The sequence below is a fragment of the Manis pentadactyla genome, chromosome X (assembly GCF_030020395.1).
Source record: "Manis pentadactyla isolate mManPen7 chromosome X, mManPen7.hap1, whole genome shotgun sequence".
In the NCBI taxonomy this organism is placed as follows: Eukaryota; Metazoa; Chordata; class Mammalia; order Pholidota; family Manidae; genus Manis; species Manis pentadactyla.
The window spans coordinates 53,831,058-53,903,146 of record NC_080038.1 but is presented as its reverse complement, the minus strand read 5'-3'; the positions used below and the strand labels follow the sequence as shown (position 1 = coordinate 53,903,146).

The following is a 72,089-nucleotide window of genomic DNA, read 5'->3' as shown; positions in this document are numbered from 1 at the left end:
TGGAAAAATTTAAGGAGAACGGGTATTATGTCTTCTCTGTATGTCTGATAAATTTCCGAGGTAAATCAGTCTGGCCCGGGGGATTTGTTCTTGGGTAGTTTTTTTATTACCGCTTCAATTTCTTTGCTTTTCATTGGTTTGTTTAGATTTTCTGTTTCTTCCTTGGTCAGTCTTGGAAGGTTGTATTTTTCTAGGAAGTTGTCCATTTCTTCTAGGTTTTCCAGCTTGTTAGCATATAGGTTTTCATAGTAGTCTTTGATAATTCTTTGTATTTCTGTGGAGTGTGTCGTGATTTTTCCATTCTAATTTCTGATTCTGTTGATGTCTGTTGATTATCTTTTTCTCTTAATAAGTTTGGCTAGAGGCTTATCAATTTTGTTTATTTTCTCAAAGAACCAGCTCTTGGTTTCTTTGATTTTTTTTCTATTGTTTTATTCTTCCCAATTTTGTTTATTTCTTCTCTGACCTTTTTTTTTAAATTGAAGTAGTTGACACACAGTATTACATTACATTAGTTTCAGATGTAAAACACAGTGATTCAACATTAATATACATGATAATTCTAGGTAAAAGCTATCACCATACCAAGTTGTTAAAATATTTTGGCTATATTCCTTATGCTATACATTACATCCCGGTTATTTACTTACTTTACAATTGGAAGAGTGTACTTTTTTTTGTGTGTGAAGGCATCTCTCGTATTTATTGATCAAATGGTTGTTAACAACAATAAAATTCTGTATAGGGGAGTCAATGCTCAATGCACAATCATTAATCCACCCCAAGCCTAATTTTCATCAGTCTCCAATCTTCTGAGGCATAACAAACAAGTTCTTACATGGAGAACAAATTCTTACATAGTGAATAAGTTCTTACATGGTGAACAGTACAAGGGCAGCCATCACAGAAACCTTCGGTTTTGCTCATGCATTATGAACTATAAACAGTCAGTTCAAATATGAATACTCATTTGATTTTTATACTTGATTTATATGTGGATAACACATTTCTCTCTTTATTATTATTATTTTTAATAAAATGCTGAAGTGGTAGGTAGATACAAGATAAAGGTAGAAAACATAGTTTAATGTTGTAAGAGAGCAAATGTAGATGATCAGGTGTGTGCCTGTATACTATGTGTTAATCCAATCTAGACAAGGGCAATAAAACATCCACGTATGCAGAAGATTTCTCTCAGAACAGGGGGGGTGAGGTTCTAAGCGTCACCTCTGTTGATCCCCAATTTCTCACCTGATGACGCCCCTGCGACTGTGCCTGTCTTAGGTTGTTCCTCCCTTGAGGAATCTTACCCGTCTCTGGCTAACCAGTCATCTTCCGGGGCCACACAGGGAAATGAAAAGTTGGTAAGTGAGAGAGAAGCCTTATTGTTTGAAATGGTTAGCTTTTTATTTCTTTGCATATTTATGCCCTGTAGCTTCTATGCCCAGCATTTGTCTTGAGGTACCTTTACCACTTGGAAGAATTATGATACTCGGTAAATTTGATATGAGGCACGAATTCTATTTAAGGGTTGTAATTAGGAAGGAAGAAGAAAAGCTATAGAAGTAGCAGGCGGAAGAAAACATGGGAAGATTGATTATTTCTTTGATATATCTTCTTGTAGAGTAACTTCAGCACGTATAGGTTTTAAGCTACTACTTAAATTGCGCACACACATTAACATAATAGGAGTATAGTTACATAACCAAAGCATACCTGTAATTACCAGCCATCTCCAGTGAAACCAAGAAAACCAGTTAGGCACCTTAGGCATTTGTGAAAACTTATCTATGATATGGTTGATATTGTCCAACTGAACTTGAACAGTCTGAGAGAAATCAGACAAATTAAAACAACCCATTCCTGGGGAATGTTCACATCCCTTATGTTCTTTTAACAGTAAAGAGTCTGTAGTTGTAAGATTTTGGAGCGCTACAATTTGCACTTCTCCTAATTCTCGATTGAGTTCCAACAGTATAGATCCAGTCAAATTTGTTGTTTTACTGTATGCACAGGCCAGCTTAGATATCTCCTTCTTCATTCCCATGGCAAGTCCAGGAACCGGTGGAATGAGTGCATCTACAGCTGTAGCATTGCGTGGGTCTTTGTTGGGGTTTATTGATGATCATCTTCTGGCATGAGTCTTCCAGAGAGTGCTGATGTTGGAAGTTCTTTTTCATATCGTATCTTAGTTCATTTTCAGGGTAGCCCAATTAGGCTTTGATCCTCTGTATAAACACAAACAGACCCTTTTCGTACACTTTCATATGCCCTTTATACTCTTGCGTAGAACTCATTGGAGGTTACCACACAGGAACTGCCCTATTTTTTTTTTTTTGGTATCACTAATCTACACTTACATGACAAATATTATGTTTACTAGGCTCTCCCCTATACCAGGTTCCCCCCATAAACCCCTTTACAGTCACTGTCCATCAGCATAGCAAAATGTTGTAGAATCACTACTTGCCTTCTCTGTGTTGTACAGCCCTCCCATTTCTCCTACCCCCCTATGCATGCTAATCTTAATACCCCCCTACTTCTCTCCCCCCTTATCCCTCCCTACCCACCCATCCTCCCCAGTCCCTTTCCCTTTGGTACCTGTTAGTTCATTCTTGAGTTCTGTGATTCTGCTGCTGTTTTGTTCCTTCAGTTTTTCCTTTGTTCTTATATTCCACAGATAAGTGAAATCATTTGGTATTTCTCTTTCTCTGATTGGCTTGTTTCACTGAGCATAATACCCTTCAGCTCCATCCATGTTGCTGCAAATGGTTGGAATTGCCCTTTTCTTATGGCTGAGTAGTATTCCATTGTGTATATGTACCACATCTTCTTTATCCATTCATCTATCGATGGACATTTAGGTTGCTTCCAATTCTTGGCTATTGTAAATAGTGCTGCGATAAACATAGGGGTGCACTGATCTTTCTCATACTTGATTGCTGCATTCTTAGGGTAAATTCCAAGGAGTGCAATTCCTGGGTCAAATGGTAGGTCTGTTTTGAGCATTTTGATGTACCTCCATACTGCTTTCTACAATGGTTGAACTAACTTACATTCCCACCAGCAGTGTAGGAGGGTTCCCCTTTCTCCACAGCCTCGCCAACATTTGTTGTTGTTTTTCTTTTGGATGGCAGCCATCCTTACTGGTGTGAGGTGATACCTCATTGTACTTTTAATTTGCGTTTCTCTGATAATTAGCGATGTGGAGCATCTTTTCGTGTGTCTGTTGGCCATCTGTATTTCTCTTTTGGAGAACTGTCTGTTCAGTTCCTCTGCCCATTTTTTAATTGATTTATTTGTTTTTTGTTTGTTGAGGCGTGTGAGCTCTTTATATATTCTGGACGTCAAGCCCTTATCGGATGTGTCATTTTCAAATATATTCTCCCATACTGTAGGATTCCTTTTTGTTCTATTGATGGTGTCTTTTGCTGTACAGAAGATTTTCAGCTTAATATAGTCCCACTTATTCATTTTTGCTGTTGTTTTCCTTGCCCGGGGAGATATGTTCAAGAAGAGGTCACTCATGTTTATGTCTAAGAGGTTTTTGCCTGTTTTCTTCCAAGAGTTTAATGGTTTCATGACTTACATTCAGGTCTTTGATCCCTTTTGAGTTTACTTTTGTATATGGGGTTAGACAATGGTCCAGTTTCATTCTCCTACTTGTAGCTGTCCAGTTTTGCCAGCATAATCTGTTGAAGAGACTACCATTTCGCCATTGTATGTCCATGGCTCCTTTATCAAATATTAATTGACCATATATGTCTGGGTTTATGTCTGGATTCTCTAGTCTGTTCCATTGGTCTGTGGCTCTGCTCTTGTGCCAGTACCAAATTGTCTTGATTATTATGGCTTTATAGTAGAGCTTGAAGTTGGGGAGTGAGATCCCCCCTACTTTATTCTTCTTTCTCAGGATTGCTTTGGCTATTCGGGGTCTTTGGTGTTTCCATATGAATTTTTGAATTATTTGTTACAGTTCATGGAAGAACTTTGCTGGTAGTTTCATAGGGATTGCATCAAATCTGTATATTGCTTTGAGCAGGATGGCCATTTTGACGATATTAATTCTTCCTAGCCACGAACATGAGATGAGTTTCCATCTCTTAGTGTCCCCTTTAATTTCTCTTAAGAGTGACTTGTAGTTTACAGAGTATAAGTCTTTCACTTCCTTGGTTAGGTTTATTCCTAGGTATTTTATTTTTTTTGATGCAGTTGTGAATGGAGTTGTTTTCCTGATTTCTCTTTCTGTTGGTTCATTGTTAGTTTATAGGAAAGCCACAGATTTCTGTGTGTTGATTTTGATTCCTGCAACTTTGCTGTATTCTGATATCATTTCTAGTAGTTTTGGGGTGGAGTCTTTAGGGTTTTTTATGTACAGTATCATGTCATCTGCAAATTGTGATAGTTTAACTTCGTCTTTACCAGTCTGGAATCCTTGAATTTCTTTGTTTTGTCTTATTGCCGTGGCTAGGACCTCCAGTACCATGTTAAATAACAGTGGAGACAGTGGGCATCCCTGTCTAGTTCCAGATCTCAGAGGAAATGCTTTCAGCTTCTCGCTGTTCAATATAATGCTGGCTGTGGGTTTATCATAGATGGCCTTTATTATGTTGAGGTACTTGCCCTCAATTCCCATTTTGCTGAGAGTTTTTATCATGAACGGATGTTGAATTTTGTCAAATGTTTTTTAAGCATCTATGGAGATCATCATGTGGTTTTTGTCTTTCTTTTTTTTGTTGATGTGGTGGATGATGTTGATGGACTTTCGAATGTTGTACCATCCTTGCATCCCTGGGATGAATCCCACTTGGTCATGGTGTATGATCCTTTTGATGTATTTTTGAATTCAGTTTGCTAATATTTTGTTGAGTGTTTTTGCATCTACATTCATCAGGGATATTGGTCTGTAGTTTTCTTTTTTGGTGGGGTCTTTGCCTGGTTTTGGTATTAGGGTGATGTTAGCTTCATAGAATGAGTTTGGGAGTATCCCCTCCTCCTCTACTTTTTGGAAAACTCTAAGGAGAATGGGTATTATGTCTTCGCTGTATGTCTGATAAAATTCCGAGGTAAATCCATCTTGCCCGGGGGTTTTGTTCTTTGGTAGTTTTTTGTTTACTTCTTCAATATTTTTGCTGGTAATTGGTCTGTTTAGATTATCTGTTTCTTTCTGGGTCAGTCATGGAAGGTTGTATTTTTCTAGGAAGTTGTCCATTTCTCCTAGGTTTCCCAGCTTGTTAGCATATAGGTTTTCATAGTATTCTCTAATAATTCTTTGTTTTTCTGTGGGTTCCGTCGTGATTTTTCCTTTCTCATTTCTGATACTGTTGATTTGTGTTGACTCTCTTTTCTTCTTAATAAGTCTGGCTAGAGGCTTATCTATTTTGTTTATTTTCTCAAAGAAGCAGCTGTTGTTTTCATTGATTTTTGCTATTGTTTTATTCTTCTCAATTTTATTTATTTCTTCTCTGATATTTATTATGTCCCTCCTTCTGCTGACCTTAGGCCTCATTTGTTCTTCTTTTTCCAATTTCAATAATTGTGACACTAGACCATTCATTTGGGATTGTTCTTCCTTTTTTAAATATGCTTGGATTGCTATATACTTTCCTCTTTAGACTGCTTTTGCTGCGTCCCACAGAAGTTGGGGCTTAGTGTTGTTGTTGTCATTTGTTTCCATGTATTGCTGGATCTCCATTTTGATTTGGTCGTTGATCCATTGATTATTTAGGAGCATGTTGTTTAGTCTCCATGTGTTTGTGAGCCTCTTTGCTTTCTTTGTACAGTGTATTTCTAGTTTTATGCCTTTATGGTCTGAAAAGTTGGTTGGTAGGATTTCAGTCTTTTGGAATTTTCTGAGGCTCTTTTTGTGGCTTAGTATGTGGTCTATTTTGGAGAATGTTCCATGTGCACTTGAGAAGAATGTATATCCTGTTGGTTTTGGATGTAGAGTTCTATAGATGTCTAATAGGTCCATCTGCTCTACTGTGTTGTTCAGTGCTTCCATGTCCTTACTTATTTTTTGCCCAGTGGATCTATCCTTTGCATTGAGTGGTGTGTTGTAGTCTCCTAGAATGAATGCATTGCAGTCTATTTCCCCATTTAATTCTGTTAGTACTTGTTTCACAAAGCTGGTGCTCCTGTGTTGGGTGCATATATATTTAGAATGGTTATATACTCTTGTTGGAATGAGTCCTTTATCATTATGTAGTGTCCTTCTTTATCTTTTGTTACTTTCTTTGTTTTGAAGTCTATTTTGTCTGATATTAGTAATGCAACCCCTGCTTTCTTCTCGCTGTTGTTTGCTTGAAATATGTTTTTCCATCCCTTGACTTTTAGTCTGTACATATCTTTCGGTTTGAGGTGAGTTTCTTGTATGCAGCATATAGATGGGTCTTGCTTTTTTATCCATTCAGTGACTCTATGTCTTTTGATTGGTGCATTCAGCCCATTAACATTTTGGGTGACTATTGAAAGATATGTACTTATTGCCATTGCAGGCTTTAAATTCATGGTTACCAAAGGTTCAAGGTTAGCCTCTTTAGTATCTTACTGTCTACCTTAGCTCGCTTATTGAGCTGTTATATACACTGTCTGGAGATTCTTTTCTTCTCTCCCTTCTTATTCCTCTTCCTCAATTCTTCATATGTTGGGTGTTTTGTGCTGTGCTCTTTCTAGGAGTGCTCCCATCTAGAGCAGTCCCTGTAAGATGTTCTGTAGAGGTGGTTTGTGGGAAGCAAATTCCCTCAGCTTTTGTTTGTCTGGGAATTGTTTAATCCCACCATTGTATTTGAATGATAGTCATGCTGGATACAGTATCCTTGGTTCAAGGCCCTTCTGTTTCATTGTATTAAATATATCATGCCATTCTCTTCTGGCCTGTAGGGTTTCTGTCGAGAAGTCTGATGGTAGCCTGATGGGTTTTCCTTTATAGGTGACCTTTTTCTCTCTAGCTGCCTTTAAAACTCTTTCTTTGTCCTTGATCTTTCCCATTTTAATTATTATGTGTCTTGGTGTTGTCCTCCTTGGATCCTTTCTGTTGGGGGTTCTGTGTATTTCTGTGGTCTTTTCGATTATTTCCTCCCCCAGTTTCGGGAAGTTTTCAGCAATTATTTCTTCTAAGATACCTTCCATCTATTTTCCTCTCTCTTCTTCTTCTGGAACCCCTATAATATGGATATTGTTCCTTTTGGATTGGTCACACAGTTCTCTTAACATTGTTTCATTCCTGGAGATCCTTTTTCTCTCTCTATGTCAGCTTCAATGCCTTTCTGTTCTCTGGTTTCAATTCCATCCATGGCCTCTTGCATCGTATCCATTCTGCTTATAAACCCTTCCAGAGTTTTTTTCATTTCTGCAATCTCCTTTTTGGCATCTGTGATCTCCCTCCGGACTTCATCCCATTTCTCTTGCGTATTTCTTTGCATCTCTGTCAGCATGTTTATGATTCTTATTTTGAATTCTTTTTCAGGAAGACTGGTTAGGTCTGTCTCCTTCTCTGGTGTTGTCTCTGTGATCTTTGTCTGCCTGAAGCTTTGCCTTTTCATGGTGATAGTAATAGTTTGCAGAGCTGGGACGAGTGACGGCTGGAAGAACGTCCCTTCTTGTTGGTTTGTGGCCCTCCTCTCCTGGGAGAACAGCGACCTCTAGTGGCTTGTGCTGCGCAGCTGTGCCCAGATAGGGCTTCTGCTTCCTGCCCGGCTGCTATGGAGTTTATCTCCGTTGTTGCTGTGGGCGTGGCCTGGTTCGGGCCTCTGCTCCAAAGTGGTGGAGTGGCATTGGAGGGGGAGCGGCCTGGAGGTTATTTATCTCCATAAGAGGCCTCCCTGCTCCCTGCAGCCCAGGGGTTAGGGTGCCCAGAGATCCCCGAATTCCCTACCTCTGGATTAAGTGTCCCGTCCTGCCCTTTTAAGACTTCCAAAAAGCACCCGCCAAAACAAAACCATGACCCCCCCAAAAAAAAAAATTTAAATTAAAAAAAAAAATTTTTTGTAATTTAAAAAAAAAAAAAAGGAGGCCGCTCGTTTTTCTTTATTCTCCGGCGCCAGCATCAGGCATCTGCTCACCGGTCTTGCTGCCCTGTTTCCCTAGTATTGGGGTCCCTATCCCTTTAAGACTTCCAAAAAGCGATCGCCAAAACATAACAGCAAAAAAAAAAAAAAAAAAAAAATTGGTGTCTCGCTTTTCTTATGTCTTCCGGCGCCAGGCCACCGGTGCCCGCTCACTGTTATTGCTGCCTGTTTTCCTAGTATCCAGTGCCCTGAACTCTGGCCTGGATGGCTGGGGCTGGGTATTCGGCAGTCCTGTGCTCCATCTCCCTCCCGCTCTGCCTATTCTCCCGCCACATGTTGGGGGGATGGGCACTCGGCTCCCACCAGGCCGGGGCTTGTATCTTACCCCCTTCGCGAGGCGCTGGGTTCTCTCAGGTGCGGATGTGGTCTGGATATTGTCCTGTGTCCTCTGGTCTTTATTCTAGGAAGGGTTGTCTTTGTTATATTTTCATAGATATATGTGGTTTTGGGAGGAGATTTCCGCTGCTCTACTCACGCCGCCATCTTCCACCCCCTTCCTCTTCTCTGATCTTTATTATGTCCCTCCTTCTGCTGACTTTAGGCCTCATTTGTTCTTCATTTTCCAGTTTTGATAATTGTGATGTTTGACTATTCATTTGGGATTGTTCTTCCTTCTTTAAGTGTGCCTGGATCGCTACATACTTTCCTCTTAAGACTGCTTTCACTGCGTCCCACAGAAGTTGGGGCTTTGTGTTGTTGTTGTCATTTGTTTCCATATATTCCTTAATCTCTATTTTAATTTGTTCATTAATCCATTGATTATTTAGGAGTATGTTGTTAAGCCTCCATGTGTTTGTGAGCCTTTCTGTTTTCTTTGTAGAATTTATCTCTAGTTTTTAATCTTTGTGGTCTGAAAAGTTGGTTGGTAGAATTTCAATCTTTTGGAATTTACTGAGGCTCTTTTTGTGAGCTAGTATGTGGTCTATTCTGGAGAATATTCCATGTGCACTTGAGAAGAATGTATATCCTGTTGTTATTGGATGTAGAGTTCTGTAGATGTCTATTAGGTCCATCTGTTCTAGTGTATTGTTTAGTGCCTCCTTGTCCTTACTTATTTTCTGTCCAGTGGATCTATCCTTTGGGATGAGTGGCATGTTGAAGTCTCCTAAAATGAATGCATTGCATTCTATTTCCCCCTTTAGTTCTGTTTGTATTTGTTTCACATATGCTGGTGCTCCTGTGTTGGGTGCATATATATTTAGAATGGTTATATACTCTTGTTGGACTGAGCCCTTCATCATTATGTAATATCCTTCTTTATCTCTTGTTACTTTCTTTTTTTTGAAGTCTATTTTGTCTGATACTAGTACTGTAACCCCTGCTTTCTTCTCTCTGTTGTTTGCCTGAATATGTTTTTCCATCCCTTGACTTTTAGTCTGTACATGTCTTTGGGTTTGAGGTGAGTTCCTTGTAAGCAGCATATAGATGGGTCTTGCGTTTTTATCCATTCGATTACTCTCTGTCTTTTGAGTGGTGCATTCAGTCCATTTACATTTAGGGTGACTATTGAAAGATATGTACTTATTGCCATTGCAGGCTTTAAATTCGTGGTTACCAATGGTTCAAGGTTAGCTTCTTTAGTATCTTTCTGCCTAACTTAGCTCGCTTATTGAGCTGTTATATACACTGTCTGGAGATTCTTTTCTTCTCTCCCTTCTTATTCCTCCTTCTCCATTCTTTATATGTTGGTTTTTTTATTCTGTGCTCGTTCGTGTTTCCTTTAACTGCATTTAGTGGGTAGTTGATTTTATTTTTTGCTTTTAGTTAGTATTTGGCTGGTCTGCTTTCTTTGCTGTGATTTTATTTTCTCTGGTGACATCTGTTTAGTCTTACGAGTGCTCCCATCTATAATAGTCCTTCTAGAATACCCTGTAGAGGTGGTTTGAGGGAGGCAAATTCCCTCAACTTTTCCTTGTCTGGGAATTGTTTAATCCCTCCTTCATATTTAAATATAATTGTGCTGGATACAGTATCCTTGGTTCAAGGCCCTTTTGTTTCATTGCATTAAATATATCATGCCATTCTCTCTGGCCTGTAAGGTTTCTGTTGAGAAGTCTGATGATAGCCTGATGGGTTTTCCTTTATAGGTGAACTTTTTCTCTCTAGCTGCCTTTAAAACTCTGTCCTTGTTCTTGATCTTTGCCATTTTAATTATTATGTGTCTTGGTGTTGTCCTCTTGGGTCCTTTCTGTTGGGAATTCTGTGTATTTCCGTGGTCTGTTCGATTATTTCCTCCCCCAGATTGGGGAAGTTTACAGCAATTATTTCTTCAAAGACACTTTCTATCCCTTTTTCTCTCTCTTCTTCTTCTAGTACCCCTATAATACACATATTGTTCCTTTTGGATTAGTCACACATTTCTCTTAATATTGTTTCATTCCTGGAGATCCTTTTATCTCTCTCTTTGTCCGCTTCTATGCGTTCCTGTTCTCTGGTTTCTATTCCATCAATGGCCTCTTTCCTCTTATCCATTCTGCTTATAAATCCTTCCAGCATTTGTTTCACTTCTGTAATCTCCTTCCGGACGTCTGTAATCTCTCTCCCTCCAGACTTCATCCCTTAGCTCTTGTTTATTTCTCTGCATCTCTGTCAGCATGTTTATGATTTTTATGTTGAATTCTTTTTCAGGAAGACTGTTTAGGTCTGTCTCCTTCTCAGGTGTTTTCTCCGTAATCTTTGTCTGCGTCAAATTTTGCCTTTTCATGGAGATAGAGATATTTTCCAGAGTTGGCACGAGTGTTGGCTGGAAGAACTTCCCTTCTTGTTGGTTTGTGGCCTTCCTCTCCTGGGAGAACAGCGACTTCTAGTGGCTTGTGCTGGGCAGCTGTGCACAGACAGGGCTTCTGATTCTTGCCCGGCCGATATGGAGTTTATCTCCGCTCTTGCTGTGGGCGTGGCCTGCCTCAGGCCGCCACTCTGATATGGTGGAGCCGTGTTGGAGGGGGAATAGCTGGGAGGCTGCTTATCTCCTTGAGAGGCCTCTGAGCTGCCCTGCTATCCAGGGGTTTAGGGTGCCCGGAGTTCCCTGTTGCTGGACTGTGTCCCAGGATGCTTCCTTCTGGCGGTGGGGTCTCTGTCCCTTTAATATTTACAAAAATCACTCACTTTTCTTTGTCCCCGTGGCGCCTTCTGCCACGACCTGCTCACAGGTCTTACTGTCCTTTTTCCCTAGTATCCAGGACCCCACGCATGCACTGTGTCTGCGCTCTGGTGGGGATGGCTAGGGCGTGCTCTTTAGCAGTCCTGGGCTCCCTCTCCGTCCCCGCTCCGACTCCTCTCCTCCTGCCCAGAGCTGGGGTGTGGGACACTTGGGTTCCACTGGGCTGGGGCTTGTATCTTACCCCCTTCACAAGGCACTGTGTTCTAGCAGCTGTGTATGTGGTCTGGATGTTGTCCTGTGTCTTCTGGTCTCTCTTTTAGGAAGAGTTGTCTCTGTTGTATTTTCAAAAATGTATGTGGTTTTGGAAGGAGATTTCCGCTGCTCTACTCATGCAGCCATATTGGCTCCGCCTCAGGATTTACAAAACTTGTCCACAGCCACAAAGTTACTAAACTATCAGACCAAATTAGGACTTGAAATCAGGATTCTTACTCTTAAAATCCATGCTCTTTTTTGTATACTATCCTGCCTCCCCCAGCCTTTGTCTTTCTACCAGACCTTCTTCCTATGACTCTCTTTTTCTCTATCTTCTGCAATTTCTTCCTCTAAGTTATCTAAGAGAAGAAAGAAAAGATTTTTCAAATTAAAATTTAGGAAAACTCTGTAAAACATAAAAGCGTACAAGACCCAAGAAAACACTTGTAGGGACACCAAAACTGACATCAGGGTTAATGGGCTAAGACGTTTAGGCAAGGGGAAAAAATATGTTATTAGTGACCTAAGGACAGAATCTATCTGCATATGTGTTAGGCTCTATTCTAGGCACTGGTCATCTAATAGAGAATGCAACAGTAAAAGTCCACAAAGGGTGTAGCTTCCATTCCATTGAGGAAATAGACAACCAAGAAAAAAAAAACATTGCTTATAGCATTAATTGATAATGAGGAATTATAAAGCAGTATAAGATGACAGACTTATGGGATGGGTTCTGGTTTAATTCAGTCAGGGGAAACTTCTCTAAGGCACAACATCTGAGTAGAAATTATAGCTTGGCAACCAAGGTCACTGGATACCTAGAGCTTTGTGGGGGAGATTCTGAAGGCTGAAGTTCATTAACTGAGTCCAGGCAAGGCATCAAATCTGGAGAACAGGGAGAGTTATTGAATCTAGACAGAGGAATTGGTTACAGAAGATATTTGGAAATGGGTGCAGTTGTTACTCCTACTCCACCTGCAGGAAGGGACCAGAATTGCAAGAGTGATCTCAGTGTAATTTTTTTCTTCAAAAGGCTTTTAGTCTGGGGCAAATGTAGTAAGCATGATTATAAAAGTAAATATCAGAAAGGGTGAAATGTATTACATAGAGATATGTATCTTTAAAGAATTTCATCCAAATAAATTAAAGGCAAACGGGCTGAAACTAGTTCTGTCCTGTAGGAAATAGGGCAGGTGACAACATGGTAGTAAGCCATATTGTTTACTACAATTTTAAGCACATTTCTCTTCTAGATGCTAGTGCCTTGGATGGAAACAAAGAAATATCAAGTATCCAAGAGACCTGGGAGAAGTGTATTAGGTACATATTTTTGTCACCATTGGTGATATCGTTGGGGGTGAGGAGACATTGCTACTTGCCAAAGTGCTTGGGTATCTAGCATCAGAAAAAAAAAAACATCCTAAACCTTCCTGTCACAGAGGCCCAGAGCTGTTCATTATCTAATTCAAAAGCTTTAAGGATTGCTGAGTAGGAACCTTGTCAGACAATGCTAAATAACAAGGGATGATCAAAGCCACTTTATCTGCCCTAAAATTTTTAAGTGTTGTTGAGATAATCAGAAATGGACAGAGGACTGTATAGAAACCAGTTTTCTGAGACCTATAATCACATTATCATATTCTTCAAAAGAGTAAGGTATTAGGGAGTAGGAGTCGTTGAAGGATATAGGGAGAAGTAGAAATGATAGAGCTGGCTGTACAATGTGATGGAGAAAGCCCATACTTGAGCGCTGTAGTGCAACATGCAGCATGTCACAAATGTTCTTCCACAGATGGATAAACAGTCTTCCTAGATGTTTGGTGGCCACAGATGTGGCATAACATCTCCCAGTGCACTGCTTCCTGTGATGCACAGGGGCTGAGGAGGAGTGCTACGGTCCTCAGCTGTCAAATATTCATGTGATTTCCTGGAAATTCTTATCATTGTAAGAAAATGATTCTACCTTCTTTCAAGCCTCCTGCTGTCATTATAATTAAAAATTAATCACTCTCTTTTTCTTAGATGTGGTATGTGATCCTGTTTTTCTACAATTGCACTCACAGGCTCACAAACATAGTATTAATCTGCATAGTAGAGGCAATTCTTAAGGCAATATTATTATTTAATTAATATGAGGTCTATAGTGTATAGACCTATATTCATAGATCTATAGGTCTATGTCTAAAATGTAAGATAGATGTCTCTTATTACATATGTATTAAAAAATATGACAACAATCTAGGTGGAATGGCTTTCCTGAAAACCTTTATGGTTCTTTATTAATTAAATTTGCGTAAACTGGTCCTGCTGGTGAGTCAGCAAATGACTCTTAAAGTGACAATTCCTCTTTGATTTATGGATCTCTCAACTTTTAAAAAATTCTTATCTCCAAGGTAAAGATGGAATTGTTAAAATAATTATGTCATCCCTCAGAAGTTAGACTGAACTTAATAATGACTTAATCTCTGAACTTGGCAACCCATAATGTTAATTGCTTTTATTCTATATCTTTAAATTCCAATTGGAGACATTAAATATGAACATGAAAATATAAATAGTCACACCACAGAGTAAAGAACTGCTAACTATCTTTAGCTTTCAACAAGCTTCATAACTTATTTATCAAAGCCAGGAAAGGACATACCTATTGGACCTGTAATTCCTAAACAGCAATATATGGTGTCAGAGACTGAATTCATTGGAAGAGTAACTTACTACTTCATTTACTTATTTAATCAATGCTTATAGAGCACCTACTACTTATGAGATACTTTGTTAGATTCTGGGAACAAAATATAAATTAGATGATACCAGGCTTTCAAGAAATTTATGGTCTAGGACAGAAAGAAGGATAAGTATAAAAACAATGTCAATAAAAATTCATTATGGAAATCTGTATGTAGCAATAATAAAAATGATTATTAATTATTTACTAATAACAAGCATAATGCTAAGTGCTAGGTGCTAAGGGTAATAATGTCAATAATTAAAACTTAATACATGCCACTTAATCTTCACCTCTGAAATAGGTACTATGATTATTTCCATTTTTGTTGAAGAAACTGAATCACAGGGAAGTTATATAATTTTTCCTAGGTTGTCAAGCAAGTAGTGCAGAATGGATTTGACCCAAATAGTCAGGCTCTAGGGTCTATTCACTTAACCACTACAGTATATAGCCAAAGACTGATCTTAAGTCTATCAGAGAGTCTTTAGTCTATCAAAGACTCTCTCAAGTCTAACAAATATACAATGAAATAATATAAATGATATTCTGGTAGGCAGAATTCTAAAGATGTCCTCTCAAGATTCCCATTCTCCAGTTATTCAATCAAGCACTAATCTAAATTCTTCTATGAAAGCAGATATAATTAAGATTACTAATCAGTTGACCTTAAAATAGATGATCCTGGATTATTTACGTGGTCCCAGTGGATCCTGAAAAGCAGAAGAGGAAGGCAGAAGAATCCATCAGAGAGATTTGGAGGAAGCGGGGGCAAGAGAGATGAGGTAGGGGAGGTCAGAGGATTTGAATCAAAATAACTCAATTTTCTGGTGCTGGCTTTGGAGATGAAAGAACAGCCCAAGAATGTAGGTGGCCTCTAGCATCTGAGAAAAATGTGCAGCCAGCAATCAGCAAGGAAATGGAGACCACATGGAACTGAATTCAGTCAACTACCGGAAGCAGCTTGGAAGGGGATTCTTCTCTAGAACCTTCAGATAAGAATCTAAGCTGGCCAACACCTTGACATGAGGCCAGGAACAGAGAAACCAGCCAAGCTACACTGTGCCTGCACTTCTGACCTAAAGAAAGTTTGAAATAACAAAGTGTTTTTTGAGGACATTATGATTGTGGTAATTTGTTATAGTAGTAAAAGAAAACTGATATGGATACTTTGAAGTTTCCTATGGTTGAAGCAAAGAGGAAGGGTGGCCATATTCCCCTACAATCTTTTTTTTTTGATACTATTTCTTTTATTTTGGTATCATTAATACAAAATCACATGAGCAACATTGTGGTTACTAAATTCCACCTATTATCAAGTCCCCACCACATACCTCATTACAGTCACTGTCCATCAGCATAGTAAGATGCTATAGAATTATTGTCTTCTCTCTGTTGTACAGCCCTCCCCATGCACCCCCCTACACTATGTGCACTAATCATAATGCCCCTTATTCCCCTTATCCTTCTCTCCCTTCCTACCCACCCTTCCAGTCCCTTTCCCTTTGGTAACTGTTAGTCCCTTCTTGGGTTCTGTGATTCTGCTGCTGTTTTGTTCCTTCAGTTTTTGCTTTGTTGTTATACTCCACATATGAGTGAAATCATTTGGTACTTGTCTTTCTCTACCTGGCTTATTTCACTGAGCATAATACCCTCTAGCTCCATGTCTTGCCAATGGGTTTCAGCCCCCAGCAGGTTCGCTATGGATTCAATGTGACCAAAGACATTGACAGCAAAGTGTTCTTTGGGGTGAAAGGGTTTATTACTTGGCTTGTTCTCCCGGTGGCAGGTCGAGCACTAGTATCTCTGCCTCCGCCCAGAGCAGTGGGCTGAGCTGTCTATACAGTGCAATAATAACTTATTGCCTAAAGCTGTGGAAGCGGTAGCCTAGCAACAGGCCAGTTACATCGTAGGTGGTTTAAGTTCAGTGAGGATACTGGCGATAGGATCCCCAACTTCCCCACACTCCATCCATGTTGTTGCAAATGGTAGGATTTGTTTTCTTCTTATGCCTGAATAATATTTCATTGTGTATATTTACCACCTCTTCTTTATCCATTCATCTACTGATGTACACTAATGGTTGCTTCCATATCTTGGCTATTGTAATACTGCTGCAATAAACATAGGGTGCATATGTCTTTTTGAATCTGGGATCTTATTTCCTTTGGGTAAATTTTTAGGAGTGGAATTCCTGGGTCAAATGGTATTTCTATGTTGAGTTTTTTGAGGTACATCCATACTGCTTTCCACAATGATTGAACAAGTTTACATTCCCACCAGCAGTGTAGGAGGTCTTTCTCCACATCCTCACCAGCATTTGTTGTTGTTTGTCTTTTCATTGCTGGCCATCCTAATTGGTGTGAGGTGATATCTCACTGTGGTTTTTATTTGTAATTCCCTGATAATTAGTGATGTGGAGCATCTTTTCATGAACCTGTTGGCCATCTGAATTTCTTCTTCAGAGAATTGTCTCTTCATATTCTCTGCCCATTTTTTAATAGGGTTATTTGCTTTTTGCATGTTGAGGCATATGAGTTATTTATATATTTTGGATGTTAACCCCTTGTTGGATATGTCATTTACAAATATATTCTCCCATACTATAGGATGCCTTTTTGTCCTGCTGATGGTGTCTCCCCTACAATGCTGAGAAGAAACTACACATAGATGTCCTCTGGGTCTGCAAGTTACTACTCTGTAAAATGATGTAGGTAGAGAGTGGAGGAACTGGATATTCTCAAAGATTACTTCCATATTTAAAATCCTAATTGTGTAATTATATTCAATATGAAATAGTATGAAATATTGATGACTTTATATTGTTTTAGATTATTGAATCAGAATTTAAGAATAGTAGAAACCTTAAAGGTTATCTGATCTATCTAACACATCTAATTAATTCTCACAACTCCATTTGCTCATACATTCATTTGTTTATTCATTCAATGAATAGTTATTAGGCTACTGCAATATACCAGGCCCTGTGGATAAATGATCCTCACACCCCAACCAGATGGTTGAAAACAGAGTCTTATCGTCAGGACTCTCATGTTGAAGAAGAGTCATACTGAAGGACTCTAGAAGTTATGAAAACTCCTCTTGTAAGAATTTCTTGATATGAACCACAAATAGTATTCCTCTTGCCTTTCCTTGTACACCAGGAGTCAAACACTCAAATGCCTTCAAGGACCAAGCAGGTAATGTAAATGAGTAAAGAAGAGTTGGTGTACTACAAAAGGAAATGCTAAACAAGAATGAAGCAAACAGGAGAGCCTATGTCTCATTTAAAGATGCAGACACTGCCTATCTACAGCCAAATATTACCATGCAGAGATGTGAGCCCAGTATTAACCAAAGAGCAAACAATATTATGGTTAAGAGTGTTCGTTCTGAAGCCAGATTATCTGAATTGGACTCTCAGCTTTTGTTACTTACTTGTTGTGTTACCTGAAGACAGTCATTTACCCTCTCTGTTTCTGGTTCTTCAATTCTAAATTAATAATGATGATACTTCCACATGGAGTTTGTGTAAGGATTAATTGAATTAATTTGTGCTAATGGACTTAGAAGCATAATTAGCACATAATAAATATTCAATACACATCTTCGGAATTTTCAAGAGAAGCTATAAATTCAAGTTTTCTCAAGATACTTTCTAATTTGAAAATGTTTACAGCTACTAATTTTCACCGAATTTGTGTAGATCTAAAAAATATATCTATATGCCAGATTCACACACTCAAGATTTCACTTTGAAAACCACGGCCATTGGCTCTCCCCTACTTACCTGGTTGGTTATCCTAGGGTAATGTGAGCTACCTGTTTTGGCATCACTTCCCCACCATTTCCTTTCTTCTCTCTCAGATGCAGCATATTTTTCTCCCCTTACATCAGCCTACCATACATTATTCCTTGTTCTGTACATCTCACCCTTCCATCTCAAATTGTCACTACCTCATGCACACACAAATATCAAGGAGCCGCATATTCACAGCCATTGTAGCAGTCCCATTTGACTTTAACCATCTTCCTTCTTTTTGTGAATACTTAATATCTTACCAACTATCTCAAAAAGTCTTTCACTCTCTGCTTTTCAATATCACATGGGAGTCATTAACTAACTCTGGTAGATAGTACTAACTAAAAAATACTACTGCTATTAGATTGAGGAAATGTAAATTTTAAGTTTTGAGATAAAATTATTCAAGCACCCAGTTCTATATCAGGGCAAGATGGATAAAGGAAGGTGTCTTGCCACCGGGTTTTGGCCCCGGGTAAGTTCACTATGGATTCAATCTGACCAAAGAAATGACAGTAAAACGTTTCTTTAGAGTGAAAGGGTTTATTACCCGGTTTGTTCTCCTGGCGGCAGGTCGAGCACTAACATCTCTGCCTCCTCCCAGAGCACTGGGCCGAGCTCTCTATATAGTGCAATAATAGCTTATTGCCTACTGGTGTGGAAGCAGTAGCCTAGCAATGGACCAGTTACATCATCAGGTGGTTTAAGCTCAGTGAGGATCCTGGCCATAGGAACCCCAACTTCCCCACAGAGGGTCTTGTATATCCAACATTACATTTGGAGAGACATTTGGTGATGATGTGGAATAATTAAATAATTATACTTTGGACATTACATTTGGAGGTTGGCAATAAAATTAAAATAATTGTATTCCACAGCAAGGTGAAAAGATAAATATCAATGCAAAACTGGTAAATAAAATTCAGAGGAAGAAATACATAAATGCATTAAAAGAATAATATGTCATGACTAAATGGGATTAGTTTCCTACTTGAAAAAAAAGTCACACAGCTAAGATAACTGGTTACACTTAAAATTCATGACCACAAATCTCAAATTGGCACTCAACACTGCTTGGCATCCTACTATGTTTCCCAGTAGGTCAGCTTATCCAATCCTTGCAAAGATCCCATCCCGTCCTCCTTTCTACTCATTCTCAGGTAATGATACTTCATATTTCATTGAGAAAATAAAAAAGATCACGTCTTTCTTATCTTCCCCCAAAATCCAATCTCTGAACCTACTACGCCTCTCTCCTATTTCTGTTCCTATTAAAAACCAGCCCCACACTTGTATTCTGAATCCTATATCTTCCCATCTTCTCAAGGAGTTGACTTCTTTAAAATAAAAATATTTCAAGATACTTTATTTTTAAAACAGATCAACACTAAGCTTTTGGCGTATTCTGCTGATGTACAAGCTGCAAATCCTTGCTCAGCAGCTGAGGAACACTCTTCAGTATCATGTTTGAAAAGTGAATAAAAATTCATATAAAACAAATATTCAAATTGTTTCCAGAGACACACAGATAAGTGTGACCCCATCTCCTAGTCTTCCACATCTATGCCAGCTCTAGTTACAAAGATGTTTCAAAATTAGCAGTAGTGAAGTTAAATTGTCCCCCCAAATCCTTTAATTCAAACTAAATTGACTGTTAGCAGCTATAGGAACAGCTTCTACACATTAACGCTAGCTGAAGCACAGGCCGCCAGGTGATGCTTCATCCCACTTTCCCAGGCACAGGACACAGGCAGAATGCTGACATCCTGCTCCTGTACTTCAGATGGGAAGTCCTAGTTTTGGATTTGCTGCATCAGTTGCCATGTTGGCCCTGACATCACATAGTAGATAGATGGTCTTTGGTTTGGGTCTCTTCTGCAGAAGGAGCTTCATGTGTGCACGATCATAAAGGATGCAATTAAATGATCCATATACTCCATCACTCTCATAAAGGTTTGTTCACTGGACTCAACATCATCAGAGCCTGTCTGTTCCTTTAATACTAGTTTTTTGGCAACGATATTAACTGTGAGCATGAAAGGTGATATGACATAATATCTGCCTGGCTCAGCTATGATTCTCACTCCTCAGTCTGAGGGAAAAAACTTGTCTAGTGTTGGGGGTTGGGGAAGGGGGTTGGTGACACCGGTGATATCTTCAAATTTAAGCTTTACATACTCAGATCCAGGGAAGCCACAACCAATATCAAGCAGATACAAGTTGAAACCAACCACAGCTCCCATGTCAATGACAAAATAGGCATCAGATACAGCCTACACGAAGGTCTCACGATTGGTACAGCCAATTCCCACATGGAAGCTGACACTAATGACATTAATATTTAGCCATTTCTAAAAGAAGTCTGCTGGTTTTGAGTGTGGCCCCAAATTTATCACTGAGACAGACAACAGACTCCTTTTGAATCATCAGTGGCAATCCACAAAACCAACTTTGCCTTTGGACATGCCCTGGCAACTTTCATCAATTCAATTTTGCTATCAAAAGTTGTCATCTGGACTCCATTATTATCAGGGTACCTACTCTGAGACACTTATTTAAAAGAATTTGCACAGATAATCCTCCTGAAGGCACCCTGAGACTGCATGAATTATATTTGTCTTGGTGGTACAGTCAAATCCTGCCCCAGTGGCAGCTAGAGTCCTCACTATGGTTCTCTTATCACTGTTTGACTGCATAAAAGGGGGTAACTGAGGAAGTGCATTTAAACATCTCATATGTTTCGTTAGAATGGCTCTCAGGTCTGTAACATAAAAGTCATCCTATCATCAGAAGAAATTTCATAAATTTCCTGTAAAATGTAACAAAATGGAAAACTAAGAGATGGAATTTTTAAAAATTACTGTCAGCTTCTCACAGAGGCAATTCTCCATAATTCCAAGTCCCACTGAAGATGTGTGTACCCTCTGTGCAGCTGGGGAAATGCTAATGATGAACACCAAATTTGCCATCTCAATGCACATGGGCACCACAGGACCACCCCATGAAGATGTCACAGCTGACCACACAGGACCGCTGGCCACCTGCATCAACCATCTGCCCAGTGCCTTGCTACCTCTTGCAGAGGACCACTGCCTGACCTCTGGTAAAGGGAACTGACAGTGACAGAGTACTTTACTTCTTTAATAAATTTCCCTTTTTCCTAAATCACTATTCTGTTACTCTCTCCTGCCTCTCCTGTATCTTGCCTATAAATATGATCTAACATTTCCTATCTTATAAAAAAGGAAAAGTAATTTTATTCCAACTGCACAAACTACCTGTTGGGTAAATGACAGAATTTCCAAAATTTCCGTCCTAGCCTTAGTTCATTTACATATCAATAGCTGTTTACCACTGCAGAGCCTCCCTTTGATCTGGGGTAAGGGAGGGGTGGAGAGAAAATGGCCATTCTCTCTTCCCCCCCCCCCGATTCCCGGTATGTAATTGGTCTGGTATCTGCCAGTCACCAAGGACCTGCCAATGGAGTTCACTCTGGAAGGGGAGGGTAGGAAGTAGAGAGCATGCCATGGTGGCAAAGCATGAGTGGTGGCTGGAAGAGATAGACAGTGCTGAGCCTGGCCAGCAAATTCGTGCAAGCTGTGAGCAATAAAAAAGGTTTCTTCCAACCTACTCTTTCACTTAACTTACTTCAGTTTAACCAGTTTCATACGGGATTCTTTTAGGGTTGGGAACGCCCTTTCCCCTGGAGCTACATATGGCAGAGTTGGTAAGATCTGGTGAACCTGAAATCTGTCTTCATGGGTACAAATTTTGGAAGGCTACCCCATCGATGGTGAGGAAATACCCTTGTCAGACAGGGCCAGTGGGTATAGTCAGAGTAGGGTGAGGGCCTCCGGAAAAAGTAAGGCAGGGTATTTACAGTCAAAGCAATGTAACAATGTAAAGTCCCTATTGAAACTCTGTGTTCAGCATTATGCAAAGTCAAGGTCACACTAATTCTCTAGGGTGAAGATACATCTAGGAATATAAACATCTTCAGTGAGATCAGTTAAAGGTCAAAAGGCCAGGAGCAACTTGGCCTGGAATGTTTGAGTGTTCCACAAGGGTATCTCAGCATAACCTGTGACTTCACTGTAAACAGCCCTAGCAAACAGACAACAACCCAGCCCACCATGAGGGCAGGGCAGGTGGTACAAGTCGAGCCCTCAATTCCCCAAAATCCTCTACTGCCTATAAATCCCCTAGACAACGCACCACCCTGGGCTGTTTTGTCCCCTCCTGGCATGAACCAGGAGCTTTTTCCTCTCACTTTATTTCTAAATAAAAGCCTGTACCTTACTCTCCTACCTTGAGTATTTGTGAAGCTCATTCTTTGACTCTTCAAACAAGAACCCCGGCATCACTTGGACCTCCCCTCTGGATGGTGGAGCTTCACCTGGGGATCCTCCCGTGGGTGGTGGGGATTCACCTGGGGATTCTCCAGTGGGAATTTGGTCTGGGGTAAAGTGCCTCCTAGAATAGTGGGGCCTTCCCAAGAATTGGAGAAGAGTGGGGACACTGGAGGCAGTAGAGTTGGCCCTATGCAAAGTAGGGGACTCCTTAGGGGAACTGAGTGGCCATGGAGCAGCAGGATTTGTGGGGTGACTGTTTCTTGTGGCACTGGAAATGGTTACCAAGGAGAGAGATGCACTTCAGCATCAATTGGAAGAACAGGAAGATTTGATGTGGGATTCTCTGAAAAGGGAATGAAAGCTCTTGAAAACTAAGGGCATGCTGCTGAGACAGGGACATGGGCTTAGACAGAGTAGGGTGAGGGCCTCTTAAAAAAGCAAGGCACGATATTTACAGTCAAAGCAATGTAACAATATAAAGTCCCTATCGAAACTCTGTGTTCAGCATTATGCAAAGTCAAGGTCACAATTATCCTCTAGAGTAAAGATACTAGACTAGGAATATAAACATCTTCAGTGAGCTCAATTAAGGGTCAAAAGGCCAGGAGCAACTTGGCCTAGAATGTTTTGAGTGTTCTGCAAGGGTATCTCAGCATAACCCATGAGTGACTTCACTGTGGCACTGCAAATGGTTACCAAGGAGAGAGATGCACTTCAGCATCAATTGGAAGAACAGGAATATTTGATGTGGGATTCCCTGAAAAGGGAACGAAACAGCCCTAGCAAACAGACAACAACCCAGCCCACCTTGAGGGCAGGGCATGTGGTAAAAGTCCACACCCCGAGCCCTCAATTCCCAAAAATCCTCTACTGCCTATAAATCCCCTAGACAACGCACCACCCCGGGCCCTCTTGTCCCCTCCTGGCATGAGCCAGGAGCTTTTTCCTCTCACTTTATTTCTAAATAAAAGCCTGTACCTTGCTCTCCTACCTTGACTGTTTGTGAAGCTCATTCTTCAGCTTCGTGAACAAGAACACCGGCATCACTGCTGAGAGACATACTAGCAGGGAGGGAGGAGATAGCAGAAAAATGTGAGCTTCCAGAGTTGCCTTCAGCCCTGGAGATGGTAGAGATGTCAGGAGAGGAGGAGCCGGGGGAGGCAGAGGAGGTGGGGCCGAGGGTGGAACTGTTGCCAAGGCTACCGCTTGAGGCACCAGCCCCTCCCATATTGAAAGCCCATCCAGTTGAAATTAAGAAAATAAAGACGCAACAACCATGGGTTCCTCAGAGAGAGGAGTATCCCTCTCCCCAGGTTGTGGAACACTCCATGCTCCACCACTATACCCAGGCTGAGCTGGGGGGATTTGAACACCTGGTTTTGATAGAAGCCCTTGGAACTTCTGCCTACATGGCTTTTGCATATTTGAGATTTAGGAGTAGAGGACATTGTTCTGTGTGGGTCAGAAATGGGTAAACTGGTTTCCCTAATGACTCCCCTCTGTCTGACAGAGGTTACAAAATGCCCATCAGACCCCAGGGAATCATGCAGTTTTGGCTTGGCTGACTGCAGTACTTAGGGCAGTTTGGCTTAATCAGGGTAATTTACCATATTTCCCCACTAGCTGGAAAACATATGCAGAGCTCCAGCAGGTTCTACAGGAGTTGGGCATGAAAAATGTTATCTATAATATGGACTCTCAGGGCCTGGATGAAGAGTTGTTCACTGTGGGGATGAGAAATCTGGTGCTCCATAAACTTGCCCATCCCTCTTTGGGTTCTTAGTGACTATTCTTGCCCCCTGACATAGGGCAACCAATAAGTGAGGTTACTCGTACTGTAGGAGATCTGGGAGAGGTTGAAAAAATAAGAGCATGGAGGAAATAAGGTTTGCAACTGAAAGAAGATATTCAAAGGGCCACAGGAAGGTCTCAAGGACCCAGATATGGGTTGATTTGATGAAGGTAGGTGCAGTAAAAAGAAAACTTGATGGACACCCAAATAGAATCTTTCTAGATTTGTGACATCAGTTAAAGCCAGAGCAGCAGTTCTAGCCACTGAGGTCCAAGACACAGAAGCCAGAGGCAAAGCCCATGTCTGGCCTGTGTGTTTGCAGGACTTCCTGAGGGACAGTACTTAGACTCTGCCTGGTCCCCCCCCACAGGATGGCAATTGGGCATTGTGGTTTGACTGAGGGGGTGGTCAAGGCCCCCACCTTGGGGGATATGGTGGGGACTGGAAGCCACATGTAGAATTAGCAATTCATTTGTCCCCTGTGAATGTAAAATGTGTCCTGGCACTGGTGGACACAGGAGCTGAATGGTCTCTGATTTATGGCAACCCTGAGCAGTTTCCTGGGACCCCTGCTATGATAGATGGCTATAGGGGTAAGGCAATTGGAGTTAAGGAAGCCCAAATCCCATTGGGTATAGGACATTTACCCCCAAAGGAATACACTGTGTACATTTCTCCTATTTCGGAATAAATTTTAGGGGTAGATATCGAGCAGGGTCTGTGGTTATAGACCACTGCAGGTGAGTTCAGACTGAGGGTATGTGTGGTAAAGACAGTTTTGAGGGGACATGCTAAACACCCACCTGTAGCAAGTGACAAATACTAAGCAATATAAATTGCCTGGGGGCAAAAACAAATTGGAGAAACTCTATAGGAGCTGGAGAAGGTGGGCATAATAAAGCCTACTCATAGTCCTTTTAATTCCCTGGTATGGCCAGTGAAAAGGCCAAATGGCACCTGGTGTACGACTGTGGATTACAGAAAACTGAATAAAGTTACACCCCTGTGCATGCTGCTATCCCCTCTATAGCAGCCCTTATGGACACCATCAGTCATGAGCTAGGGATGTATCATTGTATTGTGGATCTTGCTAATGCCTTCTTTTCCATTGACATAGCACAGGAAAGTCAGGAACAGTTTTCCTTCATGTGAGAAGGCTGACAGTGAATGCTCACCGTCCTTCCACAGGGATACCTCCACTGTCCCACCATTTGTCATGTACTTGTAGCCCAGGACTTGGCTACATGGGAGAAACCACCAACAGTACATCTGTATCATTATATTGATGACATTATGCTCACATCTGATTCTCTTGCAGTTCTAAAAGGTGCAGCACTAGACAGCTCCAATATCTACAGGAGAAAGGGTGGACTGTGAACAGCAACAAAATTCAGGACCTGGTTTATCGCTTAAGTTCTTGGGGATTATTTGGTTGGGTAAGGCTAAAGTTGGCCCAGAAGCAGTCATAGATAAGGTCCAGGCTTTCCCTACACCTGCAACTGTAGCAGTAGTACAAGAGTTTTGGGGTCTTTTGGGCTCCTGGAGAGTGTTTATCCCACACTTGGTACAAATTCTGAAGCCCTTATACCAGTTGGTACAAAAGGGCATCAGGTGGGACTGAGATGAAACATGTGCATCTGCCCTTACTGCTGCTAAGCAGGCAATCAAGGCTGTGCAGGCCTTGAGTGTGATGGACCCATTAAGGCCCTATAAGCTGGATATTCATGTAACTGAAGATGTTTATGGATGGGGCCTCTGGCAGTAGTTTGAACAGAACTGCCAATCTATTGGATTCTGGTCACAACTCTGGAAAGGAGCAAAGGCCCAGTACACTTAAACAGAGAAACAACTGGCTGCTGTGTACCATGCCTTCCTGGCTACAGAACCCATCACCAGAACAGCTCTGACCAAGGTAATAATCACCTATCCCATCACAGGGTGGGTGAGAGAATGGACCCAAAGGTGATGGAGCAGCATGGCACAGATGTCTACACTGGCCAAATGGAGTGCTTATTTATAGTAGTGCAGTGCCCTCTCCACTAGCCCCTTAAGTGCAGAACTCTAATGCTTATTAGGGGCAGTGACCTATACCAGCGGAAAGTAGAAACAACTTTCTTTTGAACCATTAGTAACAGAGAGCCTTTATCATGAGGGAAGAGCCCCTCTATCTGAAAATGCTTGGTATACAGACAGCTCCAGGCATGGGCAACCCCTGAAGTGGAGGGGTGTGGCTTTCCATCCTAAGTCTGAGACAATATGGATGGAGGATTGAAAAGGAAAGAGCAGTCAATGGGCAGAGTTGCAGGCAGTATGGCTTGTGATCACCCAGGAGCCCTCCCCGATAACTGTCTGCATGGACAACTGGGACACCTATTGGGGTTTGACCCTTTGGCTACTGGCATGGTACCATGCCAACTGGATGGTTGGTCACTGGCCCCTTTGGAGGCAAGAGTTGTGGCAAGATCTGTGGGCCTCTGGTCAGACTTAGGCAGTTACTGTATATCATGTGACTGGCCATTTGCCTTTGGCATCCCCAGGGAATGATGAAGCAGACACACTGGCTCCAGTGCATTGGCTAGAAGGAAAGCCTGTCTCTGATGTAGCCCAGTGGTTACATCAGTGTTTGTTGCATGTGGGGCAAAAGGCAATGTGGGCTGTAACCTGTTGGTGGGGCTTGCCATTGACCTTTGAAGAAGTCAGCAGAACCCAGCGGGAGTGCCCTGTATGCTCAAAGAGGGACTTACACCAAGTCCTGCAGCAACATGGGACAATAGTTATGGGGTCAATACCCCTCCTCAGTGGCAGATAGACTATATTGGGCCTCTGCTCATATCAGAAGGATATCAGTATGCCAAGACTTGTGTGGACACAGCTACTGGACTATTGGTTGCTTTTCCTGCACATTGTGCAGATCAGCAAATGACCAAAAGGGGCCTAGAGAGTCTTTTTGCAGCCTATGGCCAGCCACAGATGATTGAGAGTACTCGATACCCACTTTACTGCATTACAAGAATGGGTGCAACAATTAGGGATAAAGTAGAAGTTTCATGTACCATATAACCCTACTGGGGTAGGCATGATAGAGAGGTACAATGGTTTGTTGAAATTTGGCCTGAAGTCGGAAACCAATAGCATATGTGGCTGGTCAGTACCCTTGTGGACAGTGCTACAGCATTTGAATAAGAAACCCTGGAAAGGGGCATTGGGACCTGTGGAAATGCTAATACATTGCTTCCTGTCTTATACAACTGCAAGTGCAAACCAAAGAGGAATTACTGAAGCCGGGTTATGGCCAGCAGAGCAACATCCTGCTGCCAGCACCAACTGTGCTAAATCTTGGAGACTCTGTTGAGTGGATGTGGCCCTGGACCTTTTGACAAATGGCCCAGAGATGGCTGGCCCTTCTGGCACCTTGGGGAAAAGGCCTGGAACCTGGCCTGTGTGTTCTTGGAGTAACAGCAGTGGCCCCTAAAGATCATGGTAGTGTACCCAAAACGTCCGGTAGGTAAGAGCATCTAACGGGGAAGTTTTGTTTTATCTTTATGGCCAGTGCATATACCTCCCATAGCCCTATATAGTGACCCATCTGTAACTCTCACAGGGAGGGGTATGAAAGTCTGGTATACTAGATCAGGATGAGATCCCATTCCTGCCACTGTCCTTTCACAGGACTGCTCTCATGCATGCATCCTACCTGATGGACAAGATTTGCATATGCTGGTGTCATTAAAACATGTATCTTATTGCCCTTAAGGTTATTTTCTTCTAAAGTTCTTGCATATTGGGCCTGACTCCTAACCACAGCTACTTCTTGCTGAGTGTGCATGGAGCTCCCTACCAGTTCAGCTGCTGGCCTCCTGTGGAATGGGCAAGCTATGGACTTAATCTGAGTAGGACTTTGAACTCAGCTGAATCCTCAAGCTTGAGGATTGTCATGATTTTATTGCTGCCTGTATTTCTGTTGTTATTGTATGTTATTATTCTGTTACAGTTCTCTAGCTTTCTCACATAGGGGCCATTGTGGAAGACTGGGGGAGCATAAACTGTGAGGTGAGTGTTCTGGAGGGGTGGATTGTGGGGTAAATCATAGAATTTCCAGAATCTCCTGCCTAGCCTTAGTTCATTTACATATCAATAGGTGTTTATCACTGCAGAGTCTCCCATTGAACTGACTCAAGGGGTGGAGAGAAAATGGTTATTCTCTCCTCCCCTCCATTCCTGGTATGTAATTGGTCTGGCATCCACCAGTCACCAAGGACCCACCAATGGATTTACTCCCAGAAGGGGTGGGCAGGAAGTAGAGAGGGCACCATGGTGGCAAAGCAGTTCTGAGCCTGGCCAGTGAATTCGAGCAAGCTGTGAGCAATAAAAACAGTTTTCCCAACCTACCCTTTCCTTGACTTATTTTGGTTTCATTGGTTTCATAGGAGATTCGCCCCTGGCTGTGAACACCCTTCCACTACAGAAATGCTACTTTAGCTTCCACTTTATTTCTTTAAATATTAGTTATTTTGACCCCCTGTTCTTTCATTATCATCTTTTCACTCTTCAGTGCATTCTAATATGGCTTCAGTCCCAATTACTCTAACTATTCTTGATAACATCACTGATGACCTCTATGTTGCCAAGCATATTGATTTTCTTTTTTCATATGAAACACTTTGAAACATTCCTTACAGTGGCCAACCCTCTTCTTCTCAATTTCTCTTCTGTCTTGGTTCTTGTGATACCTCCCTTTACTGGTTTTCTTCCTGCCACCCTGGCCACTCCTCAGTCTCTGCTAACTGTGCCTCCTCTTCCAGACATCTGTGGTGTTCAGGGCTCCATCCTGGGGTTTGTCTTCTCTCCTCTCCTCTTCATTCTCTTGCCTTTCTTTCCCTCAATACACTTCCCTAGGTGATCCTATCCAATTCTATCACTTTTAAATATCATCTACATGCTGATGTTTCCAAATATATATGGGCATCCCTGCCTTCCTCCTTGAGCTCCAGGTCTGTGACCCAGCTGCTTGTAGGACTTGAATGTCTAAGTATTTCACACATGACCATTCAGAATTCTTCATTCTTATACTGCCTTCATTTTCATGTTGCACCTGATAGTATATTCCTTATCTCCCTGAATCACATCCATTTGCTTAGGAATTACCCTTGATTTTTTTTCCTTTTCCAATGTCTCCATATCCAATCTGTCAGTAATTCTTATTAATTTCTGCCAACATTTTAGTTTGAAATTTCAAGTGCACAACATCAAAAGAATAATAAAATGAACAGATATACTCTTTATTTAGATTGATCAGTTGTTAACAATTTATTTTATCCTTCTTCTCCACCCCACTCTTTCTGTGAACCATTTAAAAGTTCATGAAACTTCATCTATAAATACTTTAGCATGCATCTCCTAAGAACTCTACTATGCAACCATAATGCCATTATACATACAAGAAATTCAACATGACAGAATAATATTATCTAACATACAATGCATATTTAAATTCCCCCTATTATTTCCATAATATCCTTTGAAGCTTTTTTTATGTAACCTAGACTCAGGCATTGTATTGGTTTGTGGTGCTTCTTTAGTATCCTTTCATACAGAACAATACCCCTTGACTTTTATTGTCTTTTAAAACATTCACATTTTTCAAGAGCCCAAACAGTTATTTTGAAAAATAATCCTCAATTGGATTAGTGTGATTGTTTCATTTTGTCTAGGTATGCCTTCACAGCTATACCTCCAGGTATAAAATTTGCCCATTAATTTTTGTCTCCACCTTTACTATCCTAGCCCAACCTACAGCTATTTCTGATCTAGACTAATAGGAAAACTTTAACTATTTTTTTTACCTGTTCCACTTTAATTCATTTTCCCAACAGCAGCCAGACTGATCCTTGAAAAATACAAATTGGATCATACCATCCCTATACTTAAAACCTATCATTAGTTACTACTTCTCCTTTAGAAAAACATCTAAACTTCTTACCCTAGCCTTTAGGACACTGAATAATCTCAGTTCCACCCATGTTTCTGACCTTATATTTCACTACCCTCCTCAGTCATTGTGTACATTTTACACACCACTCCCCTCCTGGACTTCCTTGCCATTTTGAAATATATCAATTCGTACATGCTTTGGGATCTTTTCATGAACTGTATTGTCTTTCTGGAGTGTTCTCCTGTTTTTTTTTACCTGCGTATTGCTTATTCATCATTATATTGTATCTCACCTTAAATACCATATTCCTAGAGAAGATGTTCATGACCCCTTATTGTAAAACAGGTATGTCCTGTGATTCTTTTTCACAGCCTGTTCTTTCCATTGATATCCTTATAGTAATTTGTAATTCTGTATTTTTCTGTAATTATTTATTTAATGTGTATTCCATAAAGGCAGCATATGTGCTTTATTCACCACTATATCCCCATGGTTAGCCACTGCCTAGTACATAGTAGTGAATTCAGTAAATATTTGTAGAATGAAAGAAAGAGAGTGGTGGGAAAGGTTATGGGCTCTCAGACTGCATTTAAGCACATATTTGTAATTACACATATCATTAGATTTGTCCATGAGGTAGAAATGTTTGAAGCATCCTGTTCACATGTCTAGGCATTTCTATTGCACACTGTCATTGTGTTTTGTTGTTGTCAACTCAGCACCACAGTTACCATTGCAAACCCAAAGACCCACCTGGATTATGTTTACATTTCTTACTTCAAACACTCACATGTAACTTGTAGACTTCCTAGGGGTGGTGTCTCTCAAACTTAAATAATGTGTGGATTTCCCTTTTGTGGAAATAAAAGGTTGGAACCCTACAGTTGACTTAAATTATTTTTATTCTAATGCTATTTAAATATGTACAAACATGAAACTATACACTAACTCTTTATGTTTATAGTTCTTGTAAAACTATAAACCAAAAATATTTCTAAATTAAATAAAATCTGCTCAACTAATGAATTCAAAATGACATTACTTTTTGTCCCAAATAATTTGCCATATATGACATGAATATGTTACTGACTGCTGTAGTGCACATTATTTTTGATGTTCATGCCTGTGCCACCATTCATTGTGGAGTCAATTCTCCCAGGACATTTTTCTATGCCAGCTACCACAGAATCATTATTTGTGTAGACTATCATGATGCCAATTAGACTCCCTTGGTTAGCATACATCATTTACACATTAATTTCACTGCCATTCTCTTCCCATTCTACTATAATTAAAATAGTGTAATATATAATTAAAACAATACGTGTCACAGATTCCAAAATTGATGGTAGTACTTGGTTATAAGGTGGTCAAATAGCTGATCCAGAATATGATTGTATTAAGTTATATTATTATCAGAATGGAAAGACCTGAAGATGAAATTATTATAGAGAACTGTATTTCTCTATGTTTTGTTCATGGATCCCCCGGAGGTTTCTGAGCACTAGAGAGAAATAAGAGATTCCACCATCCAATGTAGCATATTAATAGCAAAATGTATATTTCTGAAAAGGGGTTGCTTTTACTATCAAACAGATCAGCTTTGATGACTGATGAAGCATTTGTACCTTAACTATAATTACAATAACTACTATCAATTTAGTGATCATCTACAATGCGCTAGACCATGTACATGCCATTTTATCTTTAGCATCTCATTTTATTTTCACATAATCCTCTTATGTAGATAATATCCCCATTTTTCATGTGAAGAAACTGAAAGAGATGTTAAATGAATAGTCCAAGACTATAGAACCAGCTCATGAAGGAGCTATGTCTAAATTGCAGGCTGACTGGGATTTAACTAACTTAAAAAACCTGTATTTTACTGCTGTGTTCCACTGCTAATTGACTGACTGTATCTAAATTGTCCTGTTATTTTGGTGGACATATATAATTCAGCAAAAAGAGTTACCAGTGTGATTTTATTTATCTATTTATTTATTTATTTATTTATTTATTTATTTATTTGAATTGAGGTATAATTGGCACATAACCTTACATTAGTTTCAGGTGTACAATATAATGATTTGGTATTTGTATACATTGTGAAATGATCACCACAATAAATCTAGTTAACATCTATCACCATAGATAATTACATTTTTTTTCTTGTGATAAGAACTTTAAGGCTTTACTCTCTGAACGACTCTCAAATATGCAATAGAGTATTATTAACTATAGTCACCTTGGTATACATTACATCCCCTGACTTATTTATTCTATAACTGGAAATTTGAACCTTTTCATGCCCTTCACCCATTTCACCCATCCTCAACATCATCCCCTCTGGCAGTCATCAATCTGTTCTCTGTATCTATGAGCTTGGCTTTTAATTATCTGTGTGATCTTTCAAAGAATTTAAATATTCCTTTCCTTCAATGAAAAATCATGAACTACTGCTACATAAAAAAACAGGGATGAATCTTACAAATGTAATGTTGAGAAAGAAGCCAGATACTAAGCATACATATTGATTGGTTCCATTTATATAAAGTTTTTTAAAAAAGTTACAACGAATCTATTGTTAGAAGTCAAAATAGTGACTGTCATTGGAGAGAGCTGTAACTGGAAAGGAACATGAGAGTGACTGTTGAGGGGTTAGTAATATCCTGTTTCTTGATCTGAGTGCCAGTTACATAGAAAACCAACTTACTGAGTTCTACACACATAATTTACATTTTCTGCATATATCTTATACTTCAATAATTATAGCTTAAAATTATTCCTCCAATTTAACTGTACATCCAGATATGAATTTACATCGTCAGGTCAATGATCCTATTAATTTGACTACTGCATGATGGCAGTTCTAATCAATAGCCACAAATGTATCCCTACTCATTTCACTCAAACATGGTCTTACAGCTCCATTCTAAGCCTCAGTCTGAGCCAGATTGACTAGGTTTGAAACCTAGCTCTGCTGGTTACTAGGTGTGTGACTTTGGGAAACTGACTTAACTGCTCTGCACCTCATTTTCCTCATTTATCAAATGGGAATAATGAGTACTTAGTTGTGAGAATGCAATGGATTAAATGCCGTATCTTAGCTAATGATAACCAAAACATCATGTTACTCTAATAACTCTCTTATTTCCATTAAAACAATTGCTTTCATCAGACAGATCTTCAAGTCCTTGCACGGACAGTCATAAATGTGACTTCCAAAAAGACATTTCAAACAATGCTTCCAAAATCCTGGAAACATAGCTACAAGAAAACCTAAATTTTATGTATTCTGTATGGCAAGAATTTTCTAATTTCTCTGTGGTTCTCAGAACATCCTGGAGATCCATGAACATACTCCTAAGATTTTGAAGCAATATCAGCTGCACAATTGTTTTTTAACCTAGTTTTCAGGATAAATTCCTAAAACAGGAATTGCTCAGTAAAACTGCATATTTTATTAAGCTTTTGATGTTTATTAGCAGATCGTCCTTCAATAAGTTTTATCTACTAAGTAACCTAATTCCCAGCAGACTATGAAGTACCTGTTTCCTCTAATAATAACAGTGATATTGATCATATTGTGTTTTCTATGAATGAGGCAGTGTTTTAAGTGCTTGGCTTATGTTAATTTATTTAATTTCCAAATAACCCTTCTTTTCACAGATGAATAACTCATGTACAGGAAGGTTGTTACTTGCCAAACATCAAGCAGCTAATAAGTGGAAGTAGTGGAACCAGGATTTGAACCTAAGCAGTCAAATCAACTATGTCAAGACTGGATATGATTATCAGACCCTTTAATTTTTTGACAAAAATATTTCACAGTTATATTAATTAGTATTTTTTATTTTAAGATGATAACATATTTATTTTACTTTTCTTCCTTCTATCCTTTTCTTTCTGACCTTTCTTTCCCTTTTGTAACATTATTTGTCTATTATTCCCTTTAGGTGTTCATTTAAAAAAAAATTGATTAGTAAGAAGTATGTTATGTCAAGGATACTAAAATCTCATGTTATAAATGAAGATTTTTTAAGTTCGATTTTAGTATTTTAATTTTTATTGTATTTTTGACATGTAGAAGTTTTAAAATTCTTATTTAAAAAAACTATCAATCATTTATGGTTTCTCTTTGTTGTTTTAGAAAGGTCATCACCATGTCTAAGTCATGTAAATATTTGCTTTACAGTAGACTCATAGACACTGAGAAGTGATTGGTGGTTACTATGGGGGAGGAGTTGGGGTGGGTGAGTGGGATGGTTGAGGAGGATAAAGAGGCACAAAAATCTCAATCATAATATAAGTTGGTCACAGAGATGAAAGTGCATCTCCATGAAAATGGAGAATATAATCAATGGTTGTGTAACATCTTTCTATGTTGACAGATAGTAACTACCCTAGTTGCGGTGAAGATTTAATAACATGTGCAACTGTTGAATCACTGTGTTGTATACTTGAAACCAAAATAATACTGTATATCAACTATGCTTCAACAAAAATTACATTTAAAATATTAATATAAAAAAGCTCTGCAAGATGATAAGTGATATAGTGACTTATTTCTATACCAAAATTTAGAAGTATTAAACCTGAGCTCCTTCTATGTCAAATCCTGGTACAGGTATGATAAGCTGTGAATACCTGATTTCTTAAGTCATTAAATCCTGTCAACAATCTAAGAGAAAGAAAAAAAATATATTTGCTCTAATTTTTTCTGCAGATTTTATGATTTCATTTTTCATCTCGACTTTATTCTAGTATTTAACAAGAAGATTCATGGATAGCACTCTTTCCATCTTTCCCACAGTGTTAGGGATTTATTATTTTTCTCATATCATTTCTGTTAGTTCAGTGAGATTTGGTGAAGAGAGGAAGTAAAAGCATAACAACTACCAACATGAACAAGAAAGCTGATTATTTAATTTATTGTTCTTTTCCTAACAAATTTCTTACATTATCTTTTAAGGTTTTCTACTTATTAAATATACATATATTTTCCTAGAAAAGTACTACAGTCATCCATTTTTCTTTGTTATGAGCAAGGATTTATACAAAGTATTTCCTCATAATTTTCAAAGAATATAACCATCTGTGATTGAATCTACTCATGTAATCCTAATTTCTATGTATTTATCTTGTTGTTCTTTCTTTAAGTTTCAGCTAGTTACAATTGTTTCTCACTAACAAAGGCATGCTCATTTAACAATTGGAATAATAATTTTATTTAGTCGTAAGTAATTTTAAACATTAAAAATTAAATTAAAATGAATGGATCTCGGAATGAAATTTTAAAATATCACATGATTCATAAGATAAAGGAAGAGAACTAGAGGTTTCGGCCAAACCTCTAGAAACAGAGCAGAATGGTGATTAGCAGGGGTTGCAGGGTGGGGGCTATGAGAAGATGTTGGTCAAAAGATACAAACTCCCAATTATAAGATAAGTAAGTTCCAGGAACCTAATGTATAGCATGGTGACTAAATCAATAATGCTGCATATATATTTGAAAGTTGCTAAAAGAGTAGATCTTACATGTTCTGACCACAAAAAGAAAAGGTAATTATGTGGTGTGATGGAGGTATTAGCTAATGCTATGGTGGTAATCGTTTTTCAATATGTAAGTATATCAAATCAATGACGTGTACACTTTAAACTTACATGTTATATGTCAATTATATTCCAATAAATCTTGGTGAAAAAAGAAACAACAATAGCCAAAACAACACAAAATCTCTAAGATTGTCTACTGAGCACAAATTATAGTCCCCCCTCATGGGGAGATTCTCTTTAACAAAATTTTTCTGTTTCTCAGAAACTACCCTTATATGGAGGGACTTCAGGATGGTTGCCATTTGTTCTTAATTCTGTCTTCTAATAAAAAGTTAACAGTAGATAAAAAAGGAGAAATGTGCTTTTGGGAGACTTCAGAAAGAGTGTGCTGTTGCCCCCTTGCTGTGTTCTTTTGTGAGGGACTTTTAAGAGAATCACCTAATTAATAATGGTTTATCTATATAACTTGGTTCTTCAAAGAATTTCTTACTTTATTTAACAAATTTTATCTTTTTGGCTGTTAATTCATTAATGTTTGTTTTATCATTTTGTAGCCACCACGTTGCTTCCCTCTTTTCTGCTGTCTTCTTTATTTGAATGCCTAAATCATTTAGTTTCGTTCTTCATTATTTGGTATTTAAGGTCTTTGAGTATAATGTGACTCTGAGTACATTCACATAGTACCTGATAAATCACTATCATTAAATTGGAGCTTTATAAGAATGCAGATTCTGGGGCACTACTTATTTTGGTGTGTTTGGAGTGGTGCCTAGAAATCTGTATTTTTAACAAGCACTTCAGTTCACATATAGGGAAGTCCTATCCTAATTATTGATGCATATGTTCTTACCATTATTTTTCTAAATTCACTCTAATGAAAACTTTGATTTGCACTTTGTTCCAAAAATGTTTGTTTTAATTTTCAAGTGGTTGGATTTTTTGTTCACACTTTCATTATTAATATCTAGTTTTGTTTTATTAAGATCAGAGAAGACAGTATTTTTAAAATTTTATTTTTTGGAAAATTAAAAATCCAACCATATTCAACAGCATTATAAAAAATACTCATATCCTTACCATCTAGAATTAACTATTGCTAATTTTTCATATTTGCTTCCATTTTAAAGATAAAATACACTTTTACAGACCTAATTCAATTTCCTTTTAATCACTATCCTGTACCTTATTCTATTTCCTCTTCCTCATGGTGCAAGACAGGTAGGACTCATTCTAGTATACAGCTTCACATACATATTGATGCATCTATAATCATTATAGAGTGATGTGCTTATTTAAGTTTTTGAGATCTGTATATATGAATATATTTAGATCTAGTTCATTCCATTAATCTTCTTTACTCTATTACATATTAATCCTACTATATTACTCCATTCCCTGGATATACAACACATACCTGCAGTTTTTTCATATCTTGAGATTTATTAAGGTGTTTGTGGCTTAATGACTTTCAAATACTGTTAAATGCTGGCTGAAACTAGAGGGAAAGTTATTTTCCTTATTTTCCATATGGCATAAACTGGAGTTAGAAATTTATATATAAGTTTGAAATTATTCTGTTATTCAAGTACTATATCTTATTTATTTCTCCAAGTCTTTAACTAAATTAGGTAAATACGATAATGTTTTCCTGTCATTTTCTACCTATAATCTCCCCTCAAAATACTAATTTAAAAAAACATAAATTCAGTGCATACCTATAAAAGCCATTAGAAAAATTTAAAAATTATTTTGAAAAAGAAAGGAATAGTTATTCAATTTCAGCACTAAGTAGTCATCACCATTAACATACTGGTGTGTAGCATTCCATATTTCTTCTTACATATACACTTTACATATACAGACTACATATACAAATTGTTTAAAACATAATTTTTAAACAAATATATATTTATTGTATATTTTTGGCTTTGAAACTTATATCCTTGTATAATTTCTAACTATACAGAAATATAGGAAGCTGAAAGTGAAAATACTCTGCGATTTCCCTATAACTATTGTTTATTGCATGTGTACCTGTAAATATACTTTATATCATATAAATTAACCACCCATTTTTTAAACATAAGTGCATATTATTTTATTGTGTGGTAACATAGTTGACCAACACTATGCAAAGAGATTATCTTTTAAAATAATTTTTTAAATGGTGCAGAGCATTTTAAACATGTATTTTTGCACCCTTACCAATTCGTTTTATAGGTGAGGTCTGTAAATGAGGCATTCTAAATAGAGGTGGAATATTTAAAATGTTGATATCTATTTTCAAATTGCCTTCTAATAACTTACACTTCGTTTGGCATGACAGTGCATTTTCTCAGCTCTCTGTCAACGACAGGGTTTTCGTTATTTTTCATCTTTGCCAATACAAGGCACAAGTAGAATCTCTGCTTTAATTAGGATTTCTTTGATTACTAACTAGTGAGCTTAATCATCCTTTTATGTCGAAAATGCAAGCTACTGCCTGGTCTTCTCCCCCTTCCCCCATTGGGATTTTTAATTCTTTTCTTTTTTGTTTTGTTAAGAGTTCTTTATTTTTAATTTTTCACCTGTTACATTTGCTCGTTTCGAGTTAGGCTTTCATTTTTTCACTGCCTATGGACTGCCATTGGTTTTTTAATGTCCTTCAAATAAGCTTGCTCCTTTTCCTCTCTCCTTCCCTCCCTTTTCTCTCCTCTTGCCCTTTCTCTTTGTTTCTCTCTCCCTCCCTCCCTCTGTCACTCTTCTTTAAATTCTGTACAGAAGTTTTAATTTTGACGGGACCGAATCGATCATTTCGGGCCTGGCGCCGAGTCAGCAGAACCGGGTGCGGAGGCGAGCGCGGAACTGGGGGGGGAGGGCGAGGAGAGGGAGGAAGGGGCGGGGAGGAGCGGGCGGAGCAGCTGCAGGCGTCGCTGGGAGCGCGCTCTGTGCGATCACAAGGCAGCGGCGGAAGCCCAGAGACGTGAGCGGGGAGACCTAGTCCCGCGTTCTACTCGGACCATCTCTCCGCCGGAGGACCAGGGAACCGCAGTTTCATCAAAGAGGTACCGTGTTCCGCGCTCCTTGCCCGGCCCGGCCCAGCCTGCTGCAGGAGCGCCTCCTTCCTTCCTCCTTCCCTTGCTCTCTCTCGCCGGCGCCTTCTCTGTCTGCCTGCGTCACCGCGGCCGCCATGGCTGAGAATGGCGAGAGCAGCGGCACTCCGCGCCCCTCCCGCGGCCCTGCTGAGGCCCAGGGCCTTACATCTACCCCAGCCGAACCCAAAATCATCAAAGTCACAGTGAAGACCCCCAAAGAGAAAGAGGAATTTGCAGTGCCCGAGAATAGCTCAGTCCAGCAGTTTAAGGAAGCAATTTCGAAACGCTTCAAATCCCAAACCGATCAGCTAGTGCTGATTTTTGCCGGAAAGATATTAAAAGATCAAGATACCTTGATCCAGCACGGCATCCATGATGGGCTGACTGTTCACCTTGTCATCAAAAGCCAGAACCGACCTCAGGGCCAGTCCACACAGCCTACTAATGCTGCGGGAACTAATACCACCTCCGTGTCAACTCCTAGGAGTAACTCCACACCTATTTCTACAAATAGCAACCCATTTGGGTTGGGGAGCCTGGGAGGACTTGCAGGCCTTAGCAGCCTGGGTTTAAGCTCAACCAACTTCTCTGAGCTCCAGAACCAGATGCAGCAGCAGCTCCTGTCCAGCCCTGAGATGATGATCCAAATCATGGAAAATCCCTTTGTTCAGAGCATGCTTTCTAATCCCGATCTGATGAGGCAGCTCATTATGGCCAATCCACAGATGCAACAATTAATTCAGAGAAACCCAGAAATCAGTCACCTGCTCAACAACCCAGATATAATGAGGCAGACCCTCGAAATCGCCAGGAATCCAGCCATGATGCAAGAAATGATGAGAAATCAAGACCTAGCTCTCAGCAATCTTGAAAGCATCCCAGGTGGCTACAACGCTCTACGGCGCATGTACACTGACATTCAAGAACCCATGCTAAATGCCGCACAAGAGCAGTTTGGGGGTAATCCGTTTGCCTCAGTGGGGAGCAGTTCCTCCTCTGGGGAAGGTACACAGCCCTCCCGCACAGAAAATAGAGATCCACTACCCAACCCATGGGCGCCACCACCGACTACCCAGAGCTCTGCGACCACCAGCACAACCACGAATAGTGGCAGTGGGTCTGGCAGTAGCTCTAGCAGTGCAACAGGTAACACTGTGGCTGCAGCTAACTATGTTGCCAGCATCTTCAGTACCCCAGGAATGCAGAGCTTGCTGCAACAGATAACTGAAAACCCCCAGCTGATCCAGAATATGCTCTCTGCGCCCTACATGAGAAGCATGATGCAGTCGCTGAGCCAGAATCCAGATTTGGCTGCACAAATGATGCTGAATAGCCCAATGTTTACTGCAAATCCTCAGCTGCAGGAGCAGATGCGTCCACAGCTCCCAGCTTTCCTGCAGCAGATGCAGAATCCAGACACTCTGTCAGCTATGTCAAACCCAAGAGCAATGCAGGCTTTAATGCAGATCCAACAGGGGCTACAGACATTAGCCACTGAAGCACCGGGCCTCATTCCAAGCTTTACTCCAGGTGTAGGGGTAGGGGTACTGGGAACGGCTATAGGTCCTGTAGGCCCAGTCACACCCATAGGCCCCATAGTCCCATTTACCCCCATAGGTCCCATTGGACCCATAGGACCCACTGGCCCTGCAGGTCCTCCTGGATCCACTGGTTCTGGTGGCCCCCCTGGTCCCACCGTGTCTAGCTCTGCACCCAGTGAAACCACAAGCCCAACATCAGAACCTGGACCCAGCCAGCAGTTCATTCAGCAAATGGTGCAGGCCCTGGCTGGAGCAAATCCTCCACAGCTGCCGAATCCAGAAGTCAGATTTCAGCAACAACTGGAACAGCTCAACGCAATGGGGTTCTTAAACCGTGAAGCAAACTTGCAGGCTCTAATAGCAACAGGAGGCGACATCAATGCAGCCATTGAGAGGCTGCTGGGCTCCCAGCCATCCTAATTACATTTCTGTACCTTAAAAAAATGTATCTTATTTTTGATAATGGCTCTTAAATCTTTAAACATACACATAGTCGTGCTTTACTTTCATTTTGATTCTTTTAAATCTGTCTAGTTATAAATATAATGTGATAGATTTTAAGGTGGAGTCAATTCCCCCCCCCTTTGTTTCTTTTTCTTCCTTCCTTGCTTTGCTTCCATTTCCATTCTCTGTTTTGAATGGTGGGAATCAATGCTGTTTCACTCAAAGGTGTTGCATGCAAACACTTAGCTTATTCGGCATTTATTGTGATTTTTGGAAACAAGTATTCTTCACAGTTGGGTGAACAAGTTTTGTCCTACAGATGTCCAATTTATTTGCATTTTAAACAGCCTATGATAGTAATTTAATGTGGAATGAAAATATTCAAAATGAAGTCAAATTACATGAAGCTCTAATTTGTGGTACAATATTGCTTATTGTGATTTTGGCATGTATTTTTGCTAGCAAAATGCTGTAAGATTTATACATTCTTTGATCTTTTTTGCTGTATTTGTACACAGTACAGTAAGCACAATTGGAACTATATCTAGAAATAATTACAACAGAATCTCTGAGCAGAGTATGTATAATCAAAATGAGAAAAAATATAAATATTTCTGGAGCTAGGTTTGTCTCACAGTTTTGTAGAATCTTACAGCATCTTTGATAAATTTCTCTGAAAATGTTGGCTAGGCAAGTTCAGTTAAAATATAGTAGAAATGTTTATCCTGGTATTTCTAAGTATACATTTAATTGTACAGAAAACTTAGTGTGACATTGTATCAACATTTGCAGAATGACTGTATATGTCCTTAATCTTTGTGCAGCTTGAAGGATCATTGTAGTAATGCCAGGAAAGTGCTTTCTACCTAAGACTTCCTTCTCACCTTCTCCCATGAAGAGACCCTAATACACATTTTGATTTGTAATTGGAAATGTAACTTTTGATGAAAGTGTCATGTGATGTTTGCATTACTTTTAACTGCTATGTATAAAGGGAACTGTATCTTTTGACTTATCAGTTATTTCTCTTGTGCAAAGGGAAAAATGCATTAGAAATGACTAAAAAAATAAAAATAAATTAAAAATGGATATATCTTTTCCTTTTTGCCTTCTGGCTCTAGGATCATGTTTAGAAGTATTGCCCCATCCCGTGATTATATAAATTTTACATTTCCCTAATTTTAATGGTTTTGTTAAAGGTTCCTTTGCCCTATCTGAACTATTTTGATGTATGGATTTAGGTATTCTCTTTTTTTCCCCCAAAGGGTTAGCCAGTTGTTAGTCAGTATTTCTCATCCACTCTCACTTCTTTGAAATGTCATACATATATATACTTTATTCTGTGTTTGAATGCTCTTTAGTACCATGAACATTGTAGGCCCGGTATCCTAGCCTGCAGTTACTGAGTTAGAAATATGGCTTTATATCTGTTAAGGGAAGTCCTATTGATCCTGTTAATTTTTATTTTTCACAATTTTAAAGATGCTGACATTTATGAGGTGAACTTTACAGCTAATAGTTCTCCCCTTAAAATAAATTGGGAATTTGGTTGAAATTGTCTTAAATTGATATGATTGTAGGAACTACAGAATAGCAGTGCTTTCCAGAAAATGGTATGTTCCTCATTTTTAAAAAAGTTTTTTACATCCTTCAAGAGAGTTTTATTTAAATCCTGTGTAATTTGTGATAAATGTATTCCTAGGTAATAACAGAAATACAGGAAACAATACTGTGATTGGTGGCTCTTAGTGTGTTATCTGCGTGGTCATTTTTAGTGTATAGGGTAAGAATGTATACTGAAATTGTTAATTTCAGAGATACTCAATCCTTCTAAGTTTTTCCTAGTGAGCAATCATATCAATTATAAGTTACAATAATATTTTCTTTTCAAAGTTTTTAACATAGTCTTTGACTGCATGTATTAAATACTTCCAAAAAAGTACTAAGTAATAAAAGTGCCAATGGCATTCTTGTCTTGTTTCTCATTTTAACCAGACTGTGTTGGCTGTAACAATTTTAAATTACATTTCTCAAAAAAACAACATTCGTCTGGGAGATAGTCAAGTAAGTTTGTGGAATGATATATACTGTAGCCCCTCTTGGAGAGTCATTGTGCAGTAAATATTAGCTAGTATTATTTTTAAAGAAGTATGCACTTTAGCTTAAAAGTGTAAAAACTATTTAACTTGGTCTAACTAAGCATTTATCAAACTTAATGAGTAAAGGACCACTCTTTTCTTTTAAACATACCTAATAGCATTTGGCCTATCAGTGCTCCACCATGTTAGGAAACGGTGATTTATTATTTCAGTGCTATATGATGCTGGGTGTTTGAGAGAATTACAAAGACAAAATCTGCCCTAATAAATTTAAGAATTTTAATAACATGGGTGATTTTATAGGGATAAATAGAAAAGCCAGTGACAGAAAAACAGCAATAAATCAATCACCATAGGAAAAACTGGATGTTGTTTGAGGCCTGGCTCAGGCAGCTTAGCAGGTAAATTTCTTTCAGTCATTCAAGGAAAAGAATTCCTTAATTACCCTTGTCAAATGTTTATCAATTTTTTAATAATTTTGTTTCTCCCTGAAAATATGTTATTTCTTTATTTTTTTGCTCTCTGGTTCATTAATTTTTGTTTATAACAGTGTATTCTCTTTTTCTAAATTATTTTTAACTGTTCTTCATCTGTTACATGATTTGTTTTCCTCCTGTTATCTTACAAGTATTTTTTACAGGGTCTCTTTGTTTTGGATTTTCATCTACTATGAATTCACAGTTTATCCATTTATTCATCACCGAAACAAGAAGGGTATAACATGACCCTTCTCCCTCCAGGAAGAGTGGGGCAGTTCTTACATGCTTTTCGCTGTTTACTTGGTTGTTACTCCCCCTCCCTAAGCTCACACTGGACAGCTGGATGATATAAATTTGTATTGGCTCTGTGATCCAGCAGGATGAGGTGGTGGGGAGGGAAGTAGGGCCTGGGGCAACACCAGCAGAAGTTCACTTCAAGATGGCTTTCCTCATTTGCCCTTTTGGCCTCTGCTTCAGGTACGTGATATTACATATACTCTGAGCACTTGTGTGTGTTATTCATTAAAGAGGACTCTTGTATCAGGTTGAGACTACCTTATTTATTAAGAAATGATCAGATATTCCAACTTGCCTTCTGAAAGGGGACGGCCTGCTCCAAATTCTGTCCATCTGCAGTGTCAAAATAGCAACAAACGGAGTAATTCTGTCAGGGTTTAGCCCAGGGATTGGGGTTAGGTTATCAGAAGAGCCATTTTGCCTGTGTTACACATTCAAAGGAACTCAAATTCAGAATTTTGGCATTAACCTCAAATGAATTGATTACTCAAGCCACAGAGCTAGACTAATCTGTTGGAATGTGTTCATACAGCTTAACTTAATAAATGTAGAAATTGTAAACTGTAGCAATTTTGATATTCCTAATTTGTCACTTTATTTTAAAAATATACTGGGGAGCTTAAATACAATGGAAGTTACACAGGCTTACTTCTACTTATGGGAGGGTCTCATCGCAGTCTTTTCCACTGTCTGCCCCAACCTCTAATCCTTGCTCTTCTAAACTAGATAGTGGGTTTCTGTTTAGGATTTTTTTGCTTTGTCAGTGCATCACAGAATTTGAGATTGTGATATCCTTCACTGTCGTCCTATCAGCATCATAGCCTTACTGAAATTCCTTCAGAGTTCTGCTCCTATTATATAGGTTTCTCTCAATTTTTGTTTCCCTGTGGTCATTTCTGTTGATATGTGGGAAGGACAGGAATTGGGGACCTATTCTAATGCTATCATCTTCCAAGAAGTCTATTAGGAGACTTAGGGGAAAAGCAATTTTCTAAAAATAGAAAGGAGAAGCATGATTTGGCAGACTCAGACTGAAGTGACCCCAAAGAGCAGCTTCATCAGATGGTGTACATGGCTTACCTAGGCTTTAGACACTTTAGTGATGGGTAAAAACCCTTGGTAAAAGTTACTCTGAACCAACAAACTCAAAAGTTGGGTAAGATACTCTCAAATTAGGATGTTTTTGTCCTGACATATAGGGACAGAATTATTCATCAAATGGATATGTATTGAGGCATATAGCTAAAGCTGTATTGAGGTATCTAAGCACAGATTTGGGCTCCCTAAGATAGTACTTTCAAACTACAACTTCAAAACTCCTTGGCTCAGTGTGCAGATTAGCAAACTTAAGGTAATTTCAAGAAAGATTCTATAATTCATTATTAAAAAAATAGTTGATGAGCATGAAAGGAAAAAGAAAAGATGATTAGCCAGCCCTAGCATGGATTTCACAAGATCATTTTGCCAGACTAATTAAGTTCTCTGTTAGAGTGGGATAACAATAATAGCTAATGTGTTCTTGGTTATGTTCAATTTTCATAACCTCATAAAGTACTATTATTATATTTCCCAGTTTACAGACAAAGAAAGCTAAAAAGAGGTTAAATAATTTTCTAAGGTCATGCTGTTATTAAGTGACAGAGTCAAAATTTGAACCCAATTCTCAGATTCCAGTGTTCACTTAGCTGTTTCACTATTTTGCTTCCCCCTGAGTCTATTAATAAACTATACTTGTCCATATATTTATCATAGATAATTTTATAATAAACTATATACTAACTGGCCTCCTGGGTGTTGTTGAGGAAACACACTAGCTATTAAGTGAATACATCTCTGCCTCTATTCACCCTGGAGCAGACTACCTGAAAATGCATATGTGAGAATCAGCTCTGTCACAATCAGTAATTGCAATTTGGAGCTTTGCTTTTGAGTTGTGGCTAATATTTGAAACTGCCCTTCACTACATCTGTCAAAGTGGCCTAGTAAATATAGTATGTCTCCAAACTGGCAATCACATGGGCCACTTGTGCTTCAGCTGCTCTGGAGGGTGCCTGCCTTTTTGTTGAGCTGCCTCTCAGAGACTCAGAAGGCAGTAAACATTGTGTACCTCACAACAGCATTTGACACTTTCTCAAAATGTCCTTGAGAATGAAATGGAATAACATGAACTAGATGATAATGAAAGGACAGTAGATGCTTTAGTAGTTTGAATTGACTGTCCAACAATGTGTCAGTGTAGACAGGTTTTCCACCCTAGTTCTGTCCCATTGAAGTTATTTTTTCAATGACTATCATGAAACCATAAAATAGTTCACCCATCCTATTGCAAATAGTATAGAATTTCAAGGCCGAATAAATGCACTGGATGTCACTAGCAAGATCCAAAAAATCTTTAGTAGGCTGAAGGAAAGAAAAATAGCTAAACCTGGTAGGATTAAATTGAATAGTATTAGATGTGAAGTCCTACATTTGTATCAAAAATTCAGTTACCAAGGGTAAGTGATTATGTGGCTTAAAAATAGCATGCGTGAAGAAGACTCAGTCCTTTTATTTTACTGTAGATTCAACACAAGCAAGCCATGTGAGGTTATTGTGCACACATGTATGTAATTAAATCATAATGACTCCATTTAATAGAAGCATGGTGCCCAGAACAAGAAAGTCCTTCACAATGTTTTATTCTGTACTTGATAGTTTATGTTGGAAGATTTGGATCATCTCAGAGTGCCACAATTAAGATGGGCACAAACAACCTGGAAAGTAGCTAAGATGGTGGTGACTCGTTTGTAGACATGGAACGATTATTAAGAGTCAGGAATGCTTTAGTCTAAAGACAGAGTTGTGGATATTTTCTTCAAATAATTGAAAGCCTTGTCAGATAGAAGAGAGGTAATATTTATTTGGGTAGCTCCAGGAGGCAGATCAATTCAGATGTTATAAGAAGTAAGAATTTGGGCTTACTGTTAGGAACTTTCTGGCAATTCATTGAAGATACTCTCCTCACTGGAGCTGTTTAAATAGAAGCCCATTTGACAGAAATGTTCAAGGATAGTTTTATGCATTAGATAGAACTTGAATTAGAAGCCATCCAAGATTCCTTCCAAATATAATATTCTCCCAATGGACTTTTCAGCTTGTCACTAAACTTTCCAGGTTTGGGATCAAAGTTGTTGTAGAATGAAGTCATGTTATTGGCTTTTTTCCTGCATTCCCTAGTTTAGTAAACAGCAACTCAGAAGTAGACTGCACACCTTTCTTGACATAAAATCTAGGTAAATTCAATATTCATTTTATTTCTTGATGCTACAAGTGGGAAAGGACTCCAACTACAAAGATCTAATACTAAATATCAGAAAGTGCTGAGAGCTTGGGAAGAGGAAATAGGAGAGGTTGCCTGAGGTCAAAGGACACTGCCTTGAGGGTGAAGGTTACAGGGGTACTCTGACCTCCTGTTTCTCTTGATAGTATTTTCCTACACTCTGTTATTCACAGCTGGTTAAAATGGTGGGAGGAAGCTGAAACTAATAGTGGAATGTAAGATGTGATGGCAGAGCGTATATATATATATATATATATGTATATATAAATACTCTGATCCTTTTGGAGTAGAAAAACAAAGTTTGTCCTTTGTTTTACATGACACCTTGAGTTTCATTACAGCAAATAAATTACCTAAAGATTTTGGATCATTTAATAATATGGGTAACTACTGAACCACTGTGTTGTATATTTGAGACCAATATGATTGTGTATCAATATTGGATACCTCAATAAAAAAAAGATTCTGAATCATTATGCTTTATATTCTTTATAAGTTGCCCTAGGACTCCAGAGGGTCTGGAAAAGAGCATCCTGAAATAGGGGACAGGCTGAAACACATCAATTTCCTTATTTGAGAAATGTAAATTAAATTTAAATATGTGTATAAGCATGTGTGTTTGTGTGTATAACTTTGCTTTTGTCAACTAAATCAAGGTCTCCTCCATGTAATGCTTATACTAATGAACTGTCCTGATGCATTCCCCTTATAGACATTTTCCTTTTCCATGGACCTTGACCTGGGTTAACCACATAACATGTGACCAAAGGCCTTGTCATTGCCTTGCTTCACTTACATCCCTGCTCCTACTTTTGGATGTATTCCTATGTCTAGATGGCTTCAACCTCTTTGGCTTCTTTTAAATAAGCTTTTGATTTTAAAATAGCTTTAGATTTACATAAATTGTGAAGACAGGACAGAGAGTTACCATATGCCCTATGCCAATTTTCCCCTATTTTTCACATCTTACATTATTATGGTATATTTTTACAATTAATGAAGCAATATTGATACATTATTGTTAAATTCATACTTTATTCAGATTTCATTAGTTTTTACCTAATGTTCTTTTTCTATTCCAGTATCCCATCCAGGATACCACATTGAATTTAGTTTTCAGGTTTCCTTAAGCTCCTCTTGACTCTGACAGCTTTGACTTTCAATTGTTTCTGATGATCTTGATAAATTTAAGGAGTACTGGTCAGATATTTTGTTGAATGTACTTCAGCAGGGATTTATTTGATATATTTATCTTGATTAAAGTGGATTTATGAATTTGGGGGAGAAAGGTCACAGAGATTGTGCCATTTTCATCACATCGTATCAAGCATGCATATTATCAACATGATTTACCACTGTTGATGTTGACATTGATCACCTAGCTTGAGGTAGTATCAGTTTTATCCACTGTGAAGTTACTCTTTTCCTTCCTTTCAATGCTCTACTCTATGGAGGAAGTTATTATGTGCAGCCCACACTTAGGTGGAGTTATATTCTACCTCCTTGATAGTGAAACATCTGCATAATTTATTAGGAATAAATAAGATATTTATTTAAAAAGAGATTTGTCACTCTCCCATTTATTTATTTAATAATGTATTTACATCAGTATAGACTCAGGTATTTTATACCTTGGATTATAACCCAGTATTACTTTATTTACTTTGTTGCTCAAATTTTTCCAGCTTTGATCATCAGGTGCTCTTTCAGGTTGACTCTGATAAACCTCCATCGTTGTTTTTTTTTTTAGCATTTCCTTACTTTCTGGCACCACAAGATGCTCTAAACTCATTTGTAGATTTCTTGGCTCCCTTCTCCTAGGAACCTTGGTTCCATTTACTGTAGAATAGTATTAGAAACCAATACCTGGCAGAGAAAGACAAATACCAAATGATTTCACTTACTTGTGGAATATAAAAACAAAGCAAGACAGGCAGGCCCGTGGGGCTGTGTCCCCAGGAGCAGCAAAAATAACCCCGGGGGGCGCTTCTCTGTGTCTGGACCCCGGTCGGGTTTTGTGTGTGAGGCTTTGTGGAAATTTCAAATGCTATCAGTCACAACTGTATAGTACAGTGGTTCCTCCTAATGCAATAACTGTCAATCATAGACACGGCCTTCCCTTGATAACTCGTCCTCTGCCATCCAGAAAAGGGTGCTGTCAATTTGTAGTCAAACCAATTTAGCGACAGTTGGTTCATTCCTTCAGGACCTACAAAATGAAGATAAAGGTATCAAAACTTCAGCCATCTTCACAGCAGATGACAGTGAAATTCCAGCTTCGACCTTGATGGAAATTCTGCTAATGAATGATTTTAAACTTGTTATTAATAAAATAACCTATGATGTCCAGTGTCCCAAGAAAGAAAACCTGAGTAGTGAGCATTCAGCTGAGATGGATGACCTGAAATCCTTGGTTCACAGACTGTTTACAACCTTGCATTTAGCAGAGTTTCAGAAGAAGAGAGAGCACCATTTACTGGAGAAAATTGACCATACGAAGACGCAGCTGGAGCGTGGGGAACAGATGAAAGCTAGAATCGAAGCTCACTGAGAAGCCAAAACCAGTGGACTCCTGTGGGCCAGATTAGTGCTGCTGTCCCTTCAGGTTGGGGCAATGGCCTGGCTCACTTGGTGGGTGTACTCCTGGGATATCATGGAACCAGCTGTATACTTCATCGCATTTGCAAACTCCATGGTCTTTTTTGCATACTTCATAGTTTCTCGACAGAATTATACTTATTCAGCTATTAAGAGTAGGCAGTTTTTTCACTTCTTCCATAAGAAATCAAAGCAATAGCATTTTGATGTGGTGCAATATAATAAGTTAAAAGAAGATCTCGCTAAGGCTACAGAATCCCTGAAATGGTTGCACCACTCTCTTCCTTTGAGAATGCGAGTAGAGGACCTCAATGACAAGAATTAATCTTGTTCTTAAATGTCAGTGAATTTTGCCATTATATGTTGAATTTGCAATTTAGAAAGTCGAACTTTTTGATTCCCAAAGTTCATTTGAATTTGACTGTTCCAATCTGCTTTATTAATAAAAAAAAGGGCTTGCCAAAAAAACACAAACAAACAAAGCAAGATAGAAGGAACAAAACAGTAGTAGACTCATAGACACTAAGAAGTGACTAGGGGTTACCATGGGGGATGGGTTGGGTGAGTAGGTGGGGATGGTGAGGGGGATAAAAGGATGCAAAAATTCTCAATCTCAATCATAATGTAAGTTGGTCATGGGGATGGTTATACAGCATAGATAATATAGTCAATGATTCTCTAACATTTCTACGCTGACAGATCACAACTGCCTTAGGGTCGGTGGGGATTGAGTAATATGGGTATCTGTTAAACCACTGTGTTGTATCACTCTCCCACCTACCCACCCCAACCCATTCCAGATGATAATCCCTAGTCACTTCTCGGTGTCTATGAGTTTACTGCTGTTTTGTGCCTTCTGTTTTGCTTTGTTTTTATATTCTGCAAATAAGTGACATCATATGGTATTTGCCTTTCTCTGCCTAGCTTATTTCACTGAGCATCTACCCTGTAGATCCATCCATGTTGTTGCAAATGACAGGAATTTTTTTTCTTTTTGTGTCCAGATATTATTCCACTGGGTATATGTACCACATCTTCTTTATCCATTCATCTATCAATGGGCAGTTAGGTTGCTTGCATTGTCTTTCCTATTGTAAAAAAATGCAGTGATAAACATAAGAGTGCATGTATCTTTACAAATCAGGGACTTTTTTCTTTGGGAAAATTATTAGAAGTGGAATTGTTTGGTCAAATGGCATTTCTATTTTTAGTTTAACCTCCATATTGCTTTCTGCAGTGGTTGCACCAATTGTCATTCCCACCAACAGTGTAGGATGGTTCCCTTTTCTCCACATCCCTTCCAAAACTTGTTATTTCTTGCCTTTTGGGTAGTGGCCATCCTAACTGTTGTGAGGTGATACCTCATTGTGGTTTTAATTTGTATTTCCCTAGTGATTAGCAATGTGGAGCTTCTTTTCATGTGCCTATTGGACATCTGTATTTCTTCTTTGGAGAAATATTTATTCAGCTCCTCCTCCACTATTTTTAATAGGGTTATCTGTTTTATGGGTGTTGAGACATATGAGTTTTTGATATATTCTGAATGATAACCCCTTATCAGATAAATCATTTATGAATATATTCTCCAGTACTGAGATTGCCTTTTTGTTCTCCTGATGATGTCCTTTGCTCTAAAGAAGCTTTTTAGTTTGATGTAGTCCCACTTGTTCATTTTTTTTATCTTTCCCTTGCCTAAGGAGATGTGTCCAGGAAAAAATTGCTCATACTTATATTCAAGAGATTTTTGGCTATGTTTTCTTCTAAGAGTTTTATGGCTTCATGTCTTACATTCAGGTCTTTGATCCATTTTGAGTTTACTTTTGTATATGGAGTTAGACAATAATCCAGTTTCATTCTCTTCCATGCAGCTGTCCAGTTTTGCCAACACCAACGGTTGAAGAGGCTGTCATTTCTCCATTGTATATCCAAGGCTCCTTTACCATTTATTAATTGACCATATATGCATGGATTTATATCTGGGTTCTCTATTCTGTTCCATTGATCTATGGTTCTTTTTGTGCCAGCACCATACTGTTTTGATTACTGTAGCTTTGTAGTAGAGCTTGAAGTCAGGGAGTGTAATACCCCCAATTTTGTTTCTCTTTCTCAGGATTGCTTTGGTTATTCAGGGTCTTCTGTGGTTCCATGTGGATTTTAGAACTATTTGTTCTAGTTCATTGAAAAATGCTGTTGGCATTTTGATAGGGATTACACTGAACCTGTACATTGCTTTGGGCAGGATGGCCATTTTGACATTAATTCTTCCTATCCATGAGCACTGGATACATTTCCATTTATTTGTGTCTTCCTTAATTTCTCTCATGAGTATCTCATAGTTTTCAGAGTACAAGTCTTTTACTTCCTTGGTTAGGTTTATTTCTAGGTATTTTATTCTTTTTGATGCAATTGTAAATGAAATTGTTTTCTGATTTCTCTTTCTGCTAGTTTGTTAGTATATAGGAATGACAGATTTCTGCATATTAATTTTGTATTGTGCAACTTTGCTAAATCCAGTTATTAGTTCTAGTTGTTTTTTGGTAGATTCTTTTTGGGTTTTCTATGTATAATATCATGTCGTATGCAAATACTGACAGTTTCACTTCTTCCTCACCAATTTCGATGCCTTTTATCTCTTTGACTTGTCTGATTGCCATTAGGCTAGGACCTCCAGTACTATGTTGAATAACAGTGGTGAGAGTGGACATCTTTGTCTTGTTCCTCATATTAGAGGAAAAGTTTTCAGCTTTCACCATTAAGTATGATGTTGGCTGTGGGTTTGTCATATATGGCCTTTATGATGTTGAGGTATGTACCCTCTATTCACATTTTGTTGAAAGTTTTTATCATGAATGAGTGTTGAATTTTGTTAATTCTTTTTTAGCATCTATTACCATCTCAATGTGGTTTTTATCCTTTTAGTTTATGTGATGTATGATATTGATTGATTTATGAATATTATACCATCCTTGCATCCCTGGAATAAATCCCACTTGACCATAATGGATGATCCTTTTGATGTGTTTTTTAATTTGGATTCCTAATATTCTGTTGAGGATTTTATGCAATTATGTTTTAAAATGTTCTTTATATACTTTTGTAACTTTATTGTTAGGTATTAAACTATCAAAACAATGTTGATTAATAGTGGGAATAGGAGATAATCTGGTCTTGTTTCTGACTTTATTATAAATTGATCTGGAAGAGAGGATTAAAGATGGCAGCATAAGAGGAGAGACAGAGGCTTCCTCCTAAAATAGTATACAATTAGAAAATATAGTTGGTGCAACTAATCCTGAAAGAGCAACAGGAAAGAGGATGGCACCAGACTGCATATACCTGGAGAAAAGAGCAGACATCACAGAACAGGGTAATGTACCAAAGCTGTGACCCAGTGGGACCCAAGCCATTCCCCAACCCCAGCTCACCAGTGGGAGGAAGAGAAATGGAACAAGGAGGGAGTGGAAGGCCTGGGACTGTTGAATACCTAGCTCCAGAGATCTGCTCTGGGAACACAAATCTACATTTCATGGTGCTTTCATGATATTTGTGTGAATACGGGGTTGTAAAGCTAACACAGGCAGAATTCCTGGAGAGACTGAGATTCCAGCCACTTGTGGAAAGCAGGGATCCATATCCAGCTGCTCTGGGACAAAAGTTTATACCTTTGTGCTCAGCCCACTGGTTCAGGCAGTGGAGACAGACATAGCAGCTAGGAAGCAGGAAACAGCTCTTTCCTCCCTGCTAGGCACCAATACCGCTCCCCTGCGACCCCTGACATTGCTTCAGGGGCTGAACAGCTCCAGAGTAGAGCTTCTGGACAATAGAGGGTGCCATATACAAATATGAAACTCCAAAGGAACCTGGTCCAGAATATAAATCTGGAGAAAGATTTAAATGACATTGACCTTATGACTCTTCCTGTAAGGGAGTTCAAAATAAAAATCAACATGCTAATGGAGGCAGGAAAGATATCCAAGAACTCAGGAATGAATTCAGGTTGGAGATCCAATCATTGAAGAGCATGATGGAGGGTATTAAAAGCAGGTTAGATAAGGTGGAGGAGACAATAAATGAAATAGAAACTAGAGAAGAGGATTACAAAGAAGCTGAGACACAGAGAGAAAAAAAGGATCTCTAAGAATGAAAGAATATTGAGAGAACTGTGTGACCAATCCAAAAGGAACAATATTCACATTATAGGGATTCCAGACGAAGAAGAGAGAGAAAAAGGGATAGGAAGTGTCTTTGAGGAGGTAGTTGCTGAAAACTTCCCCAGTCTGGGGAAGGAGATAGTCTCTCAGGCCATAGAGATCCACAGATCTCCCAATACAAGGAACCCAAGGAAGACAGCACCAAGACATATTAATAAAATTGGCAATGATCAAGGATAAGGACAGACTATTAAAAGCAGCCAGAGAGAGAAATAAGATCACATACAAAGGAAAGCCCATCAGGCTAACATCAGACTTCTCAGCAGAAACCTTACAGGCCAGAAGGGAGTGGCATGATGTATTTAATGCAATGAAGCAGAAGAGCCTGGAAACAAGATTACTTTATCCAGTGAGATTATCATTTAAATTTGAAGGAGGGATTAAACAATTTCCAGATAAGCAAAAGCTGAGAGAATTTACCTCCCACAAATCATCTCTACAGTCTATTTTGGAGGGACTGTTATAGATGGAAGTGTTCCTAAGGCTTAATATCTGTCACCAGAGGTAATAAAACCACAGTAAAGAAAATAGAACAGCTAATTACTAAGCAAATGCAAAATTAAAATAACTATCCCCAAAGTCAATCAAGGGATAGACAAAGAATACAGAATATGATATCTAATATATAAAGAATGGAGGAGGAAGAAAAAGGAGGAGAAAAAGAAAAGAACCTTTAGATTGTGTTTGTAACAGCACACTAAGTGAGTTAAGTTAGACTCTTAGATAGTAAGGAAATTAACCTTGAACCTTTTGTAACTACAAATCTAAAGCCTGCAATGGCAGTAAGTACATACCTATCCATAATCACTCAAACAACAAAGGTATGAAACTAGAAATAAATTATGCAAAGAAAACAAAAAAGCCCACAAACACATGGAGGGTTAATAACATGCCCCTAAATTATCAGTGGATCAATGCCCAAATAAACAGAGAGATTAAACAAGATATGGACACAAATGACAACAATAATTCAACACCGCAAAATCTGTGGGATGCACCAAAGGCCATGCTAACAGGCAAGTATATTGCAACACAGACCTACCTCAGGAAGGAAGAACAATCCAATATGAACAGTCTAAACTCACAATTAACAAAACTAGGAAAAGAAGAACAAATGATGCCCAAAGTCAGTAGAAGGAGGGACATAATAAAGATGAGAGCATAAATAAATAAAATTGAGAATAAAACAATAGAATCAATGAAAGCAAGAGCTGGTTCTTCAAGAAAATAAAATAGATAAAACCTAGCCAGACTTATCAATAAAAAAAGAGAGTCTACACACATAAACAAATCAGAAATGAGAAAAGAAAAATCACTATGGACACCACAGAAATACAAAGGATTATGAGAGAATACTATGAAAAATTACATGTTTTTTTGTCGAATGCTTTTTCAGCATCTATGGAGTTAATCATGTTGTTTTTGTCCTTTTTGTTGATGTGGTGGATGATGTTGCTGAATTTTCGAATGCTGTACCATCCTTGCATCCCTGGCATAAATCCTACTTGATCATGATGGATGATCTTTTTGATGTATTTTTGAATTTCGTTTGCTAATATTTTGTTGAGTATTTTTGCATCTATGTTCATCAGGGTATTTGTCTGTAATTTTCTTTTTTTGTGGTGTCTTTGCCGGGTTTTGGTATTAGAATGATGCTAGCCTCATAGAATGAGTTTGGAAGTATTCCCTTCTCTTCTATTTTTTTGGAAAACTTTAAGGAGAATGGGTATTAGCTCTTTACTAAATGTTTGATAAAATTCAGCGGTGAAGCCATCTGGTCCAGTGGTTTTGTTCTTAGGTAGGTTTTTGATTACCAGTTTAATTTCTTTGCTGGTAATTGGTCTGTTCAGATTTTCTGTTTCTTCCTTGGTCAGCCTTGGAAGGTTGTACTTTTCTAGAAAGTTGTCCATTTCTTCTGGGTTATCCAGTTTGTTAGCATATAATTTTTCATAGTATTCTCTAATACTTCTTTGTATTTCTGTGGTTTCCATAGTAATTTTTCCTTTCTCATTTCTGATTTTGTTTATGTGTGTAGACTCTCTTTTTTTATTGATAAGTCCGGCCAGGGGTTTATCTATTTTGTCTATTTTCTCGAAGAAGCAGCTCTTGCTTTCATTGATTCTTTCTATTATTTTATTCCTCTCAATTTTATTTATTTCCCCTCTAATCTTTATTATGTCCCTCCTTCTACTGACTTTGGGCCTCATTTGTTGTTCTTTTTCTAGTTTCATTAATTGTGAGTTTAGACTGCTTATATGGGATTGTTATTCTTTCTTGAGGTAGGCCTGTATTGCAATATACTTTCCTCTTAGCACAGCCTTGGCTGCGTCCCACAGATTTTTGTGGTGTTGAATTATTGTTGCCATTTGTCTCCATATATTGCTTGATCTCTGTTTTTATTGGTCATTGATCTATTGGTTATTTAGGAGCATGTTGTGAAGCCTTCATGTGTTTGTGGGATTTTTCATTTTCTTTGTGTATTTTATTTCTAGTTTCAAACCTTTGTGATCTGAGAAACTGGTTGGTACAATTTCAGTCTTTTTGAATTTACTGAGGCTCTTTTTGTGGGCAAGTATACGATCTATTCTTGAAAAGGTTCCATGTGCATTTGAGAAGAATGTGTATCCTGTTGCTTTTGGATGGAGTGTTTTGTAGATGTCCGTTAGGTTCATCTGTTTCAATACATTATTCAGTGCTTCTTTCTCCTTACTTATTTTCTGCCTGGTTAAACTGACCTTTGGAGTGAGTGGTGTGTTTAAGTGTCCTAAAATGAATGTATTACATTCTATTTCTCCATTTAATTCTGTTAGTATTTGTTTCACACATGTAGGTGCTCCTGTGTTAGGTGCACAAATATTTATAATAGTTATATCTTCTTTTGGACTGACCTCTTTATCATTATTTAATGTCCTTCTTTGTGTCTTGTGACTTTGTTTTGAAGTGTATTTTGTCTGATACAAAAACTACAACTCCTGCTTTTTTCTCCCTATTAGTTGCATGAAACATCTTTTTCCATCCCTTTACTTTCAGTCTGCTTGTCTCTTTGGGTTTGAAGTGAATCTCTTATAGGCAGCGTACAGACGGGTCTTGTTTTTTTGTTCATTCAGTGACTCTCTGTCTTTTGATTGGTGAATTCAGACCATTTACATTTAGAGTGATTATTGATAGGTATGTACTTATTGCCATTGTAGGCCTTACAATTGTGGTTACCTAAGGTTCAAGGGTAATTCCCTTACTATCTAACAGTCTAATTTAACTCACTTAGTATGCTATTAGAAACACAACCTAAAGGTTCTTTTTTTTCCTCCTCATCTGTGTGTTTTGTTTTCACGTGTCTCCATGTATTGCTTGGTATCTGTTTTAATTTGTTCATTGATTCATTGATTATTTAGAAGGATGTTGTTTAGCCCCTATGTATGTAGGATTTTTTGTTTTCTCTGTGTAATTTAATTGTAGTTTCATATCATAGTGGTCTGCGGAGATGCTTGAAAAAATTTCAATGTTTCTTAATCCACTGAGGCTCTTATTTTGGCCAAGTGTGTGTACTATTCTTGTGAATGTTCCATATAAACCTGAGAAACTGGGTAACCTCCTACTTTTGGGAGGAGTGTTCTGTATATATCTGATAAGTTCATTTGATCTAATGAATTGTTCATTGCCTCTGTTTCTTTATTTATTATCTGTATAGTTGAACTGTCTCTTGATTTAAGTGCTTTTTTTAAAGTCTCCTAACATGAATGTGTTGCAATCTGTTTCCCCTTTAATTATTTTTTCTTAATTTTTGTATCATTAATGTACAATTACATGAGCAACATTATGGTTGCTAGACTCCCCCCATTATCAACTCCCCACCACATAACACATTACAGTCACTGTCCATCAGCATAGTAAGATGCTCTAGAATCACTACTTGTCTTCTCTGTGTTGTACTGCCTTCCCCGTGCCCCACCATACATAATGTGTTCTAATCACAATGCCCCCTTTTATGCCTTATCCCTCACATTCCACCCATCCTCCCCATTCCCTTTCCCTTTGAAAATTTTAGTACATTCTTGGATTCTGTGAGTCTGCTGCTGTTTTTTTCCTTCAGATTTTTCTTTGTTCTTATGATCCACAGATGAGTGAAATCATTTGATACTTGTCTTTCTCCACCTGGCTTATTTCACTGAACATAAAACACTCTAGATCCATCCATGTTGTTGCAAATGGCAGGATTTGTTTTCTTATGGCTGAATAATATTCCATTGTATATATGTACCATATCTTCTTTATCCATTTATCTATTGATGGACACTTAGGTTGCTTCCATTTCTTAGCTATTGTAAATAGTGCTATGATAAACACAGGGGTGCATATGTCTTTTAAACTGGACTCCTGCATTCTTAGGACAAATTCCTAGGGGTGGAAGTCCTTGGTCAAATGGTATTTCTATTTTGAGATTTTTGAGGAACCTCTATAATGCTTTCCGCAATGGTTAAACTAATTTACATTCCCACCAGAAGTGTAGGAAGGTTCCCCTTTCTCCACATCCTCGCTAAAATTTGTTGTTGTTTGTCTTTTGGATGTTGGCCATCCTAACTGGTATGAGGTGATATCTCATTGTGGTTTTAATTTACATTTCTCTGATTAGTTATGTGGACCATCTTTTCATGTGTCTGTTGGCCATCTGAATTTCTTCTTTGGAAAACTGTTCAGCTGCTCTGTGCATTTTTTAATTGGATTATTTGCTTATTGTTTGTTGAGGTGCATGAGCTCTTTGTATATTTTGGATGTCAACCCTTTATCAGATATGCCATTTATAAATATATTCTCCCACACTGTAGGATCCCTTTTTGCCCTGTTGATGGTGTCCTTTGCTGTACAGAAGCTTTTCAGCTTGATATAGTCTCACTTGTCCATTTTTGCTTTTGTTTCCCTTGCCCAGGATTATATGTTCATGAAGAAGTTGCTCATGTTTATGTGCAACATATTTGTGCCTATGTATTTTTCTAAGAGTTTTATGGTTTCATGACTTACGTTCTGGTCATGGATCCATTTCAAGTTTACTTTTGTGTATGAGGTTAGACAATGATCCATTTTCATTCACGTACATGCAGCTGTCCCATTTTGCCAACACCAGCTTTTGAAGAAGCTGTCATTTCCTCATTGTATATTCTTGGCTCCTTTATCCTATATTAGTTGTCCTTATATTTTGGGGTTAATATCTGGGCTCTCTATTCTGTTCCACTGGTCTATGTGTCTGCTCTTATGCCAGTACCAAATTATCTTGATTACTATGGCTTTGTAGGAGAGCTTGAAGTTGGGAAGCGAGATTCCCCATATTTTATTCTTTCTTCTCAGGATTTCTTTGGGTATTCAGGGTCTTTTATGATTCCATATGAATTTTAGAGCTATTTGTTCCAGTTCATTGAAGAATGCTGTTGGTATTTTGATAGAGATTGCATTTAATCTATAGATTACTTTAGGCAGGATGGCCATTTTGACAATATTAATTCTTCCTGTCCATGAGCATGGGATGAATTTCCATTTATTAGTGTCCTCTTTAATTTCTATTAAGAATGACTTGTAGTTTTCAGGGTATAGGTCTTTCACTTCCTTGGTTAGGTTTATTACTAAGTATTTTATTCTCTTTGATGTGATTGTGAATGGAATTGTTTTCCTGATTTCTCTTCTAGTTCCTCATTAGTGTATAGTAATACAACCAATTTCTGTATATTAGTTTTGTATCCTGCAACTTTGCTGAATTCAGGTATTAGTTCTAGTAGTTTTGGAGGGGATTCTTCAGAGTTTTTTATGTACTATATTATGTCACCTGCAAATAGTGACAGTTTGACTTCTTCCTTACCAATCTGGGTGCATTTAATTTCTTTGTGCTGTCTGATTGCCATGGCTAGGACATCCAGAACTATGTTGAATAAAAGTAGGGAGAGTGGGCATCCTTGTCTTGTTCCTGATCTTAGGTGAAAAGCTTTGAGCATCTTGCTGTTGAATATTATGTTAGCTATGGGTTTGTCATATATGGCCTTTATTATGTTGAGATACTTACCCTCTATACCCATTTTGTTGAGTGTTTTTATCATGAATAGGTGTTGAATTTTGTCGAGTACTTTTTCAGACTATGGAGATGATCATATAGTTTTTATCCTTCTTCTTGTTGATGTGGTGGATGATATTGATGGATTTTTGAGTGTTGTACCATCCTTGCATCCCTGGGATGAATCCCACTTGGTGATGGTGTATGATCCTTTTGATGTATTTTTGAATTCGGTTTGCTAATATTTTGTTGAGTATTTTTGCGTCTATGTTCATCAGGGATATTGGTCTCTAATTTCTTTTTTTGTGTGCTGTTTTTGCCTGGTTTTGGTATTAGAGTGATGCTGGCTTCATAGAATGAGTTTGGAAGTATTCCCTCCTCTTATATTTTTTGGAAAACTTTAAGGAGAATGGGTATTATGTCTTCTCTAAATGTCTCGTAAAGTTCACCATTGAATCCATGTGGCCGTCGGATTTTTTCCTTCAGTTAGTTTTTTGATTACCGATTCAGTTTCGTTGCTAGTAATTGGTCTGCTTAAATTTTCTGTTTCTTCCTTGGTCAGTCTTGGAAGGTTGTATTTTTCTAGAAAGTTGTCCATTTCTTCTAGGTTATCCAGTTTGTTAGCATATCATTTTTCATAGTATTCTCTAATAATTCTTTGTACTTCTTTGGTTTCCATTCTGATTTTTCGTTTCTCTTTTCTGATTCTGTTTATGTGTGTAGATTCTCTTTCTCTCTTAATAAGTCTGGCTAAGAGTTTTTCTATTTTGTTTATTTTCTCAAAGAACCGGCTCTTGGTTTCATTAATGTTTTCTATTGTTTTATTCTTTTCTATTTTATTCATTTCTTTTTTGATCTTTATTATTTTCCTTCTTCTGCTGACTTTGGGCCTCACTTGTTCTTCTTTTTCCAGTTTCAATAATTGTGAATTCAGACTGTTCATTTGGGATTGTTCTTCCTTATTTTAAATGGCCTGAATTGCTATATACTTTCCTCTTAGAACTGCCTTCACTGCATCCTATAGAAGTTGGGCGTTATGCGCATTTCATTTGTCTCCATGTATTGCTTTATTTCTGTTTTAATTTGGTCATTGACCCATTGGTTATTTAGGAGCATGTTGTTCAGTCTCCATATGTTTGAGAGCCCTTTTATTTTCTTTGCACAATTTATTTCTAGTTTTGTACCTTTGTGATATGAGAAGTTGGCTCAATCTTTTAGAATTTTCTGAGGTTCTTTTTGTGGCCTATTATGTGTATTATTCTGGAAAATGTTCCATGTGCACTGGAGAAGAACGTGTTTCCTGCTTTTGGGTGTAGATTTCTGTACAAGTCTGTTAGGTTCGTCTGCTCTAGTTTGTTGTTCAGTGCCTCTGTGTCTTTACTTATTTTCTGTCTGGTTGATCTGTGCTTTGGAGTTAGTGGTGTGAAGTTTCCTAAAATGAATACATTGCATTCTATTTGCTCCTATAATTCTGTTAGTATTTCTTTCACTTATGTAGGTGCTCCTGTGTTGGGTGCATAGATACTTATAATGGTTATATCCTCTTGTTGCACTGACTCCTTTCTCATTATATAATGTCCGTCTTTGTCTCTTTTTACTTTCTTTGGTTTGAAGTCTATTTTGTCTGATACAAGTTCTGTGACACCTGCTTTTTTCTCCCAATTGTTTGAATGAAATATCTTTTCTGTTCCTTCTGTCTTATTCTGTGTATGTCCTTGGGTTTGACGTGATTCTCTTGTTGGCAGCATATAGATGGGTCATGCTTTTTATCCATTCTTTTACTCTGTGTCTTTTGATTGGTGCATTCAGTCCATTTATATTTATGATGATTTTTGATAGATACTTACTTACTACCATTGCAGGGTTTGGATTCATGGTTACCAAAGGTTCAAGGGTAGCTTCTTTACTATGTAACCATCTAACTTTAACTCACTTATTTTGCTGTTATAAACACAGTCTCATGATTCTTTATTTCTCTCCCTTTTTTTTCTTCCTCCTCCACTCTTTGTATGTTAGGTGTTTTATTCTGTACTCTTTTGTGTTTCCCTTGACTGATTGTCTGAATAGTTGCTTTTATTTTGCCTTTAGTATTTGTTGGTCTGCTTTTTTGCTGTGATTTTATTTTCTCTGGTGATGTCTATTTAGCCTTAGGAGTACTTCCATTTAGTGCAGTCCCTTTAAAATACACTGTAGAGGTGGTTTGTGGGAGGTAAATTCCCTCAAATTTTGCTTATCTAGGAATTGTTTAATCCTCCATTCAAATTTTAATGATTATATTGCTGGATACAGTATTATGGTTCTAGGCCCTTCTGTTTCATTGCATTACATATATCATGCCATTCTCTTCTGGCCTGTAAGTTACTGTTGAGAAATCTGATTATAGCCTGATGGTTTTTCTTTTGTAGGTAATCTTTTTACTCCCTCTGGCTGCTTCTATTACCCTGTCCTTGTCTTTGATCTTTGCTATTTTAATTATAATATGTCTTTTTGTTATCCTCCTTGGTTCCTTGTGTTGGGAGATCTGTTAACTTCCACGGTCTGAGAGAATATTTCCTTCCCCATCTTGGGGAAGTTTTAAGCAATTATTTCTTCAAAGACACTTTCTATCCCTTTTTCTCTCTTCTTCTTCTGGTACCCCTACAATACAAATATTGTTCCATTTGGATCGGTCACACAGTCCTATTAATATTCTTTCATTCCTAGAGATCCTTTTGTCTCTCTCTGACTCACCTTCTCTGTATTCCTGTTCTCTTATTTGTATTCCATTAACAGTCTCTTCCACTTCATCCAGTCTGTTTTTAAATCCCTCTTTTGGTTGTTTCATTTCTGTTATCTCCCTCCGGAATTCATTCCTTAGCTCTTGCATATTTCTCTGCAGGTCCATCAGCATGGTTATGACTTTTATTTTGAGTTCTTTTTCAGGAAGATTGGTTATTTCCATCTCTGCAGGCCCTCTGGCATTTGAGTGATTTTGGACTGAACTGGGCTCTTCAGCCTTTTCATGGTAATAGAAGTGATTGCTGGAGAGTGGTGCATGTGTCAGCTGGGAGAAAAATTTCCTTCCTGTTTCCTTGTCACTTTGCCCATCTCTGCTGCTTGTGCTGATTAACTTCACACAGGGAGCAGTCTCTGGGTTAATCCCCTGAGCTGCCATGGGTGGGGAAGTCCTCGGGATGGCCTAGGGCACTGGCAGGGGTCACAGGTGAGCAGCATGTGTTCACCTGTGAGAATGGCACTCCTTCTTGCCTTCTGGACTTTTTCCCTGCTTCTTCTACCTGTGCTGGTCAACCCGGTGTAGGGGGCAGCCTCTGGGTTGATATCCTGAGCTGCCTTGGGTGTGGTGGCCCTCGGGATGTCCTTGTGCATTGGCAGAAGTTGCAGGCAGCCATTTCATCTCTGCCATGAGAATAAAGCTCCTTTGTGCCTTCTGGGCTCTGCACCGTCTCTCCACTGTCTGTGCCAAGCAGCTGCGTGCAGGGGGCATCCTCTGGGTCAAGCCTGGTTTGCTGCACTTCTAGAGAAGACTATGTGGTTGCTGTGGACAGGGCTGCTCCCTGGTTGGTCTGCAGCAATGGCTGGACTGCTAGTTTGCTTGCAGTGCTGACAGGAGGGAATAAACAGCAGGCTGCTAATCGCCATAAGGGGCTTCAGAGCTGTGTTGCCACTCAGGAGGTTAGGGTGCCAGAAGTTCCTTAAAGTTCCCATGTGCCAGAATGATTTTGTCCACCTGTTAAACCCTTGTCCTTTCAAGACTTTTAAAGCTCCTGCTTTTCTTTTACTCCAGGGCAGCTGGCTCTGGGGACCTGTTCACAATCTTAGTCTTGGATTTTACTTTTCCGTTTCTCTAATATCCAGTACACCATGCAATATGTGTCTGTGCTCCTGCTGCAGATTACTAGGGCTGGTTATTTAGCAGTCCTGTGCCTCCACTCCCTCCCTACTCTGATTCTTTTCCTCCCGCTGGTGAGCTGGGGTAGGGGGAGTCTTGGTTTTTGCCGGGTCACGGCTTTGTATTTCACCCTTTTTGTGAGATGCTGAGATTTTGCCATGTCGATGTAGCCTGGCTTTTGTACTGTACCTTTGGGTCTCTCTTTTAGGAATAGTTGTATTTGCTGTATTTTCAAAATATATATGGTTTTGGGAGGAGATTTCTGCCACCCTACTCATGCCGCCATCTTGAGAATCTCTCTGCCCCCTTTAATTCTTTTAGTACTTATTTTACATATTTAGGTGCTCCAATAGTGGTTGCATATATATTTATAATGGTTATATCCTTGTGTTGGACTGTTCACTTTATCTTTATGTAATGTCCTTCTTTGTCTCTTGTTACTTTCTTTGTGTTGAAATCAATTTAGTCTGATATAAGTACTGTTAATTCTGCATTTTTCTCCCTATTATTAGCATGGAATATCTTTTTCCATCCCTTCACGTTTAGTGTGTGTATGTCTTTGGGTCTGAAATAAGTCTCCGGTAGATGGTATATAGATGGGTCTTCTTTCCTTAACCATTCTGCCATTCTATGTCTCTTGATAGATGCATTCAGTCCATTTACATTTAAGGTGCTTATTGATCAATATGTACTCATTTCCATTTTACTAATTGTCTTCTATTTTTATATCTCCTCCCTGTTCCTTTCTTCCACTCTTATACTGTTCTGTTATTGATGATTTTCTTTAGTGTTGTAATTAGATTTCTTTTTTAAATTATTTTTTTTTGCTTGTGTATTTATTGTTGTCTTTAATTTTGTGGTTACCCAATGTTCGAATTTAGGTTCCTTAATATATAATAGTCTATCTTAAATTGTTGATTATTTTAAACACAATCCAAAAGTATGTCATTTTCCTACTTTTTTCCTCCATATTTTTCATGTTAGATATCATAATCTGTACTTTTTTTGGTACTCCTTGACTGATTTTGTGTATATGTGATTTTGCTTCTTTTGTTTACTTTTAATTTTGTACTTGCCTGCTAATTAGTTAGTTTACTACTTTTATTGTTGGTTTATTTTCACTGTTGAAAGATACTTAGCCTTAGGGTCATTTCCATGTACAGCAGTGCATTAAAGTATCTTGTAAGGCTGGCTTAGTGGTGCCAAATTCCTCCAATATTCATTTATCTATAAATTGTTTAATACCTGTTTCAAGCTTAAATGATAATTTTGCCAGGTAGAGGATTCTGGTTTGGAGGGCCTTTTTCAGTATATTACATATTTCAGTACATGATAGATTTATCATGCAATTTCATTCTGGCCTGCAGAGTTTCTGTTGAGAAGTATGCTGATAGCCTGATGGGATTTCCTTTATAAGTAATCTTTATTCTCTCTCTGGCTGCTTTCAATAGTCTCTCTTTGTCCTTGATCTTTGCCATTTTAATTTTTATATTTCTTAATATTGTTGTTCTGGGTTTCCTTTTTTAGGGGATCTCTGCACTTCCATAACTTGAGTGTCTATTTCCTTACCCCAGTTGGAGATGTTTTCAACCACTATTTCCTTAAAGAGATGTTCTATCCTTTTGTCTTTCTCTTCTCCTTCTGGTACCCCAAGAATATGAAAATATTGTTTGGCTTGGCTTGGCTTATCATTCTTTCATTCCTAGAGGTCCTTTTTTCTCCCTGTTACTCAGCTTCTTTGTTTTCCTCTTCTCTAACTTCCATCTATATCACTGTCTCCTCTACCTTTACCAATCTACTCTTAAATCCCTCCATTGTATGTTTCATTTCAGATACTTCATTCTTCAGCTCTGAGGGGCTCTTTTTCATGTCTTCTATATCTTTGTTTAAGTCCTCCCTGAAGTCTTTGATACTTTTTTGTATACCCCTGAACATGTTTATGATGTTTATTTTGAAATCTTTGTAAAGAAGATTGATCTCTGTTTCATTTAGCCCTCTTTATGGATTTGCCTCCTTTAGTTTTGTTTGTATCATATACCCCTGCCTTCACTATTTGTCAGCGTTTCTGTGTTTCTTCCTTTGTATTAGATGGACGTGCTGTGCTTCCTGGCCTATACAGTAATAGCTTTATAAAGAAGGTGTCCTGTGGTGCTCAGAAGCTCAAGATTCTTAACTCTCTAGTGTCTGGTTCTATTTTTTTGTGGACCCCAGCTTTTGGCATGCAGTGGGAGGAGCCACATCTCTGTCTGGCTTCTGTAGTAGTCTGAGTTTGGGTGATAGTTTGCTTCAGCTGCTGCCTTTGTGATCAACTCAGGAGTCTCTGTTGAGCTTGCTGTGGGTAGGGCCACCCTCTGTCTGACTTGCAGCAATGGCTGGGCTGCAGGGATAATGGGATAGGAAGACTGATGTGTGGTGCTGCCCCAGCCAGTTGTGCAGCACTAGGCCTGGACAGCCACAGAAAGGAAAGAGCCCTTGGAGCTGGCTCCTGCAGGCATCTCCCCAGTTGGGCTTAAACAGAGCTAGGGAAGCTAGGAGAGTCTCCCTCTGCCTGCCAGGCAGCAAAGTCTGATGCTGCTGCTGGGCCAAGTGGGTTGGCTCCTGGAAGCCCATGCAGGGAGGAGCCTTGGAGCTGTGTTTGGATTGGAAAGATAGCCAGCAAGGTTGATGGTGCATCTAGGGCTCCTTAAAGTTCCAGATCTCTTGGCATGATGAAGGGCTGGGGAAGTGTCTCCCTTTCTCCTGATGCCAGAGCTCCATATAATGCTCATCCCTCTGTTACCTCTCCCACTGCTGTAAAGTCATCTTCTGGGTGCCTTTTTATTTATAATGGTTGTATCCTCTTTTTGGACTGACCCCTGTATCATTATGTAATGTCCTTCTTTATCTTTTGTTACTTTCTTTGTTTTGAAGTCTATTTTGTCTGATACAAGTACAGCAACACCTGCTTTTTTCTCTTTGTTGTTTGCATGAAATATCTTTATCTATCTCTTGACTTTTATTCTGTGTATGTCTTTGGGTTTGAGGTGAGTCTCCTGTAAGCAGCATATAGATGGGTCTTGCTTTTTTATCCATTCTATTAGTCTGTGCCTTTTGATTGGTGCATTCAGTCCATTCACATTTAGGGTGATTATTGAAAGATATGTACTTATTGCCATTGCAGGTTTTAGATTCATGGTTACCAAAGGTTCAAGGGTAGCTTCTTTACTACCCAACCATCTAACTTAACTCACTTATTAAGCTATTATAAACACAGTCTGATGATTCTTTATTTCTCTCCCTTCTTATTCCTCCTATTCCTTTCCTTATATGTTAGGTGTTTTATTCTGTACTCTTTTGTGTTTCCTTTGATTGCTTTTGTGAATAGTTGATTTTATTTTTTGCCTTTAGTTAGTATTTGGTTGGTCTACTTTCTTTGGTGTGATTTTATTTTCTCTGGTGACATCTATTTAGCCTTAGGAGTGCTTCCATCTAGAGCAGTCCCTTTAAAATATCCTGGAGAGGTGGTTTGTGGGAGGCAAATTCCCTCAACTTTTGCTTCTCTGGGAATTGTTTAATCCCTCCTTCACATTTAAATGATAATCGTGCAGACACAGTATTCTTGGTTCAAGCCCCTTCTGTTTCATTACATTGAATGTATCATGCCATTCTCTTCTAGCCTATAAGGTTTCTGTTGAGAAGTCTGATGATAGCCTGATGGGTTTTCCTTTGTAGTTGACCTTTTCTCTCTCTCTGGCTTCCTTTAATACTCTGTCCTTGTCTTTGATCTTTGCCATTTTAATTATTATATATCTTGGTGTTGTCCTTGGGTCCCTTGTGTTGGGAGATTTGTGGGCTTCTGTGGTCTGAGAGACTATTTCCTCCCACAGTTTGGGGAAGTTTTCAACAATGTTTTCTTCACAGACACTTTCTATCCCTTTTTCTCCCTCTTCTTCTTCTGATACCCCTATAATGTGAATATTGTTCCATTTGGATTGGTCACACAGTTCTCTTAATATTCTTTCATTCCTGGAGATCCCTTTATCTCTCTCTGCCTCAGCTTCTCTGTATTCCTGTTCTCTGATTTCTATTCCATTAATGGTCTCTTGCACCTCATCCAGTCTGCTCTTAAGTGCTTCCAGATATTGTTTTATTTCTGTATTCTCCCTCCTAACTTGATCCTTTAGCTCTTGCATATTTCTCTGCAGGTCCATCAGCATGGTTATGACCTTTATTTTGAATTCTTTTTCAGGAAGTTTGGTTATATCTGTCTCCCAAGGCTCTTGGGTGTTGTCTGGGTTATTCTGGACTAGACCAAATTCTTCTGCCTTTTCATGGTGATAGAGGTAGTCATAGGCTGGTGGCATGTGTGTCAGCTTGGAGAACAAAGTCCCTGCCTGATTGCTGGTCACCTTGCCTCTCCCCACTTTCTGTGTCAGTTACCTGCACACTGGGAGCAGCCCTTGGGGAGCCCAGAGCCCTGTGGTGTGTGGCAGCCATGCCAGGTGTGCTCTCCTGCCAGAACTGTGCCCATCTGTGCCCTGCCCCAGCATCCTCTGCCTGTGCTGGCCAGCCACGCACCGCTGGTGGCCTCTGGGTCTGGCCCAGGTGGCTGCGTACTGGGATTAGACTCTGGGTGGCTGTTGTGGGTGTGGTCACTCTCAGGCTGCTATGCCACTGTTGCAGGGCCACACCGGCTGGGGGAATAAACGGCAGGCTGTTTATTGCCATGAGGGGCTTCAGAGCTGTGCTGCCTCCCAGGGGGCTGGGGCACCCGAAGCTCCTCAGTATTTCCAGCCTGCTGGGCTGAGTTTGCTAGGATGATTCTGTCCTGATGTGAGGCCCCTGTCCCTTTAAGACTTTCAAAAAGCTTTTGCTTTACTTTTGTCCCAGGGAAGCCAGCTGCGGGGATCCATTCACAGATTTTACTTCTCCATTTCCGTAATAACCAGCACACCATGCAATCTGTGTCTGCACTCTTGGTGCAGGTTACAAGGGCTGGTTATTTAGCAGTCCTGGGCCTCCACTCCCTCTGTGCTCTGACTCCTTTCCTCCCACCAGTGAGCTGGGGTAGGGGGAGCGCTCGGGTCCTGCCAGGTTGCAGCTTGTATCTTACCCCCTTCGTGAGATGCTGAGGTCTCACAGATGTAAATGTAGCCTGGCTCTTTCACTGTATCCTCTGGTCTCTCTTTTAGGCATAGTTGTATTTGTTTTATTTTCAAAAATATATATGGTTTTGGGAGGAGATTTCTGCTGCCCTGCTCATGCCACCATCTTGGCTCCTCCCCTCAATGCAATCCCTTTTAAAATACCAATGGCATTTTCTCAGAACAAGGGCAAATAATCCTAAACTACATATGGAACTACAAAAATGCCATATACCCGAGAAAACTTGAGACTAAAGAACAAAGCTGGAGGGATTATACACCCTGCTTTCAAACTATACTAAAAACTGCAGTATTCCAAACAATATAGTACTGGCAAAAAATAGACACATACATCAATGGAAAAGAATAGAGATCCAAGAAATTAATCCATATGTATATGGTCAATTGCTATATGACAAATGAGGCACGAGCATATAATGGGGAAAAGACAATCTCATCATGTTGGGAAAACTGGACAGATACATGCAAAAGAATGAAATTGAGCCTCTGTTTACCCCCTTACACAAAAACAAACTCAAAATGGATTGAAGACTTGAAACCAAAATCTCCGAAAAGAAAACATAGGCACTAAAGTCTTAAAGAGCATTAGTAAAATTTTTTTTGTATACATCTACCCAAGCAAGAGAAAATAAAGGAAAATTAAAGAAGTGGGACTACATCAAATTAAAAAACTTCTACAGAGCAAAAGAACCACTAACAAAACAAAAAGGCCTACTAAACATGAGAAGGTATTTGCAAAAGTTATACCCAATGAGAGTCTAATAATTAAAGAAATCATACAACCAAACACCAGAAAATAATCTAATGTGAAAATGGACAGAGGAGGTTGGAAAAAATATGGCAGTGTGAGAGGTGAGGGAGAAATCTCACAAAACCACATATAATATGAAAATACAGCAAACACAACTAATTCTAAAAGAGTGACCAGAAATAAAATTGCACCAGCCAGCATACATCTGCAAAGAGAATGTCTCACAGAAAAGGGTAAAGTAATAAATCCAAGACCCAGTGGGCCCCGAGCACTCCCCCTATACCATCTCACCAATGGGAGGAGGAGAAACACAGCAGTGAGGGAGTAGAAGCCCAGGTCTGCTAAATACCCAGCCCTGGAGATCTTTAGGAGCACAAAACCACACTGCATGGTGCTATGGATATTAGAAGCTTTGAGAAGCAAAGTCAGAGACTGAGATTCCAGCCATTTGTGGAGAGCAGGTTCCCACAACTGGCTGCTCTGTGACAAAAGAAAGGCAGGTGTTTTGAAAGACTTCCCAGCAATGAGAGGGCTGCCAAACAGGCAAGGATTCCACAGAGCATGCTGTTCAAGAGAAGGAAAAGATGGACAAAATCATCCCGGTACTCTCAGCTCAGCAGGTTGGGAATGTTCAGGAGTCTCAGGCTCTCCATCCCCCTGACTGGCACCACAGCCCTGAGGCCCCACCAGTGCCATAAGAAGTCTGCCGCCTCCTTCCTCCCAGCTGGCTGGCACCTGAGTACAAACATGCTACCCTGCCATCACTCCAGGCCAACTGGAGGGTAGCCCAACCTACAGCAACTAAAGCAGCTTAACACAGAGTCTGCTCCTTGCATCTGCACCTAACTGGCCCTGACAGCAGAGGCAGGCACTGCAGCCAGGGATCAGGAAAGAACTCTGTCCTCCCAACAGGCATCAGTTCACTCAACTGTGACCTCCGTCATCACTCCAGGCGAGCCAGAGTGCAGCCAAGCCTACAGCACTTTAAGGGCTTAACAGAGGCTCTTCCCTGTGCACAGCTCACTGGCCATGACAGTGGTGACAGGCACAGCAGCCAGAAAACAGGAGGGAGCTTTATCCTCCTGGCATGCAAGAACGACACTCACCTACGAAACCCACCATCACCCCAGGCCAGCTGAAGTTCAGCCCTGACTATGGCACATTAGAAGCTTAACAAAGAGGCTTCTCCCTGCGTGTGGCTCACAGGCCCTTACAGCAGAGGCAGGCACTGCAGCTGGGAAGCAGGAAAGAGCTCTCTCCTTTGGGTAGGCACAAGCACCACTCACCTGCAACCCCTGCCATCACTCCAGGATTATGACAAGGCAGAAGAACCTTGTTCAATCCAAAATACCTAAAGCACTAGAAAGAGGGCCCAGTGAAACTGAAATCACCAGTCTTTGTGAAAAAGAGTTCAAAATAAAAGTAATAAGAATGCTAGCAGAGCTACAGAAAAATACTCAAGATCTAAGGAATGGATTCAAGACAGAGATAGACACATTGAAAAATACAGCAGCTGATATAAAACATACAATGGAGGAATTTAAAAGCAGATTCAATGAGGTAGAGGAGAGGGAGAATGGAATAGAAATTAGGGAACAGGACTACAAAGAAGCTGAGGCAGAGAAAGATAAAAGGATCTCTAGGAAAGAAAGAATATTGAGAGAACTGTGTGACCAATCCAAATGGAACAACATTCACATTATATGGGTACAAGAAGAAGAACAGAGAGAAAAAGGGATGGAAAGTGTCTTTGCAGAAATAATTGCTGAAAAATTCCCCAAGCTGGGGAAGGAAATAGTCTCTCAGGCCATGGAAGTGCACAGCTCTCGCAACACAAGGAACCCAAGGAGGACAACACCAACATGTATAATAATTAAAGTGGAAATATCAAGGGCAAGGATAGAGTATTAAGAGCAGCCAGACTGAAAAAAAAAGATCATCTACAAAGGAAAATCCATCAGGCTATCATCAGACTTCTCAGCAAAATCTTTACAGGCCAGAAGGGAGTGGCATGACATAGTCAATGTAATGAAACAGAAGGGCTTCACATCAAGAATACTCTACCCAGCAATAGTATCATTTAAATTTGAAGGAGGGATTAAACAATTTCCATATAAGCAAATGTTGAGGGAATTTACCTCCCACAAACCATCTCTACAGTGTATTTTAAAGGGACTGCTCTAGATGGAAATTGGTCCTAAGGCTAAATAGCTATCACCAGAGAAAATAAAACCACAGTAAAGGAAGTAGACCAATTAATTACTAACCAAATGGAAAATTAAATCAGCTATGCACATAGTCAGTGAAGGGATACACAAAGAGTACAGAATATGACACCTAACATTTAAAGAGTGTTGGAGGAAGAAAAATAAGGGAGAGAAAAAAGAATATTCAGATTGTGTTTATAATAGAGTAGTAAGAGAGTTAAGTTAGACTGTTAGATAGTAAAGAAGCTGCCCTTGACCCTTTGGTAACCTTGAATCCAAAGCCTGCAATGGCAATAAGTACATACCTATCAATACTTGCCATAAATGTAAATGGACTGAATGTACCAATCAAAAGATATAGAGTTACAAATGGAGAAAACAGTAAGACCTATCTATATGCTGCCTACAAGAGACAT

At 39.0% G+C, this 72,089-nt stretch overlaps 1 protein-coding gene and 2 pseudogenes across 1 annotated transcript; 2 read left to right on the top strand and 1 right to left on the bottom strand.

The window, feature by feature from the left end:
- Positions 1-19,627: 19,627 nt before the first annotated feature.
- LOC118935360 (ornithine decarboxylase-like) lies at positions 19,628-20,580 on the bottom strand (annotated as a pseudogene).
- Positions 20,581-38,476: 17,896 nt separating this feature from the next.
- LOC130681756 (ubiquilin-2) lies at positions 38,477-41,734 on the top strand. The gene has a single exon (XM_057495288.1). The coding sequence runs from the start codon at positions 38,756-38,758 to the stop codon at positions 40,619-40,621; it is 1,866 nt and encodes a 621-aa protein (XP_057351271.1). The 5' UTR covers positions 38,477-38,755; the 3' UTR covers positions 40,622-41,734.
- Positions 41,735-42,010: 276 nt separating this feature from the next.
- Positions 42,011-52,920, top strand: LOC130681784 (calcium uniporter regulatory subunit MCUb, mitochondrial-like; annotated as a pseudogene).
- The last annotated feature ends 19,169 nt before the right edge of the window (positions 52,921-72,089 follow it).

Bases quoted from the DNA above. Each gene is read 5' to 3' on its own strand.
- LOC130681756 (XM_057495288.1), top strand. From the start codon at position 38,756: ATGGCTGAGAATGGCGAGAGCAGCGGCACTCCGCGCCCCTCCCGCGGC.